The 70,927-nt window shown below is 48.3% G+C and overlaps 1 protein-coding gene across 2 annotated transcripts; it reads left to right on the top strand.

Annotated features, from left to right (window-relative positions):
* The first annotated feature begins 14,173 nt into the window (after positions 1-14,173).
* Positions 14,174-60,192, top strand: SLC6A2 (solute carrier family 6 member 2). 2 transcript variants are annotated; one of them, XM_004455055.5, is made up of 15 exons: positions 14,174-14,656; positions 15,141-15,465; positions 26,294-26,425; positions 28,734-28,971; positions 40,074-40,212; positions 46,236-46,370; positions 47,698-47,801; positions 48,548-48,672; positions 49,558-49,670; positions 51,406-51,534; positions 51,997-52,096; positions 53,158-53,258; positions 53,729-53,896; positions 55,433-55,504; positions 56,429-60,192. In XM_004455055.5, exons 2-15 carry the CDS (start codon positions 15,192-15,194, stop codon positions 56,450-56,452), a joined length of 1,854 nt encoding a protein of 617 aa, XP_004455112.1. In that variant the 5' UTR covers positions 14,174-14,656; positions 15,141-15,191; the 3' UTR covers positions 56,453-60,192. The 2 variants fall into 2 exon arrangements, with proteins under 2 accessions (XP_004455112.1, XP_058135983.1); XM_058280000.2 differs by having other exon boundaries at positions 15,138-15,465.
* Positions 60,193-70,927: the final 10,735 nt, after the last annotated feature.

The raw sequence follows: 70,927 nt of genomic DNA, 5'->3' as shown, positions 1-70,927 counted from the left end.
CAAGGGAAAAGGGAGAGGGAATTGGGGGGCTTTCTTAAGTGAATTTGGCCAGCAGAGCCAGCTTTAAAGCTTCAATGTGGAGATTTGACACAGGAACACAGGAGGAAGAGACTGAAACACCTCCACGGAAAGGTGCACTGACTAACACCATCTGCTGGCCAGTCTGGAAATTGATGGCCAAAAACGTTTTTCAGTTCTCTCTGTATCCTAACCCCTGGGAGAAAATCTGCACTTCTTTAGTGAGTCCCTGGTCGGATTTTGATAACTTAAGCTGGGAAATTTTAAAGACTTTGAATAAGTTGAACCAAATATCAAAGAAGAGCTCAGGAAAACAAAACAAACAAACAACAACAAAAAAACAATAGGCAAGGGAGAGAAATTGGCCATCAGAGTAAATTCACCCGCATATTCAGATGTCTAGACATCAGCAAAAAATAACAAGCCATACTAGGAAACAGGAAGAGATGGCCAGCCAAAGGAAAAAATGAAATATCCTGAAGAGATACAGGATTTAAGACAATGAGTCAGTGATAACCACACAATTTTCCTAAATCAGTTCAAAGAATTGAAAGGAAATATGACTAAAGAGTTTATCTCGTAAGAAGGCACTAGGTGAGCATAAAAAACAATTTGAAATTATGCAAAGAAAACTAAAGGTTTTATAGGAATGAAAGAGACAATGTCTGAGAGAGTGTAAACTACAATGTAAACTATAATTCATGTGGCTCAGCAGTGCTCCAAAATGTATTCACCAAATACAATGAAAGTGCCACATTGATGAAAAAGTTTATTGATGTGGGAGGAGAGGGGTGGGGTGGGGAGTGGTGTATATGGAAACCTCTTATATTTTTTAATGTAACATTTTGTGTGATCTATGTATCTTTAAAAAAAGACAATAAAAATTTGCTAAAATTAAAAAATAAAAGCTTTTAAAGTAAACAAACAAACAAACAACAACAACAACAACCAAAAACATGGAGAGAAGCACATGTGGCTCAACCACTTGGGCACCCATCTACCACATGGGAGGTTTCAGGTCTAGGTGCTTTCTAAAAGAAGATGAGCAGATGCCACCTCTTGCCACAACAGAGCTTAACACCACTGCAATGGAGCTTAACACTGCTTCCTGCCACAAAAGAGCTATAAGCCACTGCAACAGGGCTAGATGCTGCCACGACAGAGCTAAATGTCACCTCCCATCACAATGAGCTAGGCTCTGCCCCTGCCACAACAAGCAGAAGCCATAAGCCAGCAAATACCACAGCCCATAGGGAGCAGATGTGGAGTCTGATGGACACTCACCTCTCATGTGGGAGGTCCTGGGTTTGGTTTCTGGTGCCTTCTGGACAAGGCAAGCAAACAGTGAGCAGACAGATGAGTGAAGCATCTGGGGGAAGGGGGAGATAAATAATTTTTTAAAAAATTTAAATCTCTAAAAAAAAAAAACCTTAGAGGCACATAAGAGCATATTTGAATTGTTAGAAGATAGAATTAATGATTTCAAAGACAGAACATCTGAACCAGACAAAAACAGGAGAACAGAAGGAGAAAGAGTATGGAAGATATGGAACTAAGTCTCAGGGAAATGGATGACAATGCAAAATGCACAAACATTTGCATTATCCATGTCCCAGAAGGAGAAGAGAATGGAAAAGGCAGAAAGAATATTTGAGGAAATAATGACTGAAATTTTCTCAATCCTTATGAAAGACATAAATGTCAGTATCCAAGAAGAACAATACACCCCAAACAGAATAAATCCAAATAAACCTACCCTGAGACACCTATTCAGAATGACAAATATCAAAGACAAGGGGAGGACTCTGAAAACAGCAAGAGAAAAGCAAAGCATCAAATGCAAGGGAAATTCAATAAAATTAAATGTTGATCTTTCATCAGAAACCATGCAGGTTAGATGAAAGTGGTATGATGTATTTAAGGTACTGAAAGAGAAAAAATGCCAGCCAAGAATTCTATATCCAGCAAAACTGTGTTTCAAAAATGAGAATTAGTTCAGTCTTCACAGACAAACAAAACCTGATAGAATGTTACCAAAAGATCACAACTACAAGAGATACTAAAGGGAGTGCTGCAGCCTGAAAGGAAAACAAGGGTGAGAGATTTGGAGAAGAGTGTAGAAATGAAGATTATTAGGAAGGATAAATTAAAGGTTTAAAAGACAGACAATAGTATGATACGACAACAGAGAGCTAAAGGACAAAATGAGTGAAGTACGTAATGCCTTTACAGTAATAACAATGAATGTTAATGGCTTGAACTCCCCAATCAAAAGACATAGATTATACAATGGTTAAAAAATATGAGTCATCTGTTATATGTTGTCTATAAGAGACCCACTGCAGACATAAGGACACAACTAGTTTAAAAGTAGAGGAAAGAACAACTGAAATTGAAGAGAACCAGAGAGAGAAAAGAATGGAAAAAATTGAGCAGGGACTAAGGGAGTTGAGTGATAACATGAAATGCAACAACATGTGTGTTATGTTAGTTTCAGAAAGAGACAAGATGGGAAAAGGGGCAGAAAGAGTATTTGAGGAAATAGTGGCCCAAAATTTCCCAACTCTCATGAAAGACATGAATAAAGCTGTCCAGGAAGCAGAGTACTCCAATAGAATAAATCCAAATAATCTATCTCAAGACACATAAAATTCCAGAATGCCAAATGCCAAAGATAAAGAGAATATTCTGAATTCATAAAGGGAAAATCAAAACATCACTTACAAATGATGTCCAATAAGATTTAGTGCAAATTTCCCTTCAGAAACCATGGAGCCAAGAAAGCAGTGGTATGATGCAATTACAGTACTGAAAGAGAAAACCTCCAGCTAAAAATTCTTTTACCTGACAAAATTGTCCTTCAAATATGATGGTAAGCTTAAAATATTCACAGATAAACAGAAACTACGAAAGTTTGTAAACAAGAATCCAGTTCTGCAGGAAACACTGAAGGGAGTTCAGCAGCCAGAGGCTTGGAGGAGGGTGTCTGAAGTGAAGAATATCAGAAAGGATAACCAAAAAGGTAAAAAGATGGACAAAAATAAGATATAACATATGAAAACCAAAGGATGAAATGGCTGAAGTAAGTATTGACTTTACAGTAATGACATTGAATGTTAATGGATTAAACTCCCCAACCAAAAGATATAGGCTTAGAGAATGGATAAGAAAACATGAGCCATACATATGCTGTTTCCAGGAGATTCACCTGAGACCAAAGGGTGCAAATAGACTGAAAGTGAAAGTTTAGAAAAAGATATTTCACACAAATAACCAAAAGAGAGGAGGAATAGCTATACTGGTGTCAGACAACAGCCTTTAAGTGAAACAAACTGATAAGACATGCAGAATACCATTATATATTAATAAAAGGGGTAATCCATCAGGAAAGAGTAATAGTCATAAATATCTATTCATCTAACCGGGGTGCCCCAAAATACATGAGGCAAAGTCTGGTAAAACTGAAACGAGAAACAGACTTTTCTATAATAATAGTTGGAGACTTCAACATGCCACTCACATCATTAGATAGAAAAACTAGACAGGAGAACAAGGAAACAGAGAACTTGAACAATATGACAAACAAGCTAGACCTGACAGACATATACAGAACATTGCACCTTAAATCAGCAGGTTATACATTCTTCTCAAGAATGCTCATTGATCTTTCTCTAGGAGAGACCACATGTTGGGCCAAACTCAGCTCCCATTAAATTCAACAAGATAGAAATTATACAAAGCACCTTCTCTGATCATAATGAAATGAAGCTGGAAATCAATAATAGGAGGGAAAGGGGAAATTTTGCAAATATATGGAAGCTAAACAACACCCTTCTAAAAAGATTCAGTGGGTCAATGAAGAAACTGCAAGTGAAATTAGTAGATATCTCAAGGTGAATGAAAATAAGAACACAATGTATCAGAAATTATGGGATACAGCAAAGGCAGTGCTGAGAGGGGAATTTACAGCCCTAAATGCCTATATAAAGAAGAAAGGGAGGCAGACTTGGCTCAATGGATACAGCGTCCGTCTACCACATGGGAGGCCCGCAGTCCAAACCCAGGACCTCCTTGACCTGTGTGGAGCTGGCCCATGCACAGTGCTGATGCGTGACAAGGAGTGCCATGCCACGCAGGGGTGTCCCCCACATAGGGGAGCCCCACATGCAAGGAGTTCACCCCATAAGGAGAGCCGCACAACACGAAAGTCCAGCCTGCCCAGGAATGGTGCTGCACACGCGGAGAGCTGACACAGCAAGATGACGCAGCAAGATGATGTAACAAAGAGAGACACAGTTTCCCAGGCCGCTGACAAGAATAGAAGTGGACACAAAAGAACACACAGCGAATGGACAGAGAGAGCAGACAACTGGGGCAGGGTGGGGTGGGGAGGGAGAGAAATAAATACAAGAAAAAAAGAAGAAAGGCTAAATGCAAAGAACTAACTGAACAACTGGAGAAACTAGTAAAAGAACAGCAAACCAATCCAAAACCAAGCAGAAAGAAAGAAATAACAAAGATTAGAGCAGACATAAATGAAATTCTCAACAACAAAAAATTAGAGAAAATAAAAACAAAACCTGGTTCTTTGAGAAAATCAATAAAATTGACAAACCCTTAGTAAGAATAACAAAGAAAAAAAGAGAAGATGCAAATAAAATCATAAATGAAAGGGGAGACATTACAACTCACCATACAGAAATAAAAAAGGATCATAAGAGGATATTATGAGAAACTGTATGCCAACAAATTAGACAATCTAGATTAAGTAGACAAATTCCTAGAAATGCACAAATAACCTACATTGACTCTACAGAAATACTGGAAGTCAACAAACCAATCACAAGTAAAGAGATTGAATCAGTCAATCAAAAATCTTCCCACAAAGAAAAGTCTAAGGCCAGATGGCTTCATAGGTGAATTCTACCAAATATTTGAGAAGAAAAAATACTCATCCTATTTAAACTATTCTTACAAATTGAAAAAGGAGGGAAAATAACACAACCTATTTTATGAAGGCATAATCAAATACCAAAGCCAGATAAATATAATACAAGAAAAGAAAATTATAGACAAATCTTTCTAATGAACATAAATGCAAAAATTCTCAAAAAATACTTGAAAATAGAATCCAATAGCATGTAAAAACAAATACGTATTATGATCAAGTGGGTTTTATTTCTGGTATGTAAGGGCGGTTCAATATAAGAAAATCAATTAACATAATACACCACATTAACAAATCAAAAAGAAAAAATACATGATCATCTCAATTGATGTAGAAAGCATTTGATAAAATCCAGCATTCTTTCTTGATAAAAACACTTCAAAATATATGTATACATTGATAGTACACCTTGGAGAAATTGTATGCTTTATTAATATGTATCAATAAAATCGATTTAAAAATATATAGGTTTAGAAGGAAAGTTCCTCAACATAATAAAGGGCATATATGAAAACCCCACAGCCTTGAGAGAGGTTGAACACTTTCACTCTAAGATCAGGAATAAGACAAGAATGCCCACTGTCGCCACTGTTACTCAGTAATGTGCTAAAAGTTCTAGCTAGAGAAATTAGGCAAAAAAAAAAAAAAAAAGAAGACATCCAAATTGTAAAGAGATAGAAGAAAATCTCACTATTCACAAATGACATGATCCTATATTTAGAACCTCCTAAAATATCTGCAAGAAAGCTACTTGCACTAATAAATGAGTTCAGCACAGTGGCAGGATACAAGATCAGCACACAAAAATCAGCAGTAATTTCTATACACTAGTAATAAGCAAGCCAAGGAGGAAATCAAGGGGAAAAATCCATTTATAATAGCAACAAAAATACTCAAATATCTAGGAATTACTTTAACCTGGAATGTAAAGGATCTGCATTCAAAAAACTACAAAACACTGTTAAAAGAAATCAAAGAAGACCTGAACAAAGCAAAGGACAGTCCATGTTCATGGATTGGAAGAATAAACATTGTAAATGTTAGTTCTACCAAAATTGATATATAGAGTCAATGCAGCACCAATACAATTCCAACAGCCTACTTCACAGAAATAGAAAAGTCAATTACCAAACTTATTTGGAAGGCAAAGGCGTCCTGAATAGCCAAAAGCATCCTAAAAAAGAAGAGGGGAGTCGTAGGAGTCATTCTCCCAGAACTTGACGTGTATTATAAAGCTAAAGTGGTCAAAGCAGCATGGTATTGGCATGAGGATAGACACAATGATAAATGGAATCGAATTGGGAGTTCAGAAATAGACCCTCACCTCTATGGTCATCTGATTTTTGATAAGGATACCAAGTCCACTTTTCTGGGACAGAACAGTCTCTTCAACAAGTGGTGCTGGGAGAACTGGATATCCATAACCAAAAGAATGAAAGAGGACCCCTACCTCACCCTCTATACAAGAATCAACTCAAATGGATCAAAGACCTAAATATAAAAGCCAGGACCATGAAACTCCTAGAAGATGATATAGGGAAACATCTCGAAGACCTTGTAATAGGTGAGGTTCTCTTCAACTTACACTCAAAGCATGAACAACAAAACAAAAATAGATAAATGGGACCTTCTCAAAAGTAAACATTTCTGCCCCTCAAAGGACTTTGTGAAAAGGGTAAAAAGGTGACCTACTCAATGAAAGAAAATATTTGGAGATCACACAACTAACAAGAATCTAATATCCATGATATAGAAAGAGATCCTACAGCTCAAGAATAAAAAGACAAATGATCCCATTTTTAAAAATGGGCAAAAGACAAGACTTGACTGGATATTTTTCTAAAGAAGAAATACAAATGGTGAAGAACATATGAAAAAAGAAATGGTCCACATCCCTAGCTATTAGGGAAATGCAAATCAAAACTACAATGAGGTATCATTTCATACCTATTAGAAAGGCCGCTATTAACAAAACAGAAAACTACAAGTGTTGGAGAGGATGTGGAGAGATAGGAATGTTTATTTACTGCTGGTGGAAATGTAGAATGGTTCAGCCACCGAGGAATTCTGTTTGGCAGTTCCTAAGGAAGTTAAATATAGATCTACCATGTAACCCAGCGATACTGCTACCAGGTATATACCCAGAAGAACACAAAAAGACATCTGCACACTGATGTTCATAGCGACATTACTCACAATTGCCAAAAGATGGAAACAACCCAAGTGTCCATCAACTGAAGAGTGGAAAAAGAGACTGTGGTATATGCACACAATGGAATATTGTTCAGCTGTAAGAAGAAATGAAGTCATGAAGTATATGACACGGATGAACCTGGAGGTCCTTATGTAGAATGAAGCAAGCTAGGCACAAAAGGACAAATATTGTATGACTTCGCTATTATGAACTAAATATAATGAGCAAACTCATGGAGTTAATAGCTAGAATATAAGTCACTAGAGAAAAGAATGTGATTAGAGAAAGAGAGCTGAGGTTTAATCTGTGCAGAATTGGTAAAAAGTTGTTTGTATAAGTTTGGAAATGAATAGAAATGGTGAAAGCACATCATAGGATTTGCAGTTATTAGTGCTACAATATGGATATGATAGTGATTTGTTTTTTGTTGTATTTTTAGAGTAATGAAAATGATCGAATATCGATTAAAGTGATGAATGCAGAACTCGGTGATTATACCAAATGCCATTGATTGTATGCTTTAGACAAATAGTATAGTTTATGAACAAAAAAATAGGATGTTGGGTTGGGGGAAAATACACCAAATACAAGATATAAACTATTGTTAGTGGTAATACTTGAAGATGCTTTTCATAATTTGTTACAAATGTTTCACGACAACGCGAGGTGTTTGTGTTGGGGTGATGTGTGGGAGCCCTGTATGATGATATGCATGTCAGTTTTGTGAGCCCAAGTCACAGAGCAATATCTACCATGTGATTCCTTTTATATAAGGTCCAAAGAAGGGCAAACCCAAACAAAGTATTGTTTAGGAATGTATTCATAAACTGTAAAATGTAAGGAAAGCAGGAATGATCATCACGAAATTCAGGCTAGTGGTTGCTTCGGGGTGGAAATGAGAGGTACACATGGGGCTTCTGGGTTTTGGAAATATTTGGTTTGTTAACCTGGGGATGAGCTCTTGCAGGTCCATATAATTAATATTATCTAAACAGTAAACTCTGCATGCATGTTTTATATACTTTTTATTACATATGATATTTTTTTAAAAAGATTTTTAAAAAGTGTATTTCTCTCCCCTCCCCCCCCCCACCCCAGCTGTCTGTTCTCTGTGTCCATTTGCTGCATGTTCTTTTTTTGTCCGCTTCTGTTGTTGTCAGCGGCACGGAAATCTGTGTTTCTTTTTGTTGCGTCATCTTGTTTTGTCAGTTCTCCATGTGCGTGGCACCATTCCTGGGCAGGCTGCCCTTTCTTTCGCACTGGGCAGCTCTCCTTTGGGGTGTACTCCTTGCGCGTGGGGCTCCCCTACGCGAGGGACACCCATGCGTGGCAGGGCACTCCTTGCGCGCATCAGCACTACACATGGTCCAGCTCCACACAGGTCAAGGAGGCCCGGGGTTTGAACTGCGGACCTCCCATGTGGTAGATGGACGCCCTAACCGCCGGGCCAAGTCCGCTTCCCACGTATGATACTTTTCACACTAGGTATTTAAAGTGCTGTGTGTATAGGCATATGTCTGGTAATCAAGTCCAGGTTTCACCACATTGTCTAAACCTGTCTGATCTCCCAACAGAATATCACTGGGCATAAAGGTTTCTAAGGTCCCATCCTGCTCTATGGTTCCTGGATTTGCCAGGCTGGTTATGACTCTTCCCTGTCCTGGAGCCCAGTGGACAGGAACATGAACTAAGTGTGAGAACCCCTCACACCTTGAAACCACCTGGAAGCCAAAGGAGGTGTCTAGGGGCTCATGCAGTGGAGGGAGAAGATCCTCCTTTCCTTGTAGGAGCCTGGGAAATCTCTTTGCCCTGGAGCCTTTACCTTGCTGCTTCCCTGGCTCCTCTCCTAATGTGCATGTCTGCCTTTTTTCTTTCTGTGGTCCATCCATTATTGACAGATCTGACTACTACCACAGTGCTCAAAAGCCACAGAGCAGGAGTTGGGACCCAGGGCGCTGACTCCCAGGCCAGTGCTCCTTTGGGCACATCACCTGCCAGCCACTCCTGTCTCTTCTTCCCCAGCACCTCTGTCCTAGTGCGATGTGACTTCCCGTGAGTGCTGCAGGGCTTGACTGGATTTGTGCTGGGAAGTCCGTAAAAGCATGCATTCATGCATTCTTCCATGTTGGTCGAGGAAGGGCTGTGAGTTTTATTCTGAGTGCGATGGGAGTCACTGGAAAAAGGAAAGAATCTGAATTTATTTCCAAAGGTCTTTTTAGCTGCTGTGTGGAAGTTAAACTTCAGGAGATAAGAGGTGAAATTGAGGAGGCCACTTGGAAGGCTACCACAGTAACCCAGTGGGAGAAGGCCCAGCTTGGAAAAGGAGGATTGCCCCGGAGGTGGAGAAAAGTGATATGATTTGGGCTAACAGAATTATTAGTAGGACTGGATGTTGGGCTGAGAGAAAGAGGAGTCAGTGCTGGCACCAAGGTTTTTGGCCTGAGGAATGAAAAGAAGATGCCATCCCCTTAAACAGATGAGATAATGGAGGAGTGGTTCATGTGCATGTCAAGAAGGGGTGGTCGGGAAGCAGACTTGGCCCAGTGGTTAGCGCGTCCGTCTGCCACATGGGAGGTCCGCGGTTCAAACCCCGGGCCTCCTTAACCTGTGTGGAGCTGGCCCATGCGCAGTGCTGATGCATGCAAGGAGTGCTGTGCCACGCAGGGTGTCCCCCATGTAGGGGAGCCCCATGTGCAAGGAGTGTGCCCCATAAGGAGAGCCACCCAGTGTGAAAAAAAGTGCAGCCTGCCCAGGAATGGCAACGCCCACACAGAGAGCTGACACAACAAGATGATGCAACAAAAAGAAACACAACAAAAAGAAACACAGATTCCCGTGCCACTGACAACAACAGAAGCGGACAAAGAAGACAACGCAGCAAATAGACACAGAGAACGACAATTGGGGCAGGGAGTGGGGGGGGGGGAGGGGAGAGAAATAAATAAATAAATCTTTAAAAAAAAAAAGAAGGGGTGGTCAAGAATTCTGTTCTGGACATGGTTTTATCGCCTTTTATTGACCACATGGAGATGTCCAGTCTGCAGGTGAATAAAGTGTCTGGTATCAGGGGAAAGGTCCAGTCAGAGGATGCAAATGTGAATGTCAACAATGGATAGAGGTTATTTAATGGTGGTGCCTGGGCGTGGCCATCTAGGGCAAGAGTTCAGAGAAGGGTTTAAGGATTGAGCTACATCTGGGTAGGTTGGAAGCCTCAAGGACCCCCCAGGAGCTTTCCTAGGAAGTGCCCAGAAGGAGACTGGTTTCAGCTCATGGGGATCTTTTACTGAGGGGATTTTTGTGCTCTGTGGAAGTGCAACTTGTACCAGTGACCCTAGGGCAGGTCGGCTGATGTGTGTGTGTGTGTGTGTGTATGTGTGTGTCGGTACAATGTCCTTCATCAAAAAGAAAGAAAAAGAAAAAAAAAGGAAGAAAACAAATACACGGGTAAATCTCTCTCCCCTCTCTGGCCTTAGTTTCCCCATCAGTGCCATGGAGGTGCTGGCTCTGATAATGTCTTCGGGACACTTCCAGAATCCAGCCCCTTGGTTTCCAAATGTATCCCAGCTCAGTCTTTGTGTGTCAGGGTCTTGGCGTCTGCAGGGTCTTGGCGTCTGCAGCCATGGCCATGTGCCCCACGGCCTGTGTCTCTGAGTGCCATGGTAAGTGGAAGTGATGCCTCCCCAGATACCACATTAGCTCTCATAATGCGCCAGCCGCCTGCCCACCCACTCGCCCTCAGGCCACCTGGAGGGGCAGGATGCAGGACACAGAGAGAAGCCATATGGCCCCATGGCTCTTGGGACTGTGGGCAAGGAGTCTGGGTCAGAGCTGAAGAGAGATGCTTTCCCCTTCAGCCCAGCCCCAGCCCGGTGTCCTCATTGTCCTCTAGATGTCCCTGAAACCACAAGGTGGAACCCTCACCAGAGGGCTGATTGGCCATCTGCTGGCGTGCATGTATATGGGGGGACCGCCTCTCTCCACCCCACCAGCGAACACTCTCAGGGCCCCACCCATACGCATCACTGACTGTTCCTGCAGCAGAGCCCAGACGCTGCAGCCTCCAGCTGCCAGTATCTTTTCTGGCAGCAGGAGCCTCCTAGGCCCATACAACCAGGCAGGCTGCAAAGGCTGGGTACTTAGCTTCCTGGGAACAGTCTTAATGCTAGATATGCCAGCTTCCCTGCCCCTCAGGTGGGACAACTCTGAGGCATGCTCCCTGTGGTCTCCTAGAGGACCCCAGCAGAACGGAACATCAGTTGCCCACAGCGACTGAGCACCTGCTCCTTAACATACTCTCTATTGGTTTTCTTCCCTTTCCTGTCTTGCTCCTCCACTCCTGTACAAGTACTTCCATGGATCTCCTAAAAAGCTATTTGCATTCAAATCAGAGCTTCAGGTTCTGCTTATGAGAGAATCCAACAAAAGACACCATATCTAACCAAACCACAATGTTTCTTTTAGTTCTATTCTGTATGTATTTCTGGAGCACCAGCTATGTGCATCAGGCACTGTCCTTGCCCCTAGTAGAGAAGTCACACAGATAAGTACACTAGACAAATATACAAAGAAGAGGAGAAGTACAAAGGAGGAGCTTGACTTGGTTGTGAGTGGTGATTATTAAGGAAGGCTTCACCATAGAGGTGACATCTAGGGTTTTGAAGGATGAATAGGAGTTTACCAGGTAGAGTCCCTAAACTGACAGAAACAGCACATTTAAAAATCCAGAGATGTAAAAAAAATACAAGATATCCAGGGAATAATTAGTAGTTGAGTATCTCCCCTGTCGCTCAAGAATAAAACATATTTTGGAGCTAGTGAAGGGTTTGAAGGGAGAATGAGGAGAGAATTATAATTTGAAGGAGATGTGGTTAAATACACAGGCAGAATCTTATCTGTACTGTTTCAGGTGTTTAGATATTATCTCAGGAAGATTGGAGGATTTTAAGAAACTGTGAGTTATCTTTTTCTCATTGCATAAGTGTCAAATGCTCATTGTAGAAAAGTTGGCAGATATAGAAAAGTATAAAGAAAATCACCTCAGACCCAGAATTAATTAAACCATGCTGATGTTTTGTTGCCTCTCAGAGGAATCTTAGGCAGGGGCGTGAGGTGGTCAGACTTGGGTTAGGGAAGAGCTCTGGGTGCCAGTGAAGGGCACATAGCTGGAAAAATCCTGGACATGAGTGACCAACAAGGAGGCTGATGCAGTGGAAAGACAAGGACCCTCAGTGGGAATGCCGTGAGCATGGGAAGGGCAGGGGTTTGGAGGGTGCTTGGGAAGTAGGAATCTTGGGTCTTAACCCGCTGGATGCTGCTAGATGGGGCATGGGGTAAAGGAAAGGAGGGGAGCCTGGCTAGTTGAGAGATTCTGTCTCCATCCATAAGGTGGTAGAGAGGGTAGGTGCTAGGAGCCAGGAAACCTGGGTTCTCATTCAACTCTGTCTATGGGACCTCAGTGGATACCTTGAACCTGCAGTTCCCCAACCCGAAAATGGAAAGAGGCTGCTGCTCCTGCTTCCTTCACAGGCTTGTCATAATGATCTGGAGGTCAAAGGAGATTTGACTTTGATGAGTGGGACTTTCTGGTTCCAGGTTCTCCTCTTGAAATTCCTGGTCGAGCAAGCCGCCGCAAATCCTTGTCTGACCTTCTATCTGCTTTCCTCAGGCCCCAGAAGGCCAGGACAGACAACTACTCCCCTAGGTTTCCCTTCCTTCCCCTTCTGCAGTCTTCACAGAGGACATTTGTCATGCTGGCTCCTCTGATGAAATGCTCCAAACATCCAGTGGTCCAACTTTAATTCACTTAGCATACTGATATCCTAGTATGTGCCAGGTGCTAGAAATATAGCAGAGTATAGCACAGCCAAGGTTCTACCCTTATGGAACTCATCGTCCACCCAAGGTGAGACAACGAATAAACCAACAAGTCAATACAATGAACTTGTGTAGTGAAGCAATGAAGGGAGGAAAATAGGGATGCAATGCGTAATGGGGCTGTATTTTATACTTGGGGGCTCAGAAAGGGAGTCTATGAGGAAATAACCTCTGCACTGAGACCTGAACAAGTCAGTCAGGAGGAATGCAAGTGCAATGGTGAGTTTAAACTTGGGATGTTTATAGAACAGAAGGGTTAGTGTGGCTTACCCCAATTTCTACCCATCCCACTTATGTTGTCACTGCTATGAAGCTTTCCTGAATTGTCACCCTACCCCTCATTTGCTGACTCAGCTTCATTCAATTCCCACATCCTGTGGTCACTACCAGACGTGACCACACTGGGTTGTGATGGTCTCTTTATACACCAGACTGGGAGCTTCTTGAAAGCAGGAACTATCTCCATAGCTTTAGTAGCCAGCACCTTTCAGGCATCTGGTGAATGAATATACCAATCAATAGGTAAATGAATGAGTGAAGGAATGCATGCCAGTTTCAAATGGCCCACTCAGTTCCTGGCTTAAATATCATCCTCTCAAATTCCCTGACCACTCTTCAAACTGCAACCCCACCCTCCTGCCCATGGCACCCACCACCCATCACCATGCTCTACTTTCCCCATAGCACGTGCCACCTTCTCACATAACACACAATGCATATACTTACGTTTCCTGTTCTCCCCTGTCTCCGCCCTGACAGAATGTAAACTGCTTAAGTATTCTGCCCACTAATGTATCCCAGGAAGCTGGAGCAGTGCGGGCACATAGCTGGCACAAGTATGAATGAATGAGTGAAGGGGTAAATGAACGTGTGAATAAATGAATGAAAAGCAGTTCTTGGAATCACTGACTAGGAATCGCAACCTCAAGGGCCTGCTGGCCAGTGCTAGGAATACTTGGGTTGTGACTTCTTAACACCCAGAGCCAGACAAACAAAATCAGCCCAAGGCCAGCTGTCCACCAGTTTATAGCCCTGGGGACTGGGCAGAACACACCCATTTTGCAGATGGAGAATCACTGACAAGAGAGATTAAATAGCCTGCTGGGGATGACAGAGCTGGTGCTGCACCAGGCCCCCGCTCCTCCCAGTCCTTGGCCTTCCGGGTTCCCGTGGTCGGAGTTAAAAGCCTGGCGTCCCTGGGAGCTGGGTCCGGCGCCCCGACGCGTGGTGGAAACGTCGCGCGCGCCCGGAGTCTGCGAGTGGCCGGGAAGCCCTGCACCCGCGGCACCTCGGAGCCTGCGCCACGCCCCCACCCCTGCCCATCCCCGGCCGCGCTGTCAGTCCCCATTAGCGCTAACAGGCTCCAGACGGAGCGGGCCGGGCGCTGGGTTAATGCAATCCCCGCGTTACCTGGGGCGCAGGCTACATTACCAGCCTGGTCCCCGCCCGGCGTGGCCAGAGCCAGGCAGTCCTCGCCCCCGCCGGCCGCCCGGCGCCTTCGGCGCTCCAAGGGCCGCGCCCGAGCGCCACGCGGCGGAGCCCAGCCCCAGCGCCTGGCGAGACCCCGCCGCCACTGGGCAGGCAGGGCGCGCTGCACCTGTGATCCCCTCACAGCCGGACACGTGAGTGCGCCCCGCGCGCGGGACCGGGCTGGGAGTGCTCAGGGAGGCCAAGGCCGAGATGCGCCTGGCTGGAGTGCCAGCGAACTTGAAGTGTAGAAGTTCAAGTGCCAGGGGAAGATCCTTGGGCTGTTGGAGGCGCGCAGAGCTGGGGGAGCCGGAGGGTGGAACCCGGCCCTAGTCACGGCCATGGGAACACCCAGCCTCAGCGCGTCTAAACTCCTCAGTTTGGGTGCGGGAGGGAGCGGATGAATGAGAGAAAGCTGCAGGGTCTCCAGAGGGCAGGCAAGGGCGATCCAATTCTGGGTTCCCTTCCAGTCCGGCGCGCCACACCTCTGTTTCCAAAATTTTCCAACGGACGCGCGCCCTTTCCTGGGAACTCTGCGTCTGCTCAGCGCGCGCTGCTCTTATTGATCCCGGGAAGTCTAGATAGGAACAGGCAGGGCGGAACGGCCTGGTGACCCCCATTTGTCTTTTATTCAAGCAGCGTGTCGGCCTTCCTCCAATCCCACTCAAGTCTTTCTCACCAGCCGCACCCATGCTTCTGGCGCGGATGAAACCGCAGGTGCAGCCGGAGACCGGTGGGGCGGGTCCCGGACCTGGGCAGCACCCGCCGGCGCGCAAAGCCGCGGAGCTGGTGGTTGTGAAGGAGCGCAACGGAGTCCAGTGCGTCCTGGCGCCCCGCGGCGGCGACGCGCAGCCCCGGGAGACGTGGGGCAAGAAGATCGACTTCTTGCTGTCGGTGGTCGGCTTCGCGGTGGACCTGGCCAACGTATGGCGCTTCCCCTACCTCTGCTACAAGAACGGCGGCGGTGAGCGCGCGGGCGGGCTGGGGACTTGCGCTCGGGAGGCTCCCGGATGGCCAGGAGAGGCGCTGGGACGCGGACGGAGGGGAATGAGAAGGCGCGCGGGCAAGTCTGGGGCACAGGAAGGGACTGGAAAGGACTCACAGAAAAAGAACTGCTGGTGTTTCCCGTGGAAGAGCGGAGATGGGAGCAGTGTCTTAATGATTGTTCTTGGGTAGAAGGGCAGAATCTGGGGGGCCAGGTGGGATGAGGAACACTGAAATTTTGATGGCACACAGAAAGAGAGGTCAAGATTTGGAGAGCTCTTGAAGGGGCGACAGGGTACACTGGATGTGGCAACCAGACCCACAAGTGACCCTGAATCCAGCACTCTGAGCCTTGGGGCAGGGACCCTCTGTGGCCAAGAGGGGATTTGGGTTCCCTGAAGGCACCTGGGGGAGGGGGCAGCATTGTGGGGACAAAGTCTCTGGAACAAAGACTGAAGGAGAACTCCGTTCTCAGACTGGTGCTTGTTTTGCTCCAGGGAGCAGAGGCCACAGCTTCTGTATGGATGGGTCTGTGGGTCCTAAGAGCTGCCCTTGTCCTTCATGCGGGAGGCCTGAGTGGTTGGGTGTTGCCACCACCTCCTCGGGTTCGGCCGCACTGCAGTGTGGAGTGGGAGAGGGCCCTGGAGGAGACTCCAGTCGGCAGGAGCCTTCTTCCTCCTACCTGAAATGCTGGGCTGGCCCCAGCTTTGCCCTGGGAGGAAAGCCCAGCGATCGCCTCTAGCCCATTCAGGGGGAGGGTAAGATAGAGCCCTGAGGATCAGGATGTAGGCTCCTCAGGCCCAAGGTGCTTCCTGGGGGACTTCGTTCCTAGAGGTGCCCAGACCAGCCCTGTCCTGTCATGTTTGCTGGGATGAGCTGAGGTGTCCTGCAGAGAACCTGGGAAAATACGCTTCTGGAGGAAAAAGCTGGAGAAGGGGGGCCCAACTCTGGAAACCTCTCTCCATCTACTGGATTGCCCTGCCTGGCAGCAGATCGGGCTCAGGACTCGAGGGAAGAGTGAAGGAGAAGGGCTGAGGGTTTGCAGCTGGGTTAAGCTGGGTTAGCCTTGCTTCTGAGGCTGTTGGGTGGGCTATGTCCTCTGGACAACTGGTTTGGGACAGGCAATGCCTGGTGTTTCCGGTGGGGGCAGGGGGCTCACCACAGGGAGCAGGTGGCTCTGAGTTTTCTCACTTGAGAAAAGCTAATCCTTTGGGGGATCTAAGAGAGCTGACAGATGAGGGTCTATGTTCACGATCTTCTCCGGCACTCTTGAGACAAGTCTGTCACTATCACATACTTGGAGTTAAGGTAGCTGGGACAGCAGTCAGGAACTTCTGGGGGGTTGATGTCTAGGGACAACCAATAATCCATAGGCTCAGTGCTTGTGTCTGGCCCAAGGATGGGCCTGGGTAGAGAGAGAGGTGAGAAAGGGGAAGCTCATTCACAGGGGACACTGTTCCACGTTTGGCTGTTGCAGCTCCTCAAGCGTTCTTGGATAGGTTTAAGCATCTTGGTCCTTCGAACCCATGGAGGGAGGAAATGCAGATTCTACACAATTTTAGCAGGCAAGGAGATGACGAAGGGCAGACAGACTGAGAGACCCTAGGGCGTGCCAACCAGCGTGTCTTCAGTGACTCCCGAGACTGCTTGTCCCTAGACAGCTGACCACCCTGTCGCTTATCAGCAATACTAGTCTGGCTCCTCTCTGCATGGGGCACAGTGGTAGGCTTTCAGGGGTCACCCTGAGGTGCAAACCCCACTCTGTCTCCCAGAAGCTTTTACCACCTGCAGGTCTTAGTCACCATGCTGCTGCAAGTCAGGTCCATTGTTCTAGTGTTTGCTGACTCTCAGAGCACCCCAGATCGCCAATGTGAAGCATCAACTGGGGCTTTCGCTGGCACTGTGGTCATAGCCACCAACATAGGTAGAGTGCCTGCTGTATGCAGGTGATGTGCCAGGTGCCTGGGACCAGACATAGCAAATTGGTCACAGGTTCCAATTTTGAGGTGAAGTTGGCTAGAACTCCTAGCCCTGCACACAGGCCACCCTGAGTTTTCAGTCATTTGTCTATTTGTGGGTCTGACTCCAAAGTAGGCTGGGACACCATGAGAGCAGAGACTTTGGCTCTTTCATCCTTTTATTTCCAATGTCCAAGACAAGGCCCTAGGAATGTGGTAGGAAGTGCCCAATAAATTTCTTTTGAATGAATAAGTGGATGAAATGGTCCAACCCTCAAAGACCTAATGCCATATCCAGAAACAACCTCATAAAACTCACCGCTAACTAATAAACTGAAGCAGCACCTGCTGTCAGGGAGGGGGGGATGGCAGGCTAGGGGTTAGGGGCCTCAACTGTGGAGGTGGATGCTCCTGGGTTCCAATTTTGATCTGTGTGACTCTGAGCCTCAGTTTTCTCATCTGTCAAATGGAAAATGTTGTCCAACTCAGAGGCTTATTGTGAGGGCTAACTAAGACGATGCCCCTGGACAGCCTGGCATGGAGAATGGCCTGAGTAAACATAGCTGCTGCTCTTTGTTAACATGGTTAGGATGATGTGTGAAGTGTGTGGGAGAGGGGACTGAGGAGGGGCCAGCTTGGAAGACTTCCTGGAGGAGGTGGGATGTAGATGTAGCTTAGCTCCAGGAATGGTGAGGGCATGGACAAACCGGGGGAAGGGAGGAGAGTATGCCATCATGCGCCTGGGCAAGGCACTTGGGAGCAGCTCAGAAAAGAGGAGCGTAGGCTGGCTGGAGGGCAAGCAGGAGAGATCAGGGTGAAGAGGCCTTGAATGTCAGGCTAATGCTATAGCAGTGCACTTCCATTTTGGCTACAATGTCCACAGCTGGCACAGGGGAGCAGTGCAGCCCTATCCCAGAATGCAAGGCAGCGCCTTTTCTAACCTCCCGTCACCCACCAGAGGGTGCTCAGCTGGCCCCCTCTCAGCTTCATCTGTGATGGGGCCTCCTGGGAGCTCCCTGTCCATCAGCTCTCCACCAGCCATACTGAAATGAGTCCCAGTGATGAGCAAGTGGGCAGGTGGGGGCAGCAGGGAATCCTGCACTTGTGGAAGCAGCCTAAAGACCTGTTCTAATCCCAGCCCTGTCGCTCACTGCGTGACCTTGGGCCCAGCGCAGCCCCTGAGTCTCAAGCTTGCCACCACGGCTAGAGGTGAGCTTGGATGGCCCTGGGATCATGCCGGCCCAGTGCCTGGCTCAGTGCCACACCCAAGCCCAGATCCACCACCCTGTTTTCAAACACACCTCGGTCTGTATTCTCCCAGTGCCAGCTTAACACACAACCTCTCCAAGTTCAGCTAGACCCTCTGGCCCAGACTTTTGGATGTTTTGAAAGGATAAAGGTGCCAATAGTTTAGGCCCCCAGCTGATATTTCCTGAATGAATTGCTGGGGATGATTGGCCTGCCTGAACATCTTCCCAAAGACCAGCCGCTTGGATGCACCGGCTCGGGGAGGCTGTGGGAGCCTGCGGGCAGGGAAAGCTATTCTCCTCCAGTCCTCTATTCAGGGCTTTCTCAAACCTCGAACAACTTGCCTCAATGGGGAGCCAGTCCCAGGTAATAAGGCTGTTTCCAGGGTTCTAGATTGTTCCCCGGCACATGTGGTCTCAGGTCAGGCTCGTGCTGTCCCTGGTGAGGAGTGAGCAGGTGGACTGGATCCCCCCGTCAGCCTCCTTGCCAGGGAAGAGACCAGTGTGGATTATTCTTTGTAAACCGTTACTTCTGTTTGAGATGTTTCCTGCTGGCAGCTCTAAGCCACGTGTTGTGGAGAGACCAGAGCCTTTAGATTCAGACAGACTCAGGTTTGATTCTGTGCCTGACATTTCCCTGGTAATGTGGCCTTAGACTGTCACTTACCCTCTCTGAGCTTCCATTTCCTTGTGCACCAAACGAGAATAGCAGCCCCTTCCTAGCAGGGTAATGGGACGTCAGAGATAATATATGGAAAGCACTTGAAACAGTGTCTGGCACAGAGGAGGGCACCAGTACCCATGGTCGTTACTGCAACTGTTATGGTTCAATGATATGAACTACAGGCTAGGCCAGGTGAGGAGTAGGGGTCCTGGCTTAGGAGGGGGCAGAATTGATCCTAAGAGGAAATCAATGAAGGGAAATAAGGCCAGAAAGTTCAGGCCTGGGCTCTAGCATGTTAGAAAAAGCTCTGTTTCAGTAATCAAGAGCTGGACTTGGCTCCTCATTCTGACAGTCTGGCCTTATCTTGCTCTGGTGTCTTCACTTGGAAAATGGAGATTAGGATCCTATGCAATGCTGGGTTCTGGCTCCCAAATGGGCTTCCTGTCCTTCCCTGGGTGGGCTCAGGGTCTCAGGTGAAAAAAGCTGTGGTTCTTGAGGCCAGGTGTGAGGTGGTGGCTGGTGCAGAGGGCAGGAGTCCCAAACTCAGAGTCCTCATGCCGGGCCTGGCTATAGGAGACTTCTGCACCCAGAACTTGCCAAGCCCGACACTGATCGTCCAGCTCTTGACATGCCTGAAGCAACCAGCTGGCCTGGCAGTCCTGCTAACAAGTTTGCACACCGCTTTGCTGGAATGAGGCCACTCAGAAGGGGCCCGAGTTGAGACACCCCTCTCCCCCATTATTTGGCCCATTGCACTGAGCTGGCCCAAAAGAGGTAGAGGAGCTGTTCCCAACAAGACCAGATTTAATCAGGATAATGTTACATCCCGCCCTGAGGTCCCGAACCCCACTGCTTAGGCAAGGATTAGGCCACAGCACAAGTGGAGAAAGGCCCTGGGGTTTTCATCAGCTGTATCTGCCATGTGAGTCACCATTTATTTAACCAAAACCATTTCCTAAATGTCTATCATATGCCAGGACTATAAAGATGAGCAGAAGGTAATCCCTGCCTTTAGGGAGTTCACAGTCTATTGTAATATCCTAAAAGTCAATGTCATTTTCAGCTATTATCAGAGGTATTTTATCCCATATGAGAGGGGTAAGGTCTTGCTCTATTGTACATGGGCCATATTTCCCTCTACAGAGTAGTTCTGACTTTCCCACATTACTCCAAATACCCTTTAATGTATTTCTTTTAAAGAGACAAAGATGGTGAGGAGATGTGAAATTAGAATGGTTAAAGGAAGTCCCACCTTCATTGGCAAGCTCAGATCCCCCAAAGTTGACCGTAGCGGGAAAATTGCCCCAGGAGAAGGGTAGCCCCAACCTTAAATGTCCAGAATTCCACCCCCATTACCCTGCATAGAGGACCTGGTCTAATCTATCAGGAGAGTGTGTGTGTTTCCTCACTGGGCTCTTCCCAGGTCCTAGAGCTAAGGCCCTGTGGTCAGCTGGAGGGACCCCTTAATGGGCCAGAAAAGCTGGTTCTCCTCATTCCATGGAGAATTCCCTCTTGTAACACCAGAATCTTCTGCAGAGTTGTCTGTGGATGCTCCTAGCAGGTCTCAGTGAACTGCAGGGAAAGGAGTGAAGAGATGTGAGACCCTACTTGGTTTGAAGTTACAGAGAACCTCAGTGGGCAGGGACCCCAGGGGTCAATCTTGGGGAGGAGCTGTGAGTCAGGCCCACTGGCTGGCCCAGCCATCCTACCTGGAAGAGTCTCTCTATGTTGCCAAACTTGAATTTTCTGGGCTTGGTTTATTATAGGAATTGGAGAGCTCCCCTACAGCAATGGCCGCAGGAACCAGCTGTTGGACTGTCAAGAGACTCTGAGGGGGAACCGTGTACCTGGTACCAAATACACAAAGAACTGCTTTGGAAAAGATGGGTGTGTTTTGTTCTCCAGGGCCCTCAAGTACAAAAGCAAGACAGTAAGGGCTGCTGGGGGTTTAGGGGAGGCAAGGCAGCAGGACTGGACAGAGGGAGATGCTGGGTGCCAGGCGGCCTCAGCAGAGCCTTAGTGGGTCCCACTCAACCTGGCATGTCCCGAGTTGGGTTGAGCGGCCGGGACTTTAGGCACCCCCTTTTCCTGCCCAGGAAAGGGGATGTGGCCGTGGGCGAGGCTGCCCTCTTCAGCCGAGGCAGGTTCCAAAGGGCGGCCCACCTGAGGACCGTCTGCTCTCAGCACTGCCAGCTGCGGGGGGAGAAGCCTCCACTCCCGAAAGTGTCACAGGGAGTCCTTTTTGATAACGGGGCTGGTTGTGACCTGGGGAACACTTTGTCCTGCTCTTGCTCCCAGACAGCACCTCCTCTGGACTCACGTCACTTGGGACGGGGACTGTTACCTCCAAGTCCCACCTCCAGCAGCGTTTCAGAGCTGTGGTCCCCGAAGGGTCTGGCACCTCTCAAGCCCTCGGGCGGGGGTGGGGGGTCCTTTGAGGCCATTTCCAGTTTACAGAGGCACTTCACATTATCCCTTCTCTCCCATATGTGACGACAGGACTTCATTTCCATTTACACAGCCTCTGCTGGGCGCCAGGTCCTTCACCTCCGTTATCCCATCATGGTGGCCAAGCGGGCATGATCATCCCCGTTTTCCAAAGGGGGACCTAAGGCCCAGAGACGTCACCTTTAGATCCAGCCAAGGCGGCCTGCCTTGGGCCCGAGCTTTAGAGAGCCCAGCTCTAACTCTACCCTGTCACCTGGGACCCAGAATGCACCCCCACCCCAGGTTCCCAGCTTCTGGAATCCCTGCCTAAACAGCCTCCAGGTCTGTGTGAGCCTCTTGCCTGTTCCCTGTGCCTTAATGCAAGGCCAGGGGCCAGTTGTCCGAGGGGACCATGGACAGAGCTTTGACATGTGGGCCCAGGAGCCAACACATATATGCAAAGGACCTTCTGCCTGGCTGCATGGAGCAGAGGTGGATGACAAGGGGGCAGAGCAGGGGGCTCCCACTCTGTCCCACATTCCAGAGCAGAGCTCCGAGAGCTGAGGTTTCTAGGCTGGAACTTTCTAACAGAAACATTGCAAGATTTTATTTGTCAAGGTAGGAAGATAGAACATGTTTGATCTAACCGTCTGTGTCTTGTCATCTTCAAATAGCCAGACAGGCAGAGTGTAGACCTCTGCTGGGTTCCTGCCCCCAGCCCTGCAAATGTTTGCATAGGCCTGCTGGAGAGGACCCTGGCTTCTGCCTGACATCTCACCCTCTCTTGTACCCTGTTGTTAGAGCCATCATGTTTGTTTTCATACCTGACTATCCTAGGCATTGACCAAAGTTTTCTTGGGACTCTGGTGAAAGCCTCAGACAGTGACAGTCCTCTGCTGAGCCAGCAAATAAGGACAAGCTCTGTGGGTTTTCACTTCTTGGCTCTATCAGGATGTGACCATAATTCACAGCTTTTGTAATCTTAGCCTCAATATACTGGGAAGCAGGTTGAGTAAGGTCTTAGGGGACCTCTGTTCCTTCCTGCAGCGCCCTCCCTGATCGTGTTGCCTCTTCCTCCCCCAAGGTGCCCCATGTCCCCACCAGGCCTGGACCACCCCACACCTTCCCATGCCCTCTCCTGAATGTTTCCCCTCCCTTTGCCTGAATGTCCCCCCCCCCCTCCCCGCCCCCAGCCCAGGGCCAGCTCCAGCATGGCCCAGCCTGAGCTTAGAGACTCCTGGGCTTCCCTCCTTGTGGACTTGGCATTTGCACAGAAGATTCCAGACCCTCTCTGTGACCAGCAGGGTTCCTCTCTAATAGTGGGATGTTAGAGGGTGTGTGCTGGGTGAAGGGACAGAAGCTTTCCCTACTGAAAGTCCCTGGCTGGAGCCCCTTTCACAGCCCTGAGCACCGAGCATTCCCAAGTCTAGACAGGGTTCTGGGCCTGTTGCCCTGGGATTCTCACTCTCAGACCTTGGGTGAGGCTGGTTCTGCTGGCATGACCACAAGGGGATATAGCATTTAAGGACCTGGCAGGGTGATAACTTCTAGGAGGTTCCCAAGGAGCTGCTTATTAGAGAGGCAGTTTCCCCTGACCTCAGTCACCCCTGAAGCCCTGTCCTGACTCCTCAGTCCTGCCCTGGCCTCCTCCAGACCTTTCTGCAAAGGGCTCTGGGATCAGCTACCTGGCCGATATCCTCTTTTAGAATAAGGCACTGGCCCCTGGACAGCTTTGCCTTTTTCATTCATGCTTAGTCCTTTCACTGTTCTTGAGTCTTCTCGATCTGTTTTCACCTGAGGCTTTGGCAGGCCCATCTCAAACACACTCATGTAGAGGATGTAGCAGGTATGTGCAGGTCCCTCCATTGCCTTCGTGGTGACTCCCACCAGGAGGCAGACCAGAGGAGGAGATGGCACCAAGCAAGGCCATCTGCCTACCTGTCGGCAGGCCACCAGAGGTTTGGAGTGGAGAAAACTGGCCAGAATGACTCCACTCTCTGGTTCAGGGGCTGTGCTGGTCTTTTGCTTCCTTGGCTGTGTGGAAAAGAACATTGGCTCATCAGCGCCAGGCCACAGTGCCAAGGTCAGCACGTGACTCCTGGCTGTTTCCTTTCCCATGTTCCCTTGGGCCGCTGATTCTAGTTGTCAGGTTTGTTAATCAGTTTAATAAGTCTCTCCCTCTACCCCGGTCTCTGGCTCCAGACCCCTAAGGGGAATAGAGGAAGTTGCAAGGCAGAGTAGGACTCGGAGAGATCCAGGTTTGAAGCTAAGCTCCATTCTTACTGTCTTGGATGAGCAACGTGACCTCTTCCAGCCTCGGTTTCCTCATCTGTAAAATAGGGTTAATGGCCATTATATTTCAGGGATGGTTTAAAATCAGTAATTATGTACAAACTTTGTGTAGGACTTGGCATGTAAGAGGTGATTGATAAATGGTGCTTGTTCCACCAACTCCACTATCACCACCACCACCACCACCAACTCCATCACACTATTGTCAGCAGTGTGGCTAGACATAGGTTCAGATGCCAGATCAGGTCTGGAAGAGAGAGAGAGAGAGAGGGTAGAGACCAAAAGTAAGAAATGAAGAGGCATAGGGGGAGGTTTGCACGTGGTCATTTCAAAGAAGTCCAGTTTGAAGCAGATTGGCATGTTTAAGACCAGCAGGCCAGGTGGTTAGGCTGACTCCAGATCTCTAGTACTAGAATTCCCTTTGTCCTCCTGACCCCAAAGCCAGACCCCTTGCAGATCCTTGTCCTTCGCGTAGTCTGGAATGGTCTGGAATCTGCAGAGTACGTTGGGAATGACTTCAGAGCTCTAGAAGTAAGTAGACCTGGGCCCAAATCCTAGATTCATCACTTACCAGCTGACTTACTTAATTTCTCTAAGCCTCTGTTTCCTTCTCTGAAAAATGGGTATGGTATTTGCTACCTAAGTTAGTATAAATGGAATTATTAGTACCCAGTGCCCTGTTCAATACATAAAAGGTAGAGGTGCTTCCTTCCAGGTAGTTTCTTCCCTGCTTCCCACTCCATTGCTCTGTCTCTTGCTACAGAAGGGATGGGGCCTTCCAGAGTCTCCTGGGCTCCCCGAGGGGAAGCCCTGGAAGAAAGTGGAGACTGACAGTCTGAGTCCCTGGTAAGTTTAATCCTGGGTACCATGTGACTTTGCCCCAGTCCTCTCTGCTAGCTTGAGGCCTCAGTTTTCACATATGTAAAATGGAGATAATACTCATCTCTGCAAGTTAGGGTTTCTGTGAGAACTGAATGAGAAAACATGGAAAATGCCTGAACCCAAGTAGGGAATCAGCAAGTGTGAGCTGCTGGTATATGTTGTTAGTATTGTTAATGTTATTATCATTATTTTACCACTTTCTGCACTTTCTTGGTGTGGGTGGGTCAGAGTGCTTGGTTTCCTAGGTTACAGCACCTCAGCCAAAGGCCCCTGGCAGAAGACGTTTGGATCTGGCCCTGCCACATCCAACTGCATCATTAAGGGAGCTGGTGTTTTGCTTTCGTCATGCTTGCAGCCTGGCCGGACGAGGCATATATCCCGGTGAATCACCTAAAAGCGTCAGAGCCTGCTAAGCTCACCCCAGGCTGCCAGGGCATTCCCAGAAGTGACTCCAGAACACAGATGTGCCTAATTTGGCAAGGAATTTCCCCAGAGATTTATCGCTGCCATCTATTGCCTAGATGCCCCTCTTGTTTCTGAGATGACCTGGCCAGAAATTTGAACCTCTGATCCCTTTGTTCCAGCTTGATCTTCAGCCTCCTGTAGCAGGGTAAGCCCAATGAGTTGGAAGATCTGATTGCGAATCCTAATTCTGTCACTTACCAGAAGTGTGAACAAGCAATTTGACTCACTTCTATGCCCCTCAGTTCCAGCCAGAGGGGCATCTGTAGGCTGATGTGAGACTCCAAGAAGAATCTAGTGAGATGGTGTTTGGGAAACCTCCATGTGACCTTAAAACAATGTAGACATGAGAACATTAGAGACGCAGTCATAGGTAACTGTTTTCCTCCCTGGCCTCAATTGTCTCATCTGTAGAGGGAAGGGTCTGGATTAGATTATTCTCCAGAGTGATGATCCAAGAAAGAAAAGGTTTAAATATACTTGGTAAAGGCTATCCATGCAATTACCTCCACGGAATTTCCCAGTGCACACTGGTTTAGCAAAGGTTTAGAAACTCCTGCAGGAAACAAACTTGTTTAGCTTTGCTTAATCCAGGCTCTACTAAACTGACTTGACCATTGAACCTCATGAATTATGGCTATGATTATAACAACAACTGTTACCATTACAACCACTATGATTACTCTTTGATTATGTGTATTAGCTGTTCTGTGTGACTTAATTTACCTGCCACAGAGCACCCCTTCTGAGATGCTGGATGGGACCAGGTGGATGAGGACACTGCATCTACTGCCAGCCCTGATCGGAGCTCTCTGGGAGCCATGCCCAAGGTTGAGTGGGGTCGAGGGGATGACGCCGTTCCTCCGTGTCTTCCAGGTGCCTTCCTGATCCCATACACCCTCTTCCTCATCATCGCAGGGATGCCTCTGTTCTACATGGAGCTGGCTTTGGGCCAGTACAACCGGGAGGGGGCTGCCACCGTGTGGAAGATCTGCCCATTCTTCAAAGGTACAGAAAGGGTCTGGGGGAAGTCAAAGCCTCAAAAAAGTTTCTTTGGTGACCCTGGAGGACCTGCTCTAAAGGTGGGATTTGAGATAGACCAACTCTCTTGTGGGCTCCATAAGGTATTGACAAGGTCACGAATGTCCATCATTCAAAAGTATGTGGAGAGTGTTTGTTGTGTTAGGAAGAACATTAGCCTAGACAGCTAGGAGGCTTGGGTCAAATCTAGGCTCTACCAGCTGAGTGACCATAAAGATTCTGTTTCTTTGGACAATACGCATAAATGTGTCAGAAGTACACAGCACACATACCACTACTCTTCCCTTTTCCTTCCATGGCAGACATGTTAAGTTGATCATGGACTCTTTCCTGCTTAGCCAGAAAGCTGCCCCACTATCCTTAGTATGACAGCCACAACTAGTTGATTGAAATGGGGATGTAAGATGAAGTCCACTTGCATTGGACTATGAGAACATATCTAGAGAAAGTAGCCCAACAACTGCTATTCCTTGGTCCCTGTGCAGCTGGGTGCAGGGCATGCAGTAAGAGTCTGTCTTCAAAGCTGGGTGGAGAACTGGGCCCAGAAGGCAACGAGGGCCAATGTGTGGCTCCTATGAGCCTCTTCTCAGTGGGCATGTGTCTCCTGGGTACCTCCTGTTCAGTCCTGGGGTTGATACAAGATGGTATGAGAGGCTTGTAAGACATATTATGTATTGGTTAGAATAGTTTTTGTTTAATTGCCAGAAATCCAACTGAAAGTGGCTTAAATGTGAAAGTGAATTTATTGGCTTATGTTATGGTAAAGTTTCTGACTTCAGGTACACCATTTTTTTTTAAAAGATTTATTTATTTATTTCTCTCCCCTTCCCTCCCCACCCTAGTTGTCTGTGTCTATTTGCTGCATCTTCTTTGTCCGCTTCTGTTGTTGTCAGCGGCACAGGAATCTGTGTTTCTTTTAGTTGAGTCATCTTGTTGTGTCCGCTCTCTGTGTGTGCGGCGCCATTCCTGGGCAGGCTGCACTTTCTTTTGCGCTGGGCGGCTCTCCTTACGGGGTGCACTCCTTGCGCGTGGGCTCCCCTATGCGGGAACACCCCTGCATGGCACGGTACTCCTTGCGCGCATCAGCACTGTGCATGGGCCAACTCCACACTGGTCAAGGAGGCCCAGGGTTTGAACCGCGGACCTCCCATGTGGTAGATGGAGGCCCTAACCACTGAGCCAAGTCCGCCACCTTCAGGTACATCTTGATCCAGGTGCTCAAATAATATTCTCAGAAATCTCTCTTCAAGTCTCAACTCTATTTTATTCTGCATTAGTGTCACTTTCAGGTGCATTCCCTTCAAGTGCTAGAAAAGATGGCTCTGAGCAACTCAAGGCTTAAATCCTATCAAGATTAGCAATTACAAAGACAAAACAGAACACAAAACTTTATATCTTCATAGCTTCATTAAAATCTCAGAGAAGATGCTAATTGGTTTGATTTGAGCTATATGCTCTCCTATCAATCAATCAATCAGTGAATCAGTGTGGCTTTGGCAAAGCAGTACTCTGATTGGCCAGGCCTGAGTCACTGCCTATAGTTAGATCAAGGAAGTAAGTGGGGGATTAGCCTCACCCAAACCTCAGTCATTAAGGTTTAAGGCTTACCCTTAAGGCAATGTTGTAGGGGAAAAAAATATGTCCACTATAGGCAAAAGCCATAGAACTTGCCCTAAAAGAAATTTCAATATATTCAGGAAAATGAGGTTGCCACACAAAGCACGTGGTTGAAAGTAGAAGCCAGAGAACGTATATGGCTGAAGTCTGGTCAGGAAATGCTTGGCTTGGGTTCCCCCTGAAATAGTTCCTGAGTTGAGGATCCGTGTGTGAGGAGTTATTCAAAAGTTCCAGTAGGGGAGTAGGACAGTGAGATAGAGAAGGGGGGGCAGTCAAATAAAGGGTGCCTTATCAAACCAGCTCCATATGGGCAATCAGAGCTCAATCTCAGGGAGAAAGTGTGTGAAACTCTCCTTGGACTTGTCCTGCCCAAGAGGTGAGGGAGCTTATACTCCAACTCTTGACAGCACCGTTCCCTATGGCATTAAGATGTGGGCACTTCTGGCCTGCCGAATGGATGGGCAGAGGAAGGTCTATAGGCTAGAGAGAGTATTCAAGCAAAAGGATGGTGGGTATTGAGGGATAGAGGTAGGGCTTAGATGGTCTGCTCAGAAAAAAGAGGGGTATAGGGTTCTAGTAGAGGAGTGGTTCAGGCCAGTGCCCCAGGAGAAGTGGCTCTGGGGCTGACTGTGGTCTCTCTGTGACCCCTCCCCCCCAGGAGTTGGCTATGCCGTGATCCTCATTGCTCTCTACGTTGGCTTCTACTACAACGTCATCATTGCCTGGTCGCTCTACTACCTCTTCTCCTCCTTTACCTTCCACCTACCCTGGACCGACTGTGGCCATGCCTGGAATAGCCCCAACTGCACTGACCCCAAGCTCCTCAATGGCTCTGTGCTGGGCAACCACACCAAGTACTCCAAGTACAAGTTCACACCGGCTGCAGAGTTTTATGAGTAAGTCAACCCTTTATCATCCTGTTTACAGACCTCAACCAGGTGCACTAGGCCTGTGCTGGGTAGAACCCAAGGAGAGCACTGAGGAAAACTATGAGCTGGGGGTGGGTCAGTCACCAGTTATCATGTTTACTGAGCAGCTACCGTGGGCCTCACCTTGGGCTAGTTGCTGAGGATCTGACCCTGGACAAGGCAGCTTGGGGCACTCACATGCTGGGGCAGATGGGTGGGAATGGGTGGGGACACAGTACAGAATGAAATGGCTAAGGAAGCAAGAATATTTCAGAGAGGGTGAGTGCTCTTAAGGAGCTGAAATAAGGTATGTGATAGAAATGGAAGGAGATCTAGCTGATGTGGTCAGGAGGTGACATTCGAACTGAGACTAAATGGCAAGATGAAGTCAATTGGGGGAACGTCTCTAGGGGTTAACTGGTGGAGGATGAGCCACAGTTGGAACCAAGTCAATCTGGTCCTCAAACTGTTCTCTGCTGTCCTCTGAGCCTCCTGCACTGCTGTCTCTCTGGGTGTCCCTTGGAAGAAAGTGGCTGGAATTCATGGGTGAGATTCAAGATGGGAGAAGCAGGACAGCCATATGCAGCTCAGAGAAATTATTTGGATCATGTTTGCATAGGAGGCACTGACTGGTGGTGGAAGATAGAGTATCTTTAAAAAAAAACCCACATACCAGTTTATTTTGAAACAGTTTTAGATACAAGAAAGTTGGAAAAATCATACCTGGAGTTCCTTGATACCCTTCATCCAGCTTCTCCTCAAGTTCATGCCTTATGAAGCTAAGGTACAATTATTGAAGCCAGAAAGCCAATATGGAGCTATTAGCTGATCTACTACAGACCTTATTTGAATTTCGTCAGTTTTCCCATTAGTGTCCTTTTTCTAGCCCAGGATCTATTGCATGTAGTTTCCATGTCTCCTCAGTCTCTTCCAGATGTGAGAGTTCTTCATTCTTACCCTGGGTTTCATGACCTTGACACTTTTGCCAAGTGCTGGCCAGCTATTCTATAGAATAACCTTCAACTGGGTTTTTTGATGTTTTCTTATTTTGAGATTGAGATTGTGCATTTTTTGGCAAGAATACCGTAGCGAGTCTCCTGTACCCTTCTCCATGCATCATGTCAGGGGTATGTGATGATGTTAACCTTGAACACTTGACCAGGATGGTGTTTGCCAGCTTCCTCCTGTGCAGAGGTAGTATTTTCCTTCTGTATTAAGAAGTGTCTTTTGGGGACCTATTTGGAGACTATGTCAATATCTTTTTTCTCATCACACTTTTGCCACCAATTTTTAACATCCGTTGAAATGATGCTAGCAAACAAGGAATATTACTTGTCTCATTAGGCAATTATTTGTCTAATTATGATTTTCTATTTCTACCATTCATCATTTTGGATTAATCAATCAAAATTCTTCTGTAAGGAAGAGTTATTTCCTATGCCCTACTTATTTACTTATTTATTCAATTATTCATTTTTTTATCAGTATGGCCTCATGGATATTTATTTTATGTTGTGGATTTTAATCCATTGCCATCATTATTTATTTTGTTTCTCCAGATTTGGCTGTTGGGAATTCCTTCAAGCTGGCTCCTGGGGTGGATTATTTTAAATAGGGCCCCCCCAGAATGTTCTGGAATGAGCACCAAAAGGCTGCCTTTCACTGTTGGTGAGGAAGGAGACCCACAGAAGCTGTCATTGTGCCTGGAGCAATGGGGAGGGCATCCTGAGGCTGTCCCTCCCACTGGTGGGAAGGGCAAGGTGCTAGTTGGGGGTAGGAGGTACTTCCCAGGGGCTGGTCTTGTCAGGCTGAGGGAGAGCTCGTTTCCTGAAACTTGTGTTCAGCAGGCGTCTGGTGAGGCTGTGAGGGCCTAGATTGGAAATGATTTCTTGGGAGAAAAGTGTAGTCAGATTTGTGATAGTAAATTCTATTTCAAGTGTTGGACAGAAGAAAGAATCCCTGAATGTTTGATCACTTTGTCTGCAAACATGGATTAAATACCTATTAAGTACTCAACACCAGAAACTATAAATTGATGAATTTATTTTATAAGTGCTTATTGATCACTGTCTATAAGCCAGACACCTACTCATTTAATACTCACCGTAATCCTATGAGGTAATTTCTATTATTATCTTCACTAATATTGATTATAAAGTAAGGCATGAAGCGGCTAAGTCACAGGACCATGGATGCAGCCAATGAGAGGCTCAGCCAGCATTCACACCCTGGAAGAAAGCCTCTGGAACTCATGCCGTTACCCACAAAACTTTGCTGCCTCTCTCTGCCAGTCTTTGCCCCCAGCAGGTTCACAGCCTAGTGGGGGAGGTACCCAAATAATATGACATGACGTTTCTTTCTTGCTATAAGAGGTCCTAGTAAAAGGTTTCTTGAAAGAAGTGGTAAATCATCTAATGCTGAATAACGTGGGGTTTAAAACAGCAATAAAAAATTCATGATTTCACAGTTTCTGCAGGTCAGAAACTCAGAAGTAGCTTAGCCAGGTCATTCTGGCTTAAGGACTCTCGCAAGATTGCTGTCAAGATATTACCTAGTCTGTGATCATCTGAAGGCTTGACTGGGGCTGGAGGCTCCATGTCAAAGAAGACTTATTCACATGCCTGGTACCTTGTTCTGGTGGCTGGTGGGGGCCATTAGTTCCCCACCATAGGGTCCTGCCTGTGGGGCTGCTTGAGTGTTCTCACAACATGTCAGCCAACTCTCCCCAGAAGGAATAATCCAAGAGAAAGCCAGGTGGGAGCTGCAGTGTCTTTTACAACCTAGCCTTGGAGATCACACTGTCATTTTCACAGTATCCTGTTGGCTGCACTGGTCTGCCCTATTAAATATGGGAGGGGACTGCACAGGATGTGAGCCACCTGGGAGGGTGGCTACCACAGGTGGTGTATGAGCTGGATAGGAGATGGGCCAGAAGGAACAGCATGAGCAAGACTCAAAGGTGAGAAAACACAGGGATTGGGTGGACTCTGCAGGAAATGTTGCTCTCCCTGCCTCCTTCCTTCCTGGTCCTGGCTGACCTTCTCTTGAGCTATGAAGTCCTCCTGGACTCCATCAGATGGTGCAATGGAGGTCTTGATCTCTTTTGGCTTGATGAGGACAACTGAAGAGTGTCAGAGAGCTTATGTATCTGGACCTAGGTCACACAGCTGTGTCTAAACTGAGCCAAGTGAGCAGCCTCCTGGGTTAGGGAATGTTCTTCCTCAGAGTCTGGGGTCAAAAATTGTGCCCTGAACTGGACCATGCAATCAGGCTGAGGCATGGGATGACATGCTGAGTTTAGTTCATTTCACGAACACATGTCACACTGAAACAAGTAGGACTTACCCTGTAACTGAGAAGCATCCTTCAAATTTATCATTGGGAACCATGTCTTCCCTGCCTTGGAGACAAAATTTAGGCAGTCCCTTGACTCTCTGATCACTCGAAATAACAAGTTCTACTGTCTCTTTAAGTCACAAACTCAAATTCAATTCACTTACTTTAAATGTCCCAACTCATAAAATAATCAAAACTCCAAACTTGCTGGAGCTGCTGCAAGCAGGAAGCCTTGGTTCCTTTCTCAAGGGATGAGCTTATGGTTTCTTCCCTCCCAGCTGGCTAGCCTTGTCTCTGCTTCCTTCTAGGGCAATCGGGAGAGGGGTGATAAGCAAGGGAAGCAGGAAAGCACCTACTTGAGTAAAGTTGTAAGATGCTTCCTGCTCTCTGAGCCTGTGGTTATTTTAAAAGCCTTTCTCTATAGGGGACTTTTGTGGGATTTTAGAAGTGTCCACGGGGAACATCTCACTGTATATCCCATGAAATGGGCCAAGCATTTTCCTCTGGTTGTCTGCTCCCCATTCAAGCCCTGGATTTCCAGTGGTTCACTTCCCACTGACTCTGTCATTTGGGATTCTGTGGCCCCCCACATGGTCTTCTTGGATGGCATTGTACATGTCTCCAGGCTGGTTCTTACTCCCAAATGGCCCATATCTGATCCATGGGAGATAGCATTCTTTATCCAAAAAAATCTGGGAACTGGTCAGAAGCTCCCACTCCTTCATACAGCTTCATGCCCTTTAGGTTTTTTTCCAGGCAGGGGTCAGAAACTGTGTCCTTCTTTAATGAGAAAACACATATCCAGCTCTCCCAGTGGTCTTGACTTGAGCTTTTGGAGAGAGCTTCAGAGAATTCTATCCCAGGAATGCTCCGTTCTTGTATATCCTTGATGTAGATGATGGGTAACTTGTTTCCAGCCTTCTAATTTAAAATGTTTATGGTGGTCACTCCAGAAGGTAGCATCTCTTGTCTTTACCACTCAGGCACGGTTGAGTCCCATTTTAGCATCCCACTGCACAAGTGGAAACTGTTTATCAGAAAGTGCTATTAGCTGTGGGCAGGACAGAAACATCCATCCAATCTCGACCTCAGGGCACCCTAAAGGTCAGCAAACTTTTCCGTAAAGGACCAGAGAGTAAATGTTTTTGGTTTTGTGGGTCACGTATAGTTTTGTTACAGATTCTTTGTTTTATATCACACTCCTTTAAAAAGTAAAGATCAGCCTTAGCTCCAGGCCATACCAAAACGGGCCACAGGCTGGACTGGGCCTGAGGGCCATGGTTTGCTGATGACTGGCCTGGAGCAGCGCTGTCTGAGAAAAACCACCTGTGATGAAGGAAATGTTCATATCTGAACTGCCCATGGGCTTATGGAACAGTTGAGATGTGGTTAGTGTGAACGAGGCACTGAATTTTTAATTTAATTTGATTTAAATGTAAACAGCCACATGTAGCCAGTAGCTACTGTATTGGACAGCACAGGTTTAAGTCTGAGAAAAGACAAATTCACCAATAAGAAAACTTGAGAGCCAGACTCCTTGGGTCCTATGGATTTCCTAAGCAAGTCCTGATAGTCTAGAGATTGGGGTTACCCTAGGATCATTTCTACCCCTGCCACCTCGGTATTGCAGGGGCAAGGATTTGGTTTGGTTAAAAGTGGCCTCTGGAGAGTCTACTGCCTCCTTGGGCTCAAGGAAGTCTGTGTTCTCAGGACCCAGGTTCTTCCCTCACAAAGCACTGCAGAAAACTGGCTCAGGATCCTGTCTGGGCTTGTCTGCCTGCCTCCAGCTATGTTTCTTATGGACGACCAGGAGGCACTTGCAAAATCATATGTACATGGGAACTTTTGTGGGGAGATGGTCCAAAGCCGTCATCAAATACTCAAAAAGATCTATGGCCCTGCAAAGGATTGGAAACACTGCTTCTCCTCTATCAGCACAGGCTTCTGCCCTCTCAGAATATTAACAGCTAATCACTTGCCATGTTTGCCTTAAATTTTGCATCCTAGGTGCCTTAATCTTTCCACATTAGTCCCAGCCCTGCCAGGCAGTGAAACTCCAGAACCTGCTCTCTTAACCTCTGTGTTACATTGGATTCCAGGAGTTACAAATAGCTTATTATTCAGAACTATTTTCATGGTCACATTTATCCCATTTACATTATGTCAAAGAAGTGTTTTTTCCATATTATCTTTTAATCCTGATCCTAACCCAGTGAGTTTGGCACTAAAATTATCCTTATTTTATGAATGAGGAAACTGAGGCACAATGCAGTAAATGACTTGCCTAAGGTCATGAATGTTAAAAGTGGCATTGAAGTGGATTCAAATCCAGGTAGTCTGGCTCTGAGGCTCAAACCCTCAGCCTGGAGGTTCTAAACCTGAGCTGCCCAATGGAATCACCTGGAGAGCTTTAAAGTATACAGATGCCTTGACCCCATGCACAGAGACGGAGTTCCTTGGTCTGGGTGCAAGCAGCACGTGGGGATTTTTAACAGCTCCTTCAGTGAGTCAAATGTCCAGTCAGTCTTAGCCATGACACCCTCCTGTCACAGGCAGAACAGGAGTTGCCCGGGGTCAGGTTGACATCTCCATAGTGTCATGTCATGGAAAACAGAAGCCTCCTTCACTCCTCTTCTGATAAGTATGGCCTCAGAAAATCCTCGGACCATTGGAGGGGTTGCTGGGGGGAGGTTTTAGGCAGTGGGCACTCCTGCTCTTGAGTGTGGTTTGGATGAGTGACGTTAGGCTGGAGAGGCAGAGAGTGCTGTTAATAGACATAACTGGTTGCGTGCTTTCCCCCTTATCCTCTCATGGAGGAAAGAACATTTTTCCTTTTTGCTCTTGGCAACTCTTGTCCTTATAAATTAAAGTGGAAAATGACAGTCTCGTCTCTGGTTATTATTTTCTTCCTCCTCTGACATCTTCAGGGCCAGCATGTCTGCCCCTGTAAGATACCCAGCAGGAGGGAGAATGAATTGAGTTTTGAGACCCCAGTTACTTTAACTAGAGCCTAATCAAGGCTTTGCTCAGCTTTGAGAAGTGGTGGAAGAAGAGTGCATGCTTGTGGACAGGTCTGAAGGGGCTTGGGCAGTACAGGACAGAGAAGAATCCAGGGCTTACTTCAGGGGCTTTATGCCCTCTCCCTCCTCATTTTAACTCTCCACGCCCCCCACCCACCCACAGCTTCTTTGCTACCATGAGCCAGAAACTGAGTATCTCCTCGTATCCAAATCCTGTTTATTCTTCATAGTTTATGAAATGGAAATTATACCCATTTTACAGATAAGAAAATAGAGTTTTTAGGTTTTAGGTAAGTGGTAGAGTCGAGATCTCAGCCTGGGTTGTTTGCTCAAGGCTCTCCCACCCCTTGCCCAGGCCTGGTCTTGTCTTTCTCTCCTGTCCTATCCGAGTCTCCAGTGGGGGTGCATTTGGGATAAAAGGGCAGGGTTCCTGCAGATAGATAGAAGCCTACCCCAAACCCTGCCTGTGTGCCTTGTAGTGGACAGCACTAAGTCATAGGCTGACTCTGTTTTGTTTTGTTAAATGGTTTGTGGCTCTTTTTTCCAAATGTTTCTGCTTTAAAACAATCACCCCAGCTCAGTTTGGGCATCCAGCAATTGAGATTCCCAGTGCCAATCCTGGGAGGGTTGGATAGTTTGTTCTCTCTCTTCAGAGCCTCCTGGCCAATTTTCCCATCTTGTATTCATTTAAGCTGCTGGATTGAACATATAATTCAATGGAACAAATCCACCATTCTCCCCAAGCTCTGGGCCTGAAGCCAGACAGCCCCGTGGCTGTAAGAAACCCTGCTCCTCTGAAACTTTGTCAGTAAAAGGGCACTCTTAGTGAACATTTGCCTCAAGTCAGAAATATTCTACCCCACGCCTGTTGCTGGAGATAAAGAGAAGTCTCCCCGCTCCCCCATGCTCACCCTCTGGCCTTAAATGCCAGTAAGAAACTGGGTCTTTTTGGCTTGTAGACTTGGGAAAGTCTGGATCATCTACTTAAAAACAATCCATTTTCATTAAACTGCTGGAAAATGAAAACAAGCCCAAGTGACTTGTACCAACTTCTGAGGCTCGGGCCTGCTGGGCGAGGAGGCTGAATTCTCCTTCCTGGTCTTGGGAATCAGCTCGGGAGTCCAGCTCTTCTCTCTATAAGTATCGAGACCATCACATAAGCCTGCAAGTGGGCTTTAATGTACATGGGGTCACCTGTGCCTGCTGCGGCATTTGGGCCATCTGATTGCACACAGAAGTCATGGAGCCAGTTTCCAGGCAAGCGCAGTTGACTCAGCACCTTTGTTCATGATTTCAGTAGTCATGTCGGCCAAATAGTTACTGACACCATTCAACACTCAGCCCGTAAAGCAAGGGGAAGAGTCAGAATTAACCTCCTGGTGGGGGTTCAGTGCCTGATTCTGGTGCTCTGTTGCTTTCGTCCTGGCCGACTTGCTGCCCCCCTGTCTGTAGAGTAGAGGAGAGGGGCCTGGAAGGCAGGGCAGATTGTATTTGAGTTGAGACTAGAAGGATGAGAAGGAGTCTGCCAGGCAGACAAACAAGGCTGGGTGGTGTGTCCTTGGCTGAAGGAACAGCTGGTCCCAAACCACAGCGGATGAAAGCAGCATATGGTTGGGGAATGAATGACTGGGGCTCTTGCCAGGAGCAAAAGGCATATGGGTGTGGCGAGCAGAGGATGAGCTTGGCACGGGCCAGACTTCAAAGGCCCGAGATACAGAAAGGCTTCGCCTTTCATCCTCTGGGCCCGGGCTTCTCAACCTCCACCCGACTGACATTTTACGCCAGATAATTCTTTGCAGCGGGGCCCGACCGTGCGCTGGGGGATATCTAGCAGGGTCCCTGGCCTCTGGATGGAGTGACCAGGAGGGCCTCCAGACACTGCCGAATGTTCCCAGAGAGAAGCACCGCTTTAGGGGATAGGGAGCTCTGAGGACCGAGGGCAGGAGTGTGACAGGGTTGGAATGACACTTGGGATGGATTGCTCAATGGCAGCACAGTGGATTTAAGGGGGATGACACGAGGCAGGGAGATGGGTGGTGGGGCGAGGGCAGGTGATGGGGAGGGGTGCGGTCTAGGGCAGTGGTCTTGGAGGGAGGGAATTTGAGTATGACGGGGGAACAGTGAGGGCGGAGAGGGGGGAGCAGACCAGCAGACAGGAGTAAGGGCCAGGCACCGTGATGGACCATGTGGGGAAGGGGGTGCAGGTGAGGCGCCCCAGGAGATGTGGGACCTTAACTTCTGATACAGAGAAATGTTGGTGCCCTGGGCCATAGAGAAGAACAGCACAAATGGGTTAGGAACTGACAACAAAGGGGAGAGGGTTGCTAAGAGAAGATGTGAGGGTATGAGGGAAACTGACCCCCCTTTCCCTCCCAGCTCTCCTTCCTTTGGTCCTAGAGCCTCCTAGTTTACTAAGTGTGAAGTGTCAGTTGTGAGTGTATGTCCGCTCCTAATCCAGGAACGTGGTGTGAGTTAACCGTTCTGCCCACCAGGCCTGGGCTCAGCACTGGGGATCCGGAGATAGTCAATCCACCTTGTTGTGTGGGCACGGCCCTGTGCACAGGCAGCCACTTCTTGTGAAGTGAACTGGGTGCCACCGGAACGGAAAGGGTTGAAGGATTCCTATCAGGGTGGGCCTCTGGGAGGAGGTGGCCTTGAAGGGCATTGCACGGTTTACTGCAGACTGCAGCTTCTGAGGGTGAGGTGTGGAGGAGGACTTGGCAGGGACCAGGCCTGGGGCGCGCCTTGCCACCCCCTCAGCTCCCTCAGGCTTCCCAACACTTGCGGGGCTTTAGCGCACTGTGTGTGCAATGCTGGCCCCAGGCAGAATGTAGTCCGCCAAGGCAGGGACTGTGTGCCCCAAGTTCCTTGCCTGGTGCCGGGGGCCCAGGAGGGGCCTGCTTACAGGAGGCACTCAGGGAAGAAGGGATGAGCTGGGTGCAGAGGAAATGCCGTGCCAAGCAGTGCCCTCCCACCCTGGCCCAGTCCTGCTTCCTTTCTCTCGCCAGCTCGTGGGACTGGAGGGTGAGACCCCTCCCGGGCCACCTGGCCTACCACTCTATCGATACGTCCTATTTGGCCTTGGAGCAGGTCCTACCTGACTGACATATCCTAATTAGCAAATGGCCATTTTGTTTGCAATTTTAAGGACCATTCCTTCATTGTAGTTTGTATGAGGGACCCCAAGTTCTCAAACCTCAGGAATGTTTATTCTCGTTGTGTTTTCTTTCTTACTTTCTTTTTTTAAATTTGTATTGAAGAATAATGTATGGCAGAGAAGTGAACGTATCAGGAGTGACAGTGTCCAAGACTAGTGTCCAAGAAGCCCCTGCTGTGGCCCCTCCCTGTCAGTAGCCACCCCACCCCCACCCCAGGGAAACAACTTTCCTGATTTCTAACCCCTCGGTTTAGTTTGCCTTTGTACTTCCTATCAATGGAACCATCTTCTGGTTTTGACTTTTGCCCAGGTTTATGCTTGTGAAATTCATCCATATGGAGACCTTTAATTCTCCTTGCTGTGTAATATTCCACTGTTGGAATATGTCATTATTTATTCATTCTGCTGTTGATGGGCATGCAAAGAGTTTATCCTTTGGGGTCCATATGCTACTGCGAGCATTCTAGCTCAGGTCTTTGGTGAACATATGTGCACATTTCTGTTGGGTGATTACCTAGGAGAGAAATTGCTAGGACACAGGATCTGCAGACATTTAGCTTTAGCAAATTCTTTCTTTTTTCCTAAAGATTTATTTTATTTCTTTCTCTCCCCTTCCCTACCACTGTCTGCTCTCTGTGTCCATTTGCTGTGTGTTCTTCTGCACCTGCTTGCATTATCCGGCAGCGCAGGGAAACCGCATCTCTTTTTTGTTGCGCCATCTTGCTGCATCAGCTCTCCGTGTATGTGGCGCCACTCCTGGGTGGGCTGCACTTTTTTCATGTGGGTGTTTCTCCTTGCAAGGTTCACTCCTTGTGGGTGGGGCTCCCCTACACAGGGCGCCCCTGCGTGGCACGGCACTCCTTGTGCGTGACAGCACTGCACGTGGGCCAGCTCACCACACGGGTCAGGAGGTCCTGGGGACCTAGCCCTGGTCCCTCCATATGGTAGACAGAGGCTCTATCAGTTGAGCCACATCCACTTCCCTCACATTCTTGTCTTAGTCTCTAGACCAGGGCTCGTCAACCTCAGCCCTATTGACATGTTGGGGGAGATAGTCCTTTGTTGTGGTGAGGAGGCCGTTCTGTGCATTGCAGGATGTTCAGTAGCATCCCCCAATCCCCAGCCGCCACCCATTAGATGCCAGTAGCATCCTGCACATCATCATAACAACCACAAACATCCAGACATCGCCAAATGGCCCATGGGGGTAAAATCACTCCCTGCTGAGAATCACTGCCCCAGACTGCATTCCTGTCTCATCCCCACCATCTCCCCAGGGTCAGGCATGCAGTAGGCACTCAAGAAATTTTTGTTGCCTTGCATCCAGTTCCCAAAACTAAAAGCATCCTTGTGCTGGGAGTCTCCCGGATGGTGGGCTTCACCAGCTCTGGGGGCAGAGTGATTCTGGGGGGCATGGTTGGTAGCTGAGCAGAGCAGGCCCAGCAGCCCTGGGGGAGGGGCTGGACTTTCCAGGCCCCGCCCCCTCCCAGGAGCACTAATAGGGCCTGGCCTGTGGTCCCGGCCGGGCCGTCCCCCCTGAGCCGGTCCCCCGGTCACCTCCCCTCTCCTCCGGGCAGGCGTGGTGTCCTGCACCTTCACGAGAGCAGCGGAATTCATGACATCGGCCTGCCCCAGTGGCCTCTCCTGCTCTGTCTCATGGTTGTCGTCATCGTCCTGTTTTTCAGCCTCTGGAAAGGAGTGAAGACGTCAGGAAAGGTAACATTTCTTTGTTTCTCTTTGAGATGGGAGGTTGCCTCAAAACAACTATTTTTTCTGGTTATAACCTTGTAGTTGGTAAAAAGATTCAAATCCCAGCTCTGCTTGCTGGGAGTCTTTGGACAAATTGTGTCCCGTCCCTAAAGCTGCCTCCCCATCGGAAGGATGAGAGGGTGTGAATGGATCAGGGCCCCTCTGGCTTTTCCACCAAAGCTCCCCTAATAACAGAAACCACGGAACAGGTACCCCGAAGGGTCTTGGGGCAGAGCCTAAGCAACCCACCTCAATGTCGTTGATCATTCTTGAGTTCTAAAATTTCATGCTCGTGTTTCAGTCTACCCTGGACTGTAATCATTCACATTACTATAAAGTCGATGGTGCTCCCTCTGAATTTAAGAGATGCTGCTGAGGATACCTGGACGTCCCTGGGGCTTTGCACTTCCTTGGATGAGGTGCTGTGAGCCCCCACCCCCACCCTAGGTCTCAGCACCCTGGGGAGAGGAGCACAGGACTCGATGACCTTTGGGGCCTGCCCAGAGGTGGCATTCTGAGTTTGGGTGACAGCACCCCCTATAGTCAAGCGTGTTGATTCTTAGCCTGAAGACCCTCGTGGGCTCAACAATTCCATTTGGATCTTGTGGGGTCCACGTGGAGCTTGACTGTATTAAAGAGGATATAGCTGGGAGATGTTCTTTCCCAGTGGTTTGGTTAGCTATTGTTCCATAACAAACCACCCCAAAAGATTGTGCCTTAAAATAGCAACCGTTTTATTACATCTCATGATCCTGTGGGATGGCAGGGATCAGCTGGGTGGTTCTTTTGCTCCATGCGCTGTTGCCTGGGGCCACATACCAGAGGGTTTGACTGGACCCACATGCCTGACACGACGCATGGGCAAGGCTGGCAGACAGAGCTGGCTGTCGGATGGAAGCTCAGCTGGCTCCCAACCAGAGCACATTGGTTATTTTCCACATAGCCTCTCCCTGTGGCTTGGGCTTCTCACACCCCAGTGGCTGGGTTCCAAGAGTGTGTTCCAAGCAGACAAACCCCAATGTGCAAGTGGCTTATCCAGTCTCTGCTTGCATCATGCCTGCTATTGTCCCAAGGGCCAGAGCCAGTCTTGTGGTAAAGCCGAGTCAGTGTGGGAAGGGACTACACAGGAGTGGGAGTTTGTTAGGGTCACCAAGGCAACAGTCTACCCTAGTCAGGTAGGTGTAAATTTTGTAACAGTTTCCTTAGACCACTGATTTTGGAAGTAGGTTATATATCAGGATTCTCTCTGTTGCTCGTAGAGTTCTTGGTCATGCCATTGAGAGTGAAGATGGTGGCAGGGGACCAGCAGCCAGTGGGATAAAATCTGTCAAGAAGCACTTGAACATCATCTTAGCATGTGGGAGAAGTAGTGTCTGCCCAAGGAAGGACCCAAGTAAAGTGCAGCCTGGGGGTGGGAGAAATTCTGGAACAGAGCAAAACCAGGCGAGGGCCACTACGATCGCAGTGCCTGGCACGTAGTAGGTCCCCAGTAAATATTTATGGAAGGGTTAATAAGGAAGGGAGGGAAGGTGGGAAAGAAAGAAGGGTGGGTAGGTGAGTGGATTTGGGGAACTTCATTAAGTATTCTTCAAATTCAGTTCAACTTATCATTATGGACCCCGACTATGTGCCAGGCTTGATGCTGGTGCTAAAGATACAAGACTAAATCAGGTAGATTCCTTTCTCGATGGCTGTAATTTATGTATATTACAGACAGGTCAACCAATGGCACTAGTTTCTTGGCATCCAGCCAGACAGAGTCGGTGCACGTGCGTTTGTCTCCTTTTAAATAAATTCTAGAGGTCTAAAATGATATGCACTGTTACATGTCCTGCTCTTTAAAAAACCTAACTTCTCCTTGGAGATTATTTCACACCAGGGAGTAAGGTTGTATTTTAAGAGAAAAACAAACTGTGGGCTTTCATACCGTCATTAAATCACTTGAGTGGGTAGCCAGAGACCGTTTTAAAAGATGAAATAGGGCAGACAACAGGGGCAAGTATTGTGCAGAGTAAAAGTTGGTGCTGTTCTGTGGACTTTTTGTTCCAGTTCTATCAATCTATCTGTTGCTGTTGCTTTACCTTGATAGACAAGGTATTCCTTGCCATGTATTCTGATCAAAACAGTGTGTGAGACGCTGCGTCCGTGTGGAGAGGAGGCGCTTTCCACCGAGAGGGTCCGGCGGCGGCCGAGACGTGGTGTTTGTGCTGAGTCTCTAAGGAAGGCCTGCCTGGTCTGCCGCTCCCCGTGCCTTTCCTGGGGGGTCAGGGCTGAGCCTCACCACTGCTGCGGCTGTCTGGAGACCTGCCCCCGGGCAGGCCTCTCCTGTTAGCCCCAAGGCGCCCCCGCCCAGGCTAGGCAAGCAGGGCCATCCGCCCAGGGGTGGAGCCGGCCCCGTGGGGCTGAGCCCGGGACCGGGGAGCAACATCAGTTCTCTGCTGGAGACAGCCTGTGCTGGGCACTGATGCTCAAGAGGCCCTGGAGGGGCCTGGCCCAGCAGGCTGGGTTCCTCCTGCCACGCTCACGCTGCCGGGAGAGTGTGAGGGCGGGGCGGGGTGCAGGGGGATGACCAGGGAACTGGGGCAGGCCCTCCGGGGGGACACCGAAGAGCCAGGCGCAAGCGGCCCTCCTGCGTGCGTCAGCCAGAGCCACAACCCACACTTTACGTACGTTCCCGGAGCTCTGGCCTCTGAGCAGGCAAAGCCCAGGCGGTCCACGGGAACAGCCTTCTTTCGTAGGGAGCTGTACTCAGGCCATTCCCCTGTGCTGTCTTCAGCTGTGTTTATAAACTGGCTCAGGAGCAAACCAAGAGCGCTGCTTATTTCTTCCCAGGCCACCGAGCAGGCTTTCATGGCCACAGAGGCCACCCGAAATGAGCTGCGAACACTCATGCCTCCAGCCTTGGCAAATGAGGCCCTGAGCTTGGGAAGATGCCCGCTCCATGGCCGCTGGGATGGTGGGGGTGGTACAGCCCGAAGCAGGAATGTGGAACCCCAGACCTCATGCTCTGCTTCTGGCCCATCGACCATCTCCGGGTAGAGGGTGGAGGGTGGAGCCAGGAGTTGTTCTGACCCCAGGGAGCCTGGCAGGTTGACCCCACCTGCCTCCCCTGCCTCCTGAGTCCTTGCCTGAACTGGCATTTAGCAGCTATCAGCCCCTAAGTGATGTCGATGCTGCTGGTCCATGAACCAAACCCTGATCTATGCCTTCCTTTGCCTGATGCTTGGATCTAAGGCTTGCACACTTTTAATGACAGGGCCCTCACTACCTCCTCAGGGAACCCATTCCATCTCTTTAGTCAAGTCTGTCCTTTAGAGAGTTCTTCCTTTTATGGAGCTACAATCTTCCCCATCATGATTATCAGCCATTGGTTTGAGGTTGACACCCTGGGAACACATAAGATTCCACCACAGAAACAAATTAAGAATTTGGATTTGAAGTGATAGAAGGCAGTAGTCTACCTTGGGGCTGAGGATACTTGCTGAGACCCGTGAGCTCCTATCATGCTCAAAGTTGGACAAAGTTTGGTTTCTTATTGCCAGAGATGCATTGCAAGTTGAAATTCTGAGAGCAGAGGGAATTTGGTTGGAGACAACAGAGCCCAAGTGCTGTTTTTTGTCCAGTGTGCATACGGGGCACACATGAGCATGAGCAAGCTATTGGCCAGGGATCCAGGAACCTCTCTTTTTGACACAAGATCTTAGACATCTGGACTCACATCCACCATCAATTCTGAGAGCCTTCCACAAGGTGCATATGATTTAGCTTTGAGCACATGTACATGGACAAACAAGACAACCCCTGCCCCCCTTGATCCTTGATGCCAGAGTTCCAGGTCAGTTGTGTCTCAATCCTGATGTGTTCCTTGAGGAAACTGAATCCATGTTGGAGCCTCAGGCATGACCAATGCAGGGGTGACTCCAGACCCCATAGGGGATTCCTTGGAATCGGAACTCTGGATGTTGTTTTTCAGTGGGAGGATTGTGGTCTCATCCAGCTGGCTAGGCTGGATGATGGTCATGCAGCTGTTGACCTGAGCTGAAGGCGAACATGACCATTAGGAGTCATCGCAAGGCCATGTGAGGGCTCCCCCCTGTGCCCATCACCCAGGTCTTAGGTCTGTTTGTCCCAGTGTGGGAGAATGAATCCAGGATTGATGTGAGACCACCCAGATGCAATCACATCACTTTCCAAAGCATGTTTCTCTCTTCATTGTTTTTGGCAATTTTTCCTTCCCGAAGGAAAAAAGAAGGCAAAAGCCCACATCCACAAAGACCACCATAGAATAAAGGAACAATGGAAGAACAATTGGATGCCATGAAGCCTTCCCTGACTCTCTCTGAGCCCAAAAGAAATGACCATTTGTTGACTCAATTGCTAACTCACTTGCTCATTCTTTCATTCATTTATTGATTAACTTAGTCAATCACTAATCCTCTCATTTATCACTCACCCACTTATCCATCCATTCACCCATTCATAAATCCTTCCATGTATCCATCCACTGAACTACCCACTCAACTAATCACACAACCATCCATCAATCATCTATACAATATTCAATCATTCATTCACCCATTCAATAAACACATTTTTAAACACCCAAGTGTGCCAGGTCCTGGGGATAAAATTTGAAAAATATGGGCATCTTGCCTGTAAAGGGCATAATTATGGTCTAGTGGGAAAGACAGACAAGGAAACAAGGAGGACAAACCACAGTCCTTAAACACACATATTGAAAACCTATGGCTCGATTTTCTACATCTCAATTTTTCAGCCCACATCTTTCTAGGCTGACAAGTAACTCTGCTCAGTCATGCTTTAGGACTTCCATTTTCTCTCTTAGGTATGTGAAGATTCTAGGGGCTTTAGGAGGAGGAGCTATGCCACCCTTAAGTCATGTGTCTTATTGTATTTTGACTGAGCCATGGGTCTGTCTATCCTGACCCTTTCTTGATGTTCTGTCTGGGCCACAGTCTTCTTTTGTCAAGACTGCCCATGGCTACATTTGCCTATAGCAGTGATTCTTAACTTTGGCTGCACATTTACAGCAGCTGGGGAGCTTTTAAGAAAACTGACTTGCAGGCTCCCTTCCAGACCAATTAAATGAGAAACTCCAGGGATGGAATCTGAGCTTTGACATTTTTATCTATATGTTTCCCAGAGTGTTCTAGTGTGTAACCAATGCTGAGAACCACTGAACTACATGCAGATCCTTCTCTTGCTTGGGATCTCCTCTCACTCTTTTCTTGGAATAGTGAGGAAGCCCGTACAACCACTACCACCCACCTTTGTTCTCTGATCCCCCTACGTGGGCATGGGGAAAACCTCTCTTTTGTCCGGCAACCATTGCTTCCCTGTTGTGTTTCTGGACATGACGGTTTGTCTGTGCTTCAAATCCTCCCCTGCTAAATGAAGAATGACCAGAGTTTCTGCCTTTTAACCAACTTCATCCCTCCTCCAGGGGTGAGTGGGGGTGAGCTTAGCCTCTGGGCTTGAATGAAGAGAAAGGGAAAGAGGGAGGGAGAGATCGGGGAGAGTTCTCAATATTATTATCCTTCCAGGCAGGTGAGCACAGCAATGAATCCTGAGTTGTGATGGATGAAAGCGGAGGATGGAGCACAAAGGGGCGTGTGCTTAGTTCTACCCAAGGCATCTTGAAGGGACAGGAGAGGTGGCTCTGTGGAAGGTGCCCAGTGCTGTGAGAATCTAATCTTTGCCCCCAGCACCCTGTGCTTCCTCACAGCGCTCTCTGCAGGGCAGCTGCCTTGCCCACTCCCTTCTGAGCTCCAGGGCGTGGCCTCGTCACTGCCCTGTCCCCGGAGTCTGGTCCAGGACTGGCCTAGAGATAGAACCATGGCATGTACAATGGGTCAAGGCAGGCGGGAAAGGGCATGGCTGGCTCCCTGGGAGAGGGCTCTGTGCCGCTTCTTCCTCCACCAGGTTGGGGACAGAGCAGGGAGCTCATGGAGGGCTTGTCCATTGCCCAGGTTGTGTGGATCACAGCCACGCTGCCATACTTCGTGCTGTTTGTGCTCTTGGTCCATGGCATCACACTACCTGGTGCTTCCAACGGCATCGACGCCTACCTGCATATCGACTTCTACCGCCTCAAAGAGGCCACGGTCAGTGCCCCTTGGGCCAGGGCTGGGGGAGGGTTCTCAGAGCATGGGTGATGGGCAGTCTGGTCCCAGCTCTGCTACAGACTTGCAGTGCAGGCTTGGGCAGGAACCTTCCCTGTCTGCATTAGACCCTGCTGGCTCTGCCTTCTTTATAGCCTCCTCCAGCTCACTGTCCTGCCCAGAGACACAGAATGTGAATTAAGATGAAATGGAGTCCAGAACAATGGAGTGATGTCGGGAGCAGAGACATCTTGGAGGTGTCCAGTGCCTTGAGCATCTTCAGATAATGGCTGAGATTTGAACCTCCAACTTCCTCCCTCTGACCCAACCTCAGCATTTTTCTCACAATTCCCAAGGGTTTCTCCACACTTTATTTGAGCCCACAGTGATCCTGGTAGGCAACGCAGAATTAGGAGGATGCATCCCAGCACTTCTCCTCTCCATAGTTTTATTGTCCCAACATATATCACAATGTTACCGCCCAATAACCAAGATAAAAACCTCCTTTCTCAGTGATTTTTTGAAAGATAACAGAGCATAAGACATGAATCAGCTTTGTAAATTGTGAAACAAGTAAGAGTTCCATGTTCTCTGCCTCTGATTGAACATCTTTTGTCTCAAAGAGCAGACTTAGTTTCCTCTGTCAGATTTCTCCTCTAGTTATCTCTGCTGGCAAATAGGAGAAGCCTGGTCCAACATGGCTGGGGAGAAGATGGAAATCTCTCAAATACGAATTCATCTCATAGGCTGGGTGAGCTAGGTGTAATGAGCCCCACTGCACAGATGGGGAAACTGAGATATAGAAAGGTGACATTGACCGGGGCTGGATCATGAGGCAGAGAGGATGGAGAGGGCCTCAGGTCTTCTGACTTCTGGCCATGTGCTTTCATCCCCCAAAGGTGGAATAAATAACTCTACAAGGAGGCACCACTGTCTCTAGGCTGGTAGAAGCCTACTAGACATCATCATCCTTTACTGGAGATGCTTCTCCATAACTCCTGGAACAGCCATATTCCTTCGCTCTTGCCCCATCAGTCTTTTCTTTTAAAATCATAACATAAGATTGAGTCAGTGGGTTCACCTAGGGTAAACTCAGTCATTGCCGCCCAAGGCTGGGTGAGGCAATAACTAGACCCCCCACACACCCTAACCTCTCTCCGGGGTTGCTAGCTAAGGTTTCTTTTGTGCAGGCGGTGGGAGAGGGCTTGTCAAGATTGCCCACGTCTTGTTTAGGCCACATTTCCTTGGGTCTCAGAGCATCCCTGGGGCTTCCCAGCCTTTTGGATCTGGGGAAAAGCAGAGGGTGATTGTTTTTATCTACTGGTTTCAGGTATGGATTGATGCTGCAACTCAGATATTTTTTTCCTTGGGGGCCGGTTTTGGGGTCTTGATTGCATTTGCAAGTTACAACAAATTTGACAACAACTGTTACAGGTAAGATACTTCTCAGGATTCTGGAAAGCTCTAGATCCTGGGGGTTGATCTTAGTGGTGATGGGAGAAAGGGATCTGGTCTGGGAACCAGTTCTCCTTTATTCCAATCCTGGTTCTACCAGAGACCTGCTTTGTGACCTTGGACAAGCCAATTTTCTTCTTTGGTTTCTTCCTCTATGTAAGACTTGACCTAGAGGGGCAGCACAGACTGTCAGAAAAGCTTTGAGAATGGGTGATGAGGCCCCTGATAGGGGATGAGCAAAAGCAGAGGTGAGTTTGAGGTGAGTCCTGGACGATAGTTAGGATTTTCACAGGCACACATGGAGTAGGCAACATTCGTGGTGTGGGAAAAAGGCAGGGAGGTGGTATATTTGTGAGACAGAAAGTTTGATTTAAGAGTATGTGTTGGGGAGTCATTGAAAATAAACCTGGAAGGAAGGTTGAGGCCATCTCAGCAAAACCTTGAATGCCAGGTATAGAAGCTGGGAGCCACAGAATGTTTGTTGAAAAAGGAGGCTCATGACTTGATATCAGACTCTGGTATCAAACTGTTCCATCCAGAAGCTATTAAGCCATTTTCTGCAGCAGTTGGTACTGACCCAGTGATGGTGGGACACTGGGGTCCAAGTGGCAGCAGGGGAACTGAAAGGGAAGAGGCAGCTTTTGGGTTCCACAGATGGGCTGCTGGTCAATGGGCAGGTGGGGTGGGGTCAGCAGATTTGATCTAACAGTGCTGCTTTCCCCCAGGGATGCCCTGCTTACCAGCACCATCAACTGTGTCACCAGCTTCATCTCAGGGTTTGCTATCTTCTCTATCCTCGGTTACATGGCCCACGAGCACAAGGTCAACATTGAGGACGTTGCCACTGAAGGTGGGTGGACAGACCGCTCTGGCCTCAGCCCACCAAAACCCACTACGTTCTTGGCTGCACAGCTCTCCTGTGGCGATGGGACTGGGAGGGTTGGACATGGAGGTCTCCAAACTGCCTTGCATGGGAATTCCAGGCAGTTCTGGGACTGGGAAATGTAACAGAAACGTCCCCTGAGTCCGGTTAGCAGGATGCATTTTGGAATACCCAGTCTGTGCCTGCCCCAGGCCTAAGCACTTTACAGCCCTTCATTTCGTTCTCACAGTGCTGTGAGGCAAATGTTAACAGACACATTCCGAAAGTGAGAAATCTGAGGCTCAGACTAAGTCACCCAGCTAATGAGCAATGAGCTAATGAGCTAATGATCGGTCCGACTCTGGAGCCTGAGCCCTTCCCCATTGCTTCCCATAGTCGTATGGCCACAAAGAAACTGAGACCTGGGAAGGGGCTGCCTCCAGTGGACTCTGAGGACCATACACTTTTGAGAATAAGAGTGGATCCCTCATGCTGTGCAGGAGGTGGGATTTGCAGCATGTAACCTATAGCTGCCCAGGCCAGGCACTGCTCTCTAGCCTGGCTGGTTGAGGTCAACCTCCTTGATGCACAGGTGAGTAAGGGCATGAACTACAAGCCTGAGCTGGCCTCATCTGTCATCTCCAGATGCTGGGTCTGCTCTGCCCACATATGATGGACCAGGTGTCATGGGGCTGGACTGGGGCTGAGCAGGCCTCAAAATGCTATCCTACGGGAAGTGGGTGAGCACCTGGCTCACATGAACGAGGTCCCGGGTTCAATCCCGGGTACCTCCTAAATAAAAACGTTCTCCTGCCATCTGCAGCTCAGACCCACAGTCTCAGCCATTGAGGTGATCCTCAATGTTTCTTGCAGGAGCTGGTCTGGTCTTCATCCTGTACCCAGAAGCCATTTCCACCCTGTCGGGATCCACGTTCTGGGCCGTCGTGTTCTTCATTATGCTCCTGGCTCTGGGCATTGACAGCTCAGTAAGTGCCCCTTCTTGAGAGACCCCCACCCCCACCCCACTGGGTTGGGCCCACCCCACTGCTGCCTGAAGTTTCCACCCTACAAACCCCTGGTTTAATAGCTGTTTCCAGAACAACCCTTTGAAAAATGCAAACAGGGAAGTTAGTCCTCACTCAGAAAGGAAGACTTAGGCTAAAGCCCCAAACCATGGAAATTCAAGTGGCTGAGCACTGTCCTCTTCCAGATGGGAAGACGGAACTCAGAGAGGACGAGGTTGGAACTCATGAACTCACCAAGCACTCTTTCCATTATAGTTCAGCAGCAGCAACCAACAAAAACATTTGAGCCTCATTAGTTTCTTTGATCCTTTTATTTTACCCATATGTAAGATTGCATCTTAAAATTTATGTTCATGTTTTTTCTTTTTTCCAAAGCAGCTTAATTGAGGTTTAATTGACAAGCTGTACACATTTGAAGCGTACATTTCGATGAGTTTGGGCATATGTGAAACCATCACCAGAATCAAAATGATGGATATTCACCAGTCCCAAACCTTCCTCAGTGTGCACAATTTTAACATGAAGGATTACAAAATTGAGATTATTAGAGAAAGTAAAATTTTGCTCCCTTCATGAGCTTTTTTTTTTTTTAATATTTTTAAAAAATGTTTGTTTTTTTTCTGTTTTTTTTAAATTATTTATTTATTTTTAAAAATTACATTCAAAAAATATGAGGTCCCATTTAACCCCACCGCCCCCACCCCCTACTCCCCCCACAGCAACACTTGCTCCCATCATTGTGACACATCCATTGCACCTGGTAAGAACATGTCTGAGCATCACTGCACCCCATAGTCAATGGTCCACATCATAGCCCACACTCTCCCACGTTCCATCCAGTGGGCCCTGGGGGGATCTACAATGTCCCGTAGTTGTCCGTGAAACACCACCCAGGACAACTCGACGTCCCGTAACCGGCTCCACCTCTCATCTCTTCCTCCCATTCCCCAAACCCAGCAGCCACCATGGCTACCCTTCCCACACCCATTCCACATTTTCTCTGTGGACATTGGATTGGTTGTGTCCATTGCACATCAATGTCAAGTGAGGGCTTAGATTCCACATGGATACTGGATGCACTCCTCCTGCTTTCAGTTGTAGACACTCTAGGCTCCATGGTGTGGCCATGAGCTTTTGCTTGTAAAGGACAAATGCAGTTGTTTGCCTTTTTGATCATAAAGTCAATCAGTTGGTTTATTCTTAAAAAGCAAATAAAGCTCAAACACAGGTCCAGACTTCTAATAGTACCATTAGGATGGCATATAACACATTCCATCCTTTTTGTAATCCTGTATCTGCCACTTCACAACGTGACCACTTTGCTCCATAATTAGACAGCCAAAGCCCCTTCTCAGTATCTGCTGCCCGAAACCCCCACCATTTGAGCCTCTTATCTGGTAGTTATTTCCAGAAGTCCCTCATTTACATGCAGCTCTGTGACATGGGTGTCATGGCACTTCCCCCCTTCCACGCTCCTATAAGCTTCTTAGGGACAGGGGCAGGGACTCGTTGATTGGGGGAGATGCCCCTCTCTCCCGTCATTTTTGAGTCTGAGAACAGGGCAGCAGTGGGGTGAGCAGATGGACAGGGCAGCAGCCGGGGTGCAGGAGTCCCAGGCCTGGGGGATCCGAGGTGGCCCGAGCCCTGTGCTGGGGTCCAGGTGGGTCCTCACCCCCGCCCTCCCGGTCCCCTCCAGATGGGAGGCATGGAGGCGGTCATCACGGGCCTGGCCGACGACTTCGGGGTCCTGAAGCGGCACCGGAAGCTCTTCTCCTTTGGCGTCACCTTCGGCACCTTCCTCCTGGCCCTGTTTTGCATAACTAACGTGAGTGGGGACTGCGCTGCGGGTCATCCTGGAGCTCTGGGGGCTCCCTGTGATGAAGTAGAGCCGGGGGAAGCCCAGGGGAAGCCACGGAGGCCTCTGCCCTCCTCTCGCTGGGACCCAATCCCCTAGGGAGCCCCTTCCCCCAGTTGTCTTCTCCCAACTCTGAGACCGAGAAGGTCCAGGCAACCCCTCGGACTACTTGTTGTAGCAGCAGCCAAAGTTCCTCTGACCCCACCCGTTCTTTCCCGGCTGAAATTCCCACCCTGGGACCCCGTGCCTGCAGAAGGCCTTTGGTAGAAGGCAAACGTGTAACGGCAAGTCAGTAGCCCTGCAGCCCCTCCACCGTGTCCTCAGCCAGGGTCCCAAGGGAGCGGGCAGGGACCAGGTAAGCTCTCATGGATGCCACAGTCCATGGCCATTTCTGGCCAAGATGACCTCAGAATTTTTCTCTGCCTGCCCCAGGGGGGAATTTATGTGCTGACTCTGCTGGACACCTTTGCGGCAGGCACCTCCATCCTATTTGCTGTGCTCATGGAGGCCATCGGAGTGTCCTGGTTTTATGGTACGTGCTGTGCCCCGAGCGTGTGGGAAAACCTCGGCCCTAGTGCCCTGGGAGCCAGCCCTTTTACCTGGAGCTGCAAAGGGACTTTCCATTTCCATGACAACCACTGGTTGCCCTTTTACCTGGAGCTACAAAGGGACTTTCCACTTCCAGGACAACCACTGGCTAACTCCAGAGTTGAGCAAGTTGCTTACTGGGGACACTTCTCCCCATCCCTCATCTTTGGAAGAATTCCCTTTAGCAGGGGCTGCAGAAGCTCCAAAAGGCATCCAGTATCAGCTTTGAAAAGGAAATTATCAGGAAGCTGCTGCCCTCTTGATCAAATAGTTCATTCTAGAGTAGGAGGGTTGTCAGGTTTAGCAAGTAAAATTCAGGATGCTCAGGTAAACTCGCATCAGATAAACAGTGAATGATTTTTTAGTGTAAGTATATGCCAAATATTACCTGGGACACAAATACTCATTTTTCTGTTTGTTTCTAATTTAACTGGATGTCCTGTATTTTTTCTGAACTGGGAGATCATTTTACAAACTGTCAAAGATGTTATAGTTGTTAGGGTTTTCTTTTGTTTATTTCATATCACACCAAAGAATTTCTATTAGTTCTGTTCTCACTTTTTTCTATTAATCTGAAAAGATTTTGATGCAAGAGTCTGGACTTTTCTACCAGATCAAAGTCAGGAAAACTATGTATATAACATTGCAATTGTTTTAAGAAGAGCCAGGGCTTTGAAGGCAGGCGGACCTGACTGTGTAGCCTTGGCAAACCCCTTCACCTTTTCGAGTCCTGGTTTCCCTTGGAGATATTAATTGGGGTGGCCCATAAAAGGCGGCAATGCCCCTGACTTTGTCCTCTCCCTGTTCTGCGCCAGCCGAGTGCCTGTCCCCAGGTATCCCCCAGCTCCCTGGCTGCAGCGTCTGGCCTCATTGCCCTGCTGCCCTCCCCCTGGGGTGGATCCCGAGCAGGAGGGCAGCACGGGAGGCCCCGGGTCCCTGGGGCCTGGCCCTGCTGTGCGGGGTTGGGTGGCGGTGCTGAGATGGGCCGGCCCTGTGTGTGCACAGGTGTGGACAGGTTCAGCAACGACATCCAGCAGATGATGGGATTTAAGCCGGGCCTGTACTGGAGACTGTGCTGGAAGTTTGTCAGTCCTGCTTTCCTCCTGGTATGTAGTGGGGCCAGGGGGGCTGTGCCCAGGGTGGGGGCGGGCTGGGGAGAAGGTTCTGGGAGCTGGGAGCCCTGGCCGTGCAGGCGGGAGCGTGGGATGCTCGCTCTGTGGTCCCCATGGGGAGATCCCCCTCAGGGGATGGTTGAACCTGCCCAGTCAGCGCCCCTTCCTCGCCTTTCCCTGCGCCCTCTTGTTCTCTGCTGTCTTTGTCTCCCTCCTGTCATCTTTCCCTTCCTGAATTTCCTCCTTTCTACCTTGCCCCTCTCTCCTCATTCTCTGCTTTCCTGGCCATCTGTCTCCCCCTCTGCGTTCTCTCTGAACTTGCTCTTTCTCTCCTTTCTCCTGTGTCCTCTGCCTCCCTCTCTCCCTCCCCTGGACCCTCTCCCGCTCTGTCTTCCCGTCTGGCCCTCCCCGGGCCCTCCCTGGCCGCTCCGCCACCTGTCTGCGCCCCTGTCTCTCTCTCCCAGTTCGTGGTGGTGGTCAGCATCGTCAACTTCAAGCCGCTCACGTACGACGACTACATCTTCCCGCTCTGGGCCAACTGGGTTGGGTGGGGCATCGCCCTCTCCTCCATGGTGCTGGTGCCCGCCTACATCATCTACAAGTTCCTCAGCACGCGGGGCTCCTTCTGGGAGGTGGGTGCTGGGGCCGCGTGGCACGGGACGGGAGGGGGCGAGGGCACCGTTTGGGGAATGGGATGGAGGGGAGGGGACACCCCTAGTCATGGCCCAATGGGGTGGAAAGAAGTGGGACAGAAGGATCTAGACCTTGGGGTCAGACAGACCCTCCACATTGGCCAAGTTTTTTAACCCCTTAGAGCCTCAGTTTCCACATCAGTAACATGAACTTAATAATACGTACCTTGAGGGAAAAGGGAGTGCTTAGCAAAGTACCTGGCACATAGTAGGCATTCAATACATACTGTTCCCACTATTGTCTATGTGGGAAGATAGCCCTTGAGTTTGCTAAGGATTAATCGGACAGACTGCCTTAACTGGTTCTGCTCCTAGGGTTTTGTCAAGTCCCTGGGTGTCTCAGTTCCCCATCCCAAGCCCCCTTTGGCCTGGTCATCTAGACTTTTCTTGAACCTGCCTTTTTCTTGAACCTGTCAACTTAATCATCGTGAACCAGTGGTTTCCAAAGTACGTTTTCTTCTCTTACCTGCATGCATGGCATATGCATTTATTTATATTTTTATATACACTATATGGGAAACAGTGTCCTTTTTTTCCTGAAATTATGTCCTTCCTGTTCTTTGATTGTTAAAATACCCTTTCTTTTATTCGTTTATAAACTAACGCTGATAGTGTTTTTTTCATGTTCTTATTTTGCAAAGTAAAGATTTCATGTCTTCATTCCGTCGTCCACTCACTTTACAAATATTTAATGAGGGCCTAATATGTGCCAGGAAGTCCTCTAGGCACCAGACAAAAATTCCTGCCCTTCCGGAACTCTCATTCTAATGGGAGAGCCAGGTCAGGAACAAACTTGAGTGAGCCTTAGGGAAGAGGGTCCCTGCCCCTGGGTCTACCGTCCCCCTCCCCCACTCCTGTGATGTCTCCTCCCAGGAAACCCCAAAGCCTGGGTCACTGGGAGGGCCCTTCATTCTGCGAGCTCATGTGCCCTTGAGAACCAGGGCCTGTTGTGAACTATCACAACATCTTCTATTCTCCACACGGTGGGGGCGGGGAGGGTTTCCCACCCTCCAGGACCAGTCGTGCATTGGTGAAGCATTTGCCGAGTGACTCCTGCATGTGCCTATGACTTGAGGAGACCAGCCCTGACCCCGTGCAGGGCCGGGTGCCCCTCACGTACTGTCATGGTGCTCAGAGCTTTTCTGATGCAGCACCTACTCCAATAAGTAGTTTCCCAAGTACCAGCCCTTTATATGACCTGTAAGTGCCCCCCCCCAAGCAGAGACTGTGTGGGCCACTGTCACCTCTGGATCCCCAGAGCCTGGCACAAGTGTTTAACGGCAGTAGGGGGCTTCATAAACATTTGCTGGGCAAATGGCTCGAAGCGAATCAACAAGCTTCATGAAAAAGCATGAGGGAGCGTCCTGTATGGGCCTCAGAGCCATGTGGGGATTTCGGGTTAAGTGGCTGGTGGCCCTCATCTGGGAGTGCCAGCTGGGCCACTGAGGCCTCCTGCTTTTCTCCCTCCTGTCACAGAGACTGGCCTATGGCATCACGCCGGAGAACGAGCACCACCTGGTGGCCCGGCGGGATGTCAGGCAGTTCCAGGTGGGTGCAGTCATGGCCCTTCCAAGTGGGGGCCCGAACCCCAGAGCAACCTTGCTGGGGTGTGGTGTTGGGGAAGGAGGAGGGAGGGGGCTGTCCTGTGCCTTCTACAGCCGCCCTGCCCCCCTCTCCCTGCCTGTGGCTCAGACAGAGAGGCAGCCGGGGGAAGGGGAGGGGTGCGGAGGCGTGCAAGGAGAGGCAGCCTGGCGGGGGACCCGGAGGAAGGCGGCTGGGGCCCACCGCTCCCTGGCTGTGTAACTTTGGACATGACATTCCATCTCTCTGTCTGAGCCTCTGCATCCTGGTTATTAAAATAGGGGGCTTTTTCCTGCCTGACCTGCTTCCCAGGTCCAATCCGTACGTTTTAACTCTGTGTGCTGATGCTTACCCCAGTCCCCTGCCAGGGGAGAGGATTCTGATGCTCAGGAAGACTTTGTAAGGTGCCTGAGTTCATACAGTTTGTAGGGGACAGAGTTGGGACTTGAACCCAGGCCCTGTGAGGCCAAATGCCCAATCTTTCCTAGAACCTATTCTATCTCTATGAGTTGTCACCATGGAATGTCATCAGACCAGGCAGAGAAATTATCTTGAAGGAATTGCTGCAGGTACATGAGTAACACCTTCACCTAAGACCTGTCCTTTCCTCCTTAAAAACACTGAGGGAAGGGGCTGAGGGTCAAGGTGGGTCTTGGTGAACCCCCTGCTTCAGACTTGCTGTGTGACTTCCAGAAGGCCCTTGGCCCTCTCTGGGCTCCAGGGGGCCATTGGGGAATCAGTCCGTAAGTCCCTGTGATCGGTGGAGTCAGCTGCCAGGGGGGTTGTTTTTCCTGTGCCCTCGTTTGCTTTGCCCTTCAGCTAGTTCTCGGTCCTCTTGGCCCCTGCTCACCGCCGGCCCCGTCCCAAAGGCCTCCCCCTCTTTCTCTGCAGTTGCAGCACTGGTTGGCCATCTGAACGCCGGCCCCGAGGAGGAGACCCCGGTGCCAACACCCCGGCCGAAGGCGTCTGCCTCGCCACGGCCGGCCACTGTCTTGGGATTCCTCTACGGGAAGACGCCCTTTCTGACCCTCTCCTCTTTTCCCAAATGAGCCGGTGACTGGTTTTCGTTCACCTTCTGTTCTTTTGGCCTGGGGGATGTGAGCTTGGATTAGGAAGCCTCGAGGGAGAGGAGGAGAGAAGGGAACAGACAAAAACCACCTCTGCTGAACCTCTTTTGTTTTGGGGAGAGGTCCCCTGCCCACGGGGAGCCAGCCCAGGCTCTGGTGCATGGAATCTGCTGTGGCTTGCGTAGAATCCCCCATGCTGGCTTGTTTGGGGGGCCACAGAAGGAAATTCTCAGTCCATCGAGTCAGAAAGAGGATGATGCTTCTGGTCAGATACCAAACAAACAAAAAACAACTGAAAAAAACCCAAACCCAATTCAAGCAAACAACCAAAACCCCCACCGAGTGTGGGGACAGACGCCTCGGTCTTCTCCCTCCTGCTCAGCCCACTCAGCTCTCTGGTGCCCGACCCTCAGCCCGGGAGCTTGGATTTAAGTACCCCTGAAGTAAAGCGTGTGGAAAGCGGCTTTGGGGTTCACGAGCTCTGCACTTTCATCAGGCTAATCTGAGTTTGATGTGTACGTTCAAACTCCTGGCTTCTGGGAGCGGGTGGTCGGTGGGTCCAGAGCCACGAGTGTCAAGGGAAAGCTGAGCTGCAGTGAGAGGCTCTGAGCAGGCACGTCCACCAGAAACGTGCGGGCGGCCGCGAGGAGGGCCGCGTCCACCAAAGCCACGTGGGGTCCAGAAACCCAGAACCCAGCCAGGCCAGATGTGTGTCTCCACCGTGGGTTTTTCTGCTGCTCCAGTGGGCAGACTCACAGTCTCTCGTGTTTGTTCCTTGTTCACAGCCACCTGCCAAGCCTCTCCCTGGGAATCCCATTCAGCTTGGACCAAGGGTCCTGAGGGGTGGGACTTGGCCCCTAGATGGGGCACTTTGGAGGACAGGGTGGTACCAAGCACACAGACTGCAGCCAGGCCGGTCAAACTGGGAGAATGTTCTGAGCGGCGGGAGCAGGGAATTTCTAGTTTACTTCTGATACAAACTCAGGAGTGGTGCCCTCTGCTGCTGCGGGCGGTCGGGTTGTGCTCAGTAAGAGAAGTGATGCGCGGCTTGGTAAGTTGGTGGCGTCCATCTGTGGTTTCTGTTTATGGTTTTGGGTCTGTTCAAGCTCCTGCTGGGAAATCGAGCCTCTGGGGCTCATATCCTGATTATGGGAGGCCCTGCTGCAAACCTTGGGCAAAATGCAAAATATAAAAACGGTCTTCCCTTTGTCTCAGACCTGGGAGTGGAGGGAGACGTGCATGGTGACGGCACTTTGCACGAAACAAGGGTGTCACTGAGCCTCGTCCTGCAGTCTGGGGAAGAGGGCTGTGGGGAGGCCAGCTAGGGCAAGGAGGTGGCTTTCTCTCTGGTGGCCCTGAGGTTTCGCCACTAAATCAGTATCATTAGGTCTTCTTTAAAGAAAAGAGGGAAAACCCAGAAACAGTCGATCTTTCCATATAAGAGGCCAGTCCAAGGCTGTGACAGTGCAGATGGCGGGTGTCTCGGACCCCTGTGACGGGGGGGTCTGGTGTCATCCAGCGGAGGGAACAGTAAAGCGGGTCGTGGGAGATGAGAGCAGGGCAGCCCCACCATGGATGGGATCCAACCCTGGTAGCGGCGTCTTAGTCTTCCCATGAACGGGAATTGCTCCCGAGGCCTTTCTGTCTTGTTTTTCACAAAGCACTTTCCCCACGTTGCCTGTCAGTCACCAGGGAGGACTGGCGGGCTGGTTCTGTTTCCCTTTTCCCAGGTGAGGACACCAGCGCCCAGGATTCTGGTCACACTTGCAGTTTCTCAGCTACAAAGGGATCAAGCTGGACTCTAAATTCAGATCTGTGACTCCTAGCCCAGAGCCCGTTGAAATACCCTGCACAATATGGTTCCCCCACCCATAGCCGTAATTAATCAACAGTCCATCCAAGTGGCAAAGAAGTATTTCTCAGCAACAGAACAATGTGTGAGAAGATGGGAAGAGGGGAGAGGGTGTCATTTATTTTCATCTAGCTGGTTGCCAGAGAGGAAATTATTTAGCTGCTCTCTTTTGATGAAAACAATCACTCTTTAGAACAGGGAGGGATGAAAAACAGGGTCCGTCGGGCAGAAACGAGAGGGAACAGTCAGAAAAGCCTGTGTGTATGAGAACAGGGCACAATTCAGAGGGCGCCTGGAATTTTCTCTTTGCCATCTGCACGTGGCCCTTCTGCCTCCAGACATTTGTCCCAAGGGGGAACGGAAGATGTGGTGCTAGCTGAACCAACACCAAACCGAAGCCATGGTGCTGCCTCGCGGGGGAAGTTGGCTCCTGAGCCAGGAGTCGGGCCAGCGTTCCTGTCGGGGGTCCCCCAGGAAGATCTTGTGGCGGTGCTAGGAGACCTTCGGGGTTCACTTTTCCACCCACGCTTAATAGAGGAGGAGGGTTATGTGCTTTATCATAAAACCTTTTGACTTGTTTTTTGTGGTCTTCTTTTTAATAGCAGAGGTTACCCGGGACAAGTGTGCCCCTGTGTGCTGTGTACGACACTTCTGATATTTTACCAGGTTTTAAAAGAATTATTGTTTTCCATAAAATGTAAAGTATCAGTTTAAGACCATGACAGCATCTACTCAGTGTCTGGTTATTCAGCATCCACTTGATAGTCTCGATTCCAGATGCAAAGAAGACAAAAGAGAAGAGGAGTTGTCGCCTCTTGCCAAATATCCTGCCGAACAAAAGTCCCCAAAGCTGCCTTAATTCTTGGAAGGACTCCCCCTAGGAAGGAGTGAGTCCCCACTGTCAGATGATGTTTTCTCCAGCCCTAATAATGTGAGACTGAAGCATTCTTAACAAAGAAGTCGTTTCTTAGGAACACAAGCCCACTGAGCTCATTTAGTTTGCTTACTTTCTTTGAAAGTCATGAAATGGAGAAGAACAGAGAGGGAGTGTGGTGTGGGAGAAACAGCACAGCATTTAAAGGCACACAGGCCTGGGTCTGAGCCTTGGCTCGGCCATTGACCTGCCAGCTGGCCTGGGGAGACTGACATCACCTCTCTAGGCTTCAGGATTTGTCATCTGTAAAATCAGGGGTTTGATCAGATAATCAAAGGTCCCATCAAGTCAAAACAACTTTGTGTCTCCATGCTGACACTCTTGTGCTGAGACTGCAATGAAGGCAGAGCATTACTTCCTGCAGGACTTTCCAGAATGATCCAGTGACCAAAAATGGAAAACATCAGGTTTCTGACTTCCAGAAGTTTGATTTTTCTGGACACCCACTAGTTCTAGTCCCTCTTTCTCAGATATTTCTTCGAGTGATGCCATAAATACTTGGCATCGAAAAAAGAAAATCCTACCCTTTTGTTTTGAAACTTGTTTTGAGGAATTTGAGGGTAACATGTCTTCATGCCCTTGTAAATCCCAGGAGTGAATGGGAAGTCACTTTTGGGGTACCTGCCCTTGTCCCTCTGTCTCTCCACTGCTGTGTAAATAAGACGTGTTTCAATGGTATCCTTTCTGTGTCAGGGACTGATACAATGTCATGCCAATTTCTTTGTCTGGTCTGGATTTATTTTAAAAACTGTTCTATTCACGGAAAATAAATGTACAGAGTAATAAAGAATATTTCCTGTGCCATGTGTCTGATAGTGGAATTCTGAATGCTTTCTGCAATGGTGAAATGCTAAGAATTATGTAAGGCAAGTAGGTTTATCTGCAATTAGCTTTTAGCTGATAAGGAAGATCTTATGGTAATAGTGGCCCACTTTTCGACCTAATCACTTTTTAAATAACTTTTTGAAACAGGAGCCTGGAAGTCTGGTTTGATTCGCAATCCTAGATCTGAGATTGGCAGTGTTTATATTTAAACAGTAGGTGGAGACCAAGTGATACCAGGTTTAGTTATCCAGTCTTTTTTTTCCTTTTTAATTTATTTCTAGAGCTGAATTCCAAGGGGATTAGAACCTCCAGAATTGAATGTACAACTTTGTGCACATGTGCATTTTTTCTGGGGAGAAGAATACTTTCACACTTAGGCCCTCATAGCTGAGTATTGTCATTATTTGGGGAAAGGTGTGAACTTAAATGTAATTATTTCCAATTCAAGTCAACAAGTAGATAGTTGAACCAATATGAATGAGGTATTGCTAAATAACAATTCAGCCCATGTCTTCAAATGTGTAAAGGCTCTTAGGGAGAGGGGCGTACACCCAAGTGCTGAATTGGAGTCAATGATAGGAAGCCAAAGAAGACAACTTGCAACAGAAAACAGGCTGTAGTTTAAAGGAGTGAGCTCCTGAGCACTGGAGATAGGCAAGTAGATTGCAGGCAGTTTCTCTTGGGGAGATTACAGAGGGGACTCAGAGTCTGGTAGGGGAAGGGGAGGAAGGATGCATAACCTTTAAGGTCTCTTCCATTAAGAGTTTCTGGGGTTCTTTTTGGACAGCACGAGCCCCATCTTGTTCAAGTACACTGAGAGAAGCAAGGACATGTATGCAAAGGATCCTGGGGTGGGCAGGGGTTTGGCCTGCGCAAAATTAGAGTTGAGAAGACATCCCAGAGACAATATTATTATTATGATCATTTTGTTTTAACCCAGAGTTGAAGTTAGGATTTATTATAATGAATCAAACAAAACAGCCGTGTTTCCAGCCTTCACTCGAGCATGCTGTCATTTAGTAAGTCACAGTCCCTGTAGGAGTAGGGGAGGGAGGCTGGACCAGAAAGGACAATGGCATCTCTTCTGGGAATTTGGGGGACTCTGGAAACCCAGGCAGCCTCTCTGTCCCCTGGGATGAGAAATGTGGCAGGCAAAGCCAAAGACACAAAGGCAAGCCTCACTCTAGGCACCTGATGGGCTTTTGAATTTTCCCAAGTTGAATTGCACCCTTTTTCTACTTTTGGAGATGATGTAGCTTCATTTTGATCTCTTTCCCAAGACACTGACATCTGTAGTGTGCTTCTAAGCTTTGATTTGATCATCAGTTATTGATAATTTATTAAATTATTAAACTATTTAACAATAATTATTATTAAAACATGAGTTATTGGATCAGAAGTTATTAAATGGATCCATGAATAGATGAGTTGTTAAAACTAAGTTCATGGATGGGGTTCAAAACATTATGATATCTTCCAGAATTTAAAGAAAATTTTGTTTGAGTGAGTTCAGGTCTCCCTTTCAGAGAAGAGGATCCATCATAGATCTGGGTCTCAAATGTTTAAGATGCACAGGTGTAAGATGAGCTTTGAGGGTCTCTCCCTTCTAAAGACAAATCATCAGTCTCTGCCTTCCACCCCAACCTGAATGAGGATGACAACAGAGCTTATTTCCAAGCCTCCATCCCCCTGTGTCAAGCCGGCTTTTCCCTCTAACCCATCCCACCTAGGACACCTCATTTGTTTGCCTGACAATGACCCTGTGAGGTGAGCAGCAACAGAAACAGTGCGACCCCCCCTAGACTGATGGGAAGGCTGAGGGCTGAAGGTGAGAAGTGACCTGCCCAAGGTCACACTGCTGAAGGGCAGAGTCAGGTCCGCTTTGCCAGTGATCTTATGTTTGGTGCCGCTGGAAATAAGCAAGGGTAGAATCACACCAGTCCTGACAAGTACCCCAGAGCTGTGGTGATGAGGACGTGGTCATCAGGTGAGGGCTTGTTGCAGGTTAGTGGATGATCGGTTTGTCACATGGCCCCAAATGGGAGAGCCAGGGTGATTTGCCAGTTCTAGTTCAGTACAGCAACCTCCACAGTTGATGAGCCTGGAGCAAGAAGAGGGACGTGACCCGAGCGGGTTGCTAATTTCTCAAAGCTTGGTGATTAAGGTCTGGATGGATCAATGCTATTAGGGGTCAAGGCTATGAAAAGATTTGGACCCCTAGTGTCCTCTTGAGACCAGCTTCTCTAATGTTATAGCTAAGTTATGTTGGATAAGTCATCATCAATCCTTGGTTTCCCCATCTAAAAACTGCGGAAGCTGAATGAGGTGACTCTCAAGTCTCTTCTATTTTTGACTCTATGAGATCTCTCAGGGAAATGTCACTGAGTGGATTGATTAATTCACACTGTGATGTGAATGACTACTTTGCCAGGCAAACCATGACAGAAAGGGTTGGGAGCTGCTGCCCTTTGTTTATCCTATAGGTTTATTTAGGAGCTGGCAAACTTTCTCTGTAAGAGTCTCTGCTGCGATTAATTCTGCTGTTATAGTATGAAAACAGATTTATTTACAAAACAGGTGGTGGGCTAGATTTGGCCTAGAGACTGCAGTTTGCAGACCTCTGGTTTAGTGGAAAGAACCTTTGATGCCAATCTAGACTTGGGTTTAAATCTCAACTCCACCACTTAACTGCTGGGGGACCTTCAGCAAGCTTTGTAACATGTCTGCAGCTTGCTTTTTTCTGAAGTGTGGGGATAAGATCACCACAAGGGAGTTGCCAGAAGATCAAATGAGATTCATACTTAAGAGCAAGCTCTCTGGGGCCACAATGCCTGGATCCAAACCCTACTTCATCACTCAATAGTGTGAAACTTTGGGCAAGTTACTTAACCTCCCTTTACACCAGTTTGCCTCCTGTAAATGGGGGTGACAATAAGGACCACCTGGTAAGGCTGTAGGGAGATTAATGCTAATATTGTATTCAAAATGTTTGTTCCCTCTCTCACCCGGCCCTGCCCATTTGACAGCAGGCCAGCTGCTCCTTTGATCCTGTAGACAAAACAGGGGCTCTGTTCCCTGGTCCTTCTGTGTCTGCTCTTTAGGATGGTTTCCCTGAAGTTAGAAGTTGGATCTGGATTGCCGTATCTGACTCTCCATGGCCTGAGTGCATGTGCCCATCTGGGCAGGAAGTTCAAGCTTTAGGAGGTTATCAGCCTCCATGGCCCTTGCCTGGCAGCAGCCCAACGCCAGCAGGACCAAATGCTCCACAAGCTCTCCACTGTTGACCCTTAGACTTCTGGTAAGGGAGATGCTGTCCCCTCTGGGCCAAGTCTCAGATGGGCCCTAACCTCAGTCTTTACCCAGAAGGGAGGAGACAGATGCTTAGGGGCTAGGGGCAACACAAATAGTTGGTCACTAACTGGGCTCTGGTGTCCTGCTTACCAGCTACCAACCCTGTCGGCCCCAGGCCCGGGAGGGGCTGAGCTGGGCCAGACTAGCAGAGCATAAGCAAAAGGGATCGGGCTGCTGGAAATCAGGGAGATTTCCCCTGGCACCAGAGAAAACCTGGCAAGGACCATAGCCTGGTCATACCCAGGAACCTCACATTCACTGTTTCTGTAGTAGAGACTGGCTGTTAGACAAGGGCAGCCCTCCTCCCACCTGCAGCTTCAGGTTCCGGTCCAGAGTCCCATCCTAGGATGGGAATCAGAAGAGGAGAGACCTGAAGCCACCCCAAACACTGGCTGCAGGGGCATCGGCTTGCTGCTCATCCACAGCCCCTTCCCTGATAAATGTCTGCTCACACACTACTTCCCCCCAACCTTCCCTTGTCATTGCCATTGAACCTTGACGCACTTCTCCATTCACTTGATAGTAACAGTAACACTTCCAAGGGGCAAGAGTGAGTGCATCTGGTCAATACTCACAGATAAGGAAGGACATTGCAACTCCGACATTTCAAATGAGCTGCAGAATCAGATCGGGACCTGTCAGAGCCAATATTAGAAATCCAGGACCTGGCAAATAAATTTTTAGTGTTCCTGTTTGAATTTTGGAATTGAAGGGAGACATGCGACAAAAGGAGCACCTGGCTTTGTTAAGAGATTGGGCAGAGAGAACTGGGCCATCCCAATCCAGCCGGGGACTCCCAGGAGGATTGAGACCCTGGGGGCGTCAGCACCTTGGACAAGGCCAACCGACTGAGTCGACATTTAATTGGCAAACACTTTGGGCTTATCCTGTGCCAGCCACGGTACTTAGTTCTGTACTAAATATCAACTCCCTGAATCCTCTTAATGATTCCATAGGTAATATTATCATTCCTATTTATAGATGGGGGGAAATGAGATGCCAAGAGGTTAAATAACACACTAGTTGGTGGAATTCTGGCTGCAGAGTTCACGCTTCTAACCACTCTAATATGCCCTCTCCCCTGGTCCCTAGCCTTATAGGCATAACATGGTTCAGTTACAAGGGCCATTGGTCCTCATCAAGTCCTAGAACCTTCTTTAATTATATATAGATATATAGATATATAGATATACATAAGCAATTTGTGCATATATTTGTAATATATATGCAACCATAAACATGTATTTTATTAAAATATAAAAATGTATATATATACATTCAATTCTTATTACTCATGGTATTTGTGTTCTAAAGAGGTGCAGCAAATCCTAAATCAGTGGATACTGAAACTGCTTCCAGGGGAAACAAAAGGTTAGGGTCTTGCAAGCCTCTGGTCATAACATTTTCGTTAACCAATCAATACATAGTCTTTTTATGAGTGTTTTTGTTTAAAGATGCATTATTTAATACAACAAATAGTGATGATATATATCATAACTCATGCCTAAAAGAAGCTTGTTTAACACAAATATTTTCTCCATAAGACACATCAGAGCTTTCATGGGCTTAGGAACGTTAACCAGCACTTCAGTACTACACTTGGGGGCCAAGTTAAATGAAGAAATCACCAAAGGAAAAAAAAAGCACAAAAATGTGGAAAACATTGCATTAAATATCCATAAAAGGATGCTTGTTTACAGTATGAAAGCTGAAACAGGAAGGCAGAATGCGATCTTGTTAGACTTCAGCTGAGAACCTGTACATCGGGTGACTCAAACTTTTTGCTACTCTGTGCATGTACACAAATGACAGTGAAGGTACTGTGACTATTGATTTGGGGGTTGTTGGGGAATTGAATCATATCTCCCACAAATGGCATGTTCAGGTCCCAATCCCAGTTCTGTGTGTGAACCCATTTGTAAACAGAGCCTTTGAAGGTGTTGTAGTCAAGGAGTGCCCAAACTGAATGAGGTTGGTCCTTAATCCAGTATGGTTGAAGACCTTATAAGCAAAGGAATTTGAATACAGAAAGTCAAGCCATAGGGAGCAGCCAGAGGCTAGAAGTCAACAGAATCTAGAATAAAAAGGAGAAGATGCCACCATGTACATTGACATGTGACAAAAAAGTCAGGGAACCCCAAAGATTGCCAGCCAACCAGAAGATACCAAACCCAGAAGTAAACAAGCCTCCTAGCCTCTGAAACCATGAGCAAATTAATTCCTGTTGTTAAGCCATTCCATAGTATGGTATTTATTATAGCAGCTAGGCAATAACTAAAACAGTTTTTACAAATAAATTTTAGTGAGTATGAAAATTCACAAATATAGAATCTGCAAATAAAGAGGATTGATTGTAAGTGCCTACACCATACTAGGAAGCAAATGACTTTCCCTAGGCCACATGGTAAGAGATAGTTCATCTCAAAGATCTCCTATGTCCCAGGGAAAATACCTCTGCTGGTGCTCTCCAAATACATCCCAATTCCACGCTGGGATAAGGAGGTGGAACTTTTTCCAGAAAGCAATAGGGAACCATCGAAGAGTTTTCGATTGGCAAATTGAAGTGATCATAGTTGGGTATTAGATGGTATATCAGAAAGTGATCGCTGTGCAAGAAACCATGCCCAAACATAAAACAATTTTTTCAGATCATATATTCATAATGCCCTTGAGGGTGGAGGAGAGTGGCCAGGACACAATTGTGAGGAGTCTACTAGACCAGCCCAGGTGAGAAGCCAAGGATAGATCCTTTGCAGAGAAATGCCACAAATGAAGTTTTTCCCGAGGACTTCTGAGGCACCAGAACCTAGATTAGTTCTGCCTTGGAGGCTGGTGTGTGTGTGTGTGTGTGTGGAGGGTCATGCTGGGCCAGGAGGTATTTCAGCTCACGGTGCAGTAGGAGGAAGGTTTAGGACACTCCTACCCAAGCAGCTCCTGCATGGATAGGATTCTAGAGGTTGAAAGCGCCAAGGCCAGTCTGAATGCTGTCTCTGAACATGCGAGCAGGGGCATGGTCCCTGCTAGGTGGGGACATTGGTAGCAGCTCGGGCTCAGGTTGTGGCTCCTGCTCCAATCCTGAAGCAGGTGCTGCTATACCGGCACCACCCACAGGAGGGCAGCAGAGAATCGTCAACCAGAACAGCCAGAGTCCCGCCATTTGACTGGCCCCAAGCTGGGGTTCACTCCACGTCCAGCTGAAGGATGTCTAAACAGGAAGGAAGGCAGGGTTGCTTTGCGTGTAAAGACTCGGGCTCTGGAACCAGACTGCTGAAGTTCATGCCCCAGCTCCGTCCCCAGGGCCAGCTTCACAGTGTGGGACCTGGGCAGTCCCAAAGCCCCACCCCCTCAGAAGGGCCCCACGCTTGGTTTAAGGCCCTGCTCTGCTTATCTGGAAATCCTTAATAATTGTTCAACCAAGAGTCCTGCTTTTTTATCTTGTCTGTCACTCATCAGTTGAGTATCCCCAGGCCTCGTGTTAACTTTCATGTGGTTAATTCCAAATATTTACCTCATAAGGTTGCTGTGAGGGTTGTTCAGTTTAATATGTACGAAAAGTACACAGAACACAATAAATATTCAATAACTTTTAATTACTGCTATGGTTATATTTATATATATAATTATTATATATATTATTATAGGGTTCAAAGGTATAATGAGTAGATCATTGAAGGCTGATGTCCACTTTTACCTTGTAAAGATCCATCTGTCTGTCTGTCAGTCCATCCACCTAGCCTGATGGCCAAGCACTTGTTAGGGGATCATGAAACTGAGTCTGACCTTGGTCCTGCCCCAGAGGAGCTCACGGTCTAACAGGAAAGCCTCTGGTCGCCAGCTAACTTACACACAGGTGAACACAAATGTGCTGATGGCCGCAGGATGGGGACAGAGCTCTGTGTCTGTTCTGCTTGGTCACACCAGCTGGGTAACCTTGGGCAGGGCCTTGCTCTCTCTGAGCCTCAGCCTGATAAAAATCACCTGCTCCAGGGATGAAAAGGAGACCTTGGCTGTGAGCACGTTTTGTCATTCACAGAAGGGTACCCCTGCTCTCCCCTGTTCACACACCCCTCCCCAGCAATGGAAGGAGACTGGCCTGGGCAAGGGAAGGTGGCTCTTTCCTGGCACCAAGAGCAGGTTTTGGGGGACTCAGCCTGAGTTTTGTCCAGGAGCAGCACCCCCACAAGGCAGGGGAATTCCGCGTTCTGGTAAAACAAGGGACCAACTTCTACAGCCCTGGAGGACAAAGGATTTTCTAGGATGGAAATCATACACACTTACTACCTGGCCTTGTGATGCTCTAAGGATTTGGAGGCTTTTCTTTTCCTTCAGTCTAGGTGTGGCAGGTACCATTCGCAAATATTAACCGGAATTTTTGCCTCCTTCACCCACATTTCATTGTATCTCTAGGTCTTCCCCAATCAGTTATCTAGGGCATTCCTGAATTATCACCTGTCAGCACAGAACACAGGAAATCAGAGTCATTTCTTGGCACTGTTAGGACACTTCTGAGTCCTAAAATAAATTGGGAGAATGAAATATACGGTAGCAAGATTTAATTACCAAGCTGTAGCTTTCTTGGACTGGAAAGAAAAAGAATAGAAAAGATGTTTCTTAAGCTTGTATCCAGCTAGTGTTATGACAGAGCTTTCCTTGAATGCCAGGAGCTAAAGGGAAAGGGAAAGGGAGAGGGAAAGGGAAAGGGAAAGGGAAAGGGAAAGGGAAAGGGAAAGGGAAAGGGAAAGGGAAAGGGAGAAAAGAAAACACTTTTCCCAGTCGTTGTAGATTGACCTGTTCAAGGGCTCTCCTTTAGAGCTTATCCATAAAATGAATTTGGAGAATTGCTCCATGCCAAAATGCAGGGGTCTCCAGACCTCCTGCACATGCTTCTTGTCTTGAGCATGCCTGTGTGTGGCTCTACAAATTCTCCCATTTACACAGTTCTGAATGCCCCCTTTTCCTAGGAAACAATTTCCTCATGGTCCCAGGCACTTCACTGCATGTCATACAACCAGCAATCCCTTGCCCCAGGCAGCACACCTTGAGTGCCTTTTCTACAGCCTTTTTTTTTAAAAGATTGATTTATTTCTCTTCCCTCCCCCCCCCCCACCCCGGTTATCTATTCTCTGTGTCTATTTGCTGCATCTTCTTTGTCCGTTTCTGTTGTTGTCAGCCACACAGGAATCTGTGTTTCTTTTAGTTGCGTCATCTTGTTGTGTCAACTCTCTGTGTGTGCGGCACCATCCCTGGGCAGGCTGCACTTTCTTTTGCGCTGGGCAGCTCTCCTTATGGGGTGCACTCCTTGCGTGTGGGGCTTCCCTACGCGGGGGACACCCCAGCATGGTACGGTACTCCTTGCGCGCATCAGCACTGCACACGGGCCAGCTGCACACGGGTCAAGGAGGCCCGGGGTTTGAACCGCGGACCTCCCATGTGGTAGATGGACGCCCTAACCACTGGGCCAAGTCCGCCGCTCCTACAACCCTTTGTAGAACTCTTCTGAGTTACCTTCTACCTGCAGGGCAAGTTCTGGGATAATGAGTGCCCCAGACCATCACCAGACAGACTAGGCCAGATATACATGCTCCCAGTGTGTGCAGCCGGCTTACTCTGTCCCCTCTGGAACTAGAAGGGGCCCACACTGGAAACATGAGCTGGCTCTGTGCTGAGCCAGTGAGGGGATCGGGGAGGGACCAGGAGGGCACCAGGAGATCCTACCAGGAGATCCTATCACGCTTTTTTCTTAATTCAGCTCTTGCCTTGTAACTAAAATCCTTTAACCATTTTCTGCAGCATTTAGAAAAATGTTTCTGCCAATTCTTGCTGGTTTTTCAAAGCTTCTGTGGGCAAAATCCAAGTTTTTGCCTCATAAAAACTTACGTGTGAACTTACTTCTTATAGCACATTTCTGCTAATAATAAATTTTCTGTTCCTCTAAAAACATCTTTATATCTCCTTCATGTTTGAAAAATATTTTCTCTCAATATAGAAGTCTGGGTTGAAAGTTTTGTGCTGGTTTTATTTTGTTTTGTTTTTGTTTGTTTACATTCAGGACTTAAAGATACCATGCCATTGCCTCCTGGCTTGTAGCTTCCAATGAGAAGTCCATTGTAATTCTTTTCTTTGTTCCTCTTTATGTAAGGTGAGTGTTTTAGTCTGGCTGCCTTCAAGATTTTTTCTTTGTGTGTCTAGATGTGTATGTTGCTATTGGTTAATCCTGTTTTAGGGTTCTTTGAGCTTCTTGGATCTATACTTTGATGTCTTTCATTATTTTTGGAAAATTCTCAACTATTGTATCTTCAATTTTTTTTTTTACTTGCTCTCTCTCTTCTCATTCTGGGATTCCACTTACACATGTTAGACTTCTTGATATTGTCACCCAATATTTGATCCTGTTATATTTTTTCCCACTCTTGTCTCTTTCTGTTTCAATTTGGGTAATTTACATTCACCTGTCTTCAAGTCCACTAATTCTTTCCTAGTAGTCAAGTCTACTAAAGGCATTCTTCATCTCTGTTACTATTTTTTTTTCTAGCATTCCCATTTGGTTATTTCTTATAGTTTCTGTATCTCTGTTGAAACAACCCACCTATTCTTGCACTTTTCCCACTAGTCTTTAGTATATTAGCCATAGTTATCTGAAATTTTCCTTCTGTTAGATCCAGCATCTGGGCCATCTCTGAATCTGATTCTCTTGTTAGCTTTGCTTCTTTTTTGTGGGTTGTTTTCTTGCATATCTGTGTGTGTAATTTTGGATCGAATGCTATATATCATGTATAGGACAGTAGAGACTGAGAAATAGACACACCTCCTCTTCTACTTGGCTGATGATATGTGGGCATGGAGTGGGGATTCGGACATTCTAGCCAGGAATTAAGTTGCTGTTGGACGTGCTATTGCTATGTTTATCTTCAGTGAACCGCCTGTTTCAAATTCTTCTAGTGTTACTTTGTGCTTAGGATGAGGGCTCATTTGTTGAAGGGTTTTCCCTCAATGTTCCTGCTCCACCCTCAGCGTGAGGCCTGCCATGTGCACCTAGAGAGGTTCTCTCTCCACACTTTTCTTTGCCCTGGTAGTGCAATTTTGTTGCTTGTTACTTCACTTTGCTAACTCAGTGGTGGCAATGGGGAGTGGGGAAGTGTTTCTCTTTGGCAGTCCAGCCTCAACCTCAGGTAGGCCTTGTGCTCCTGGGTTTTAGAGATGATGCTTTACCATCATCCTGCCCCTCTGCAGAACTAAATGCCTCTGAAAATCTGGGCCAAGGACAGTTTCCTGCTCCCTAGTTTGAGTCTTCACCTGTGTCCCAAGAGACACAGGGTTTGCTGACCTTTTCCCAATGATTTGAGGGTTCTGTTCCTTCAAGG

Source organism: Dasypus novemcinctus, chromosome 18 (assembly GCF_030445035.2).
Source record: "Dasypus novemcinctus isolate mDasNov1 chromosome 18, mDasNov1.1.hap2, whole genome shotgun sequence".
In the NCBI taxonomy this organism is placed as follows: Eukaryota; Metazoa; Chordata; class Mammalia; order Cingulata; family Dasypodidae; genus Dasypus; species Dasypus novemcinctus.
The sequence above is the reverse complement of the archived record's forward strand: the minus strand, read 5'-3'. Positions and strand labels throughout refer to the sequence as shown.

Excerpts from the sequence above, each read along its gene's own strand:
- SLC6A2 (XM_004455055.5), top strand. The coding sequence starts at position 15,192 with ATGCTTCTGGCGCGGATGAAACCGCAGGTGCAGCCGGAGACCGGTGGG. Across the intron at positions 40,213-46,235 it reads GAGTGAAGACGTCAGGAAAG|GTTGTGTGGATCACAGCCAC; the intron begins GTAACATTTCTT and ends TCCATTGCCCAG. Across the intron at positions 48,673-49,557 it reads TGAGGACGTTGCCACTGAAG|GAGCTGGTCTGGTCTTCATC; the intron begins GTGGGTGGACAG and ends TGTTTCTTGCAG.